The 70,246-nt window shown below is 51.6% G+C and overlaps 2 protein-coding genes across 3 annotated transcripts; one reads left to right on the forward strand and one right to left on the reverse strand.

The window, feature by feature from the left end:
* Positions 1–18,137: 18,137 nt before the first annotated feature.
* GLRX3 (glutaredoxin 3) lies at positions 18,138–33,566 on the reverse strand. Its single transcript, XM_063405080.1, has 11 exons — positions 33,410–33,566; positions 31,222–31,330; positions 28,853–28,927; positions 25,392–25,593; positions 22,924–23,096; positions 22,145–22,206; positions 20,716–20,773; positions 20,115–20,167; positions 19,423–19,462; positions 19,029–19,121; positions 18,138–18,393 (listed from the first exon to the last, which is right to left on the reverse strand). The coding sequence occupies exons 1-11, from the start codon at positions 33,475–33,477 to the stop codon at positions 18,343–18,345; spliced, it is 984 nt and encodes a 327-aa protein (XP_063261150.1). The 5' UTR covers positions 33,478–33,566; the 3' UTR covers positions 18,138–18,342.
* A 3,733-nt stretch (positions 33,567–37,299) lies between these two features.
* On the forward strand, positions 37,300–40,768 carry C9H10orf143 (chromosome 9 C10orf143 homolog). 2 transcript variants are annotated; one of them, XR_010081273.1, is made up of 5 exons: positions 37,300–37,445; positions 39,088–39,228; positions 39,355–39,420; positions 40,177–40,457; positions 40,509–40,768. XR_010081273.1 is itself a non-coding variant. In XM_063405081.1 (4 exons), exons 1-4 carry the CDS (start codon positions 37,377–37,379, stop codon positions 40,204–40,206), a joined length of 306 nt encoding a protein of 101 aa, XP_063261151.1. In that variant the 5' UTR covers positions 37,300–37,376; the 3' UTR covers positions 40,207–40,768. The 2 variants fall into 2 exon arrangements, 1 of the variants encoding a protein (XP_063261151.1); XM_063405081.1 differs by having other exon boundaries at positions 40,177–40,768.
* The last annotated feature ends 29,478 nt before the right edge of the window (positions 40,769–70,246 follow it).

The following is a 70,246-nucleotide window of genomic DNA, read 5'->3' on the forward strand; positions in this document are numbered from 1 at the left end:
GAGAGGGAACATTGGATTTGTTAATGTGAGTCCTGCTGCAGTTTCATGTTTATCCTAAAATCCCAGAATCCCAGACTGGTTTGGATGGAAAGAGACCTCAAAGCCCACCCAGTGCCACCCCTGCCAAGGGCTGGGACAGCTCCCACTGTCCCAGGGTGCCCCCAGCCCTGCCCAGCCTGGCCTGGGACACTCCAGGGTCCCTTGGACACTTCCCTGCAGCCCTGGACAGCTGCCCTGGCCTCGATGCCCCAGGCAGGATGTGGGGATCCCAGAGAAGATGCCCGGGACAGCCCAGCCAGGGGTGGGCAGTGACACCACAAAAACTCTTGGAATGGGAATGAGCAGCCCAGGCCTTCAGCCACTCCAGCTTCACTGGAACTTGGTTCCTGCTCTGCTTCCCTGGAAAAAAAAGATGGAATGTTTGTTATGTGCTCGGATGTCGCAGATTTCAAGAGACTTTGGGCCGTGTGGCACCTCTGGGGCCCTATAAAGAGTTTCTCCCATTAAACCTCAGCCTGCAGTGAGGTTACCCCTCAGAACTCCTGGGACTCTGCAGGAACACAGATTTTCATCCCTGCCTATCAATCAGGATCCCAGAAGTGCATCTTGTTTACAGACACTGCTCCTCTTCAAAGAGCTTCAGAGCTTAATTTTGCCTTTCACTCCAAGCTGCACAGGCAGGGTCCCCAGAGATTCATTAGTGGCACCAAGGAGGCTTTTCCAGCGCCTGGCACTGCTGAAGGAGGGTGGGGGATTTAATTTCCAGCCCTTCCCAGGGTCCAAGCTCACTGGCACCACCTCACAGATGCAGAGCTGCAGTTCTGAGGATTAAATTCTGGGGATTTGACTCGGTTTTGTTTACTCTGGCTTCATAAATTCCAAAAGTCATTTGAAATCCTGACACGGTTCACCACTAATCGCTAGTTAAGTTTTTCTGCCACCAGGTGAGAAATTTCTTATCACCAGATGACACCTTTTGCTGCTTTCTAAAAAAAGATGTCCTGTGTGGTTCCAGGATTAGTTTCCCGTGGAGTTTACAGTGGCAGTGTCACTCCACACATTTTTGGGAGCACCACGGGTGTCCCTGGCTCCACACACAGAGCAAACCCTTCCCACCTCATCCTTGTTCAGCCCCGTGCTGCTTCAGGAGGCTGGGCTGGAACAGAGGCTGGACAGAGCTGGAGAATAAAGCAGAGATTTATTAAAACACCTTTAAGGACACACCTTGGGCAGGATAAGAGCTTGGCCAGGGCTGCACCCAAGGTGGAACCAAAATGGTCACAAAATGGGCACAAAATGGACAAACGCTCACAAGGTCTCACACTTTTATAAGTTTTATTCCATTTGCACATTGGGGTTTAGTTGTCCAATTCCAGCTCCAGGTGATGCAGTCCCATCCTTCTTGTTCCTCCCTCAGCCCCCCCTGTTTGTGCTTTTTGCCCTGAACACTTGTCCCAGCTGTCCTTGGTGTGCAGCAGGAGAAGGATTTGTTTTGTGTCCCTGCTGTGTGCAGAGCTGAGTGAGCCTGAGTGTGAGCTCACAGCTGCACCCTGGGCAGTGCAGGGGCTGGGATACAGGGAAGAGAAAACTTCAGGCATCACCCAAATCACAGAATCCCAGCCTGGTCTGGAAAATCCCCTCCAGTGCCCCCCTGCCATGGCAGGGACACCTCCCACTGTCCCAGGCTGCTCCAGCCCCAGTGTCCAGCCTGGCCTTGGGCACTGCCAGGGATGCAGGGGCAGCCACAGCTTCCCTGGATAATCTGCCAGGACCTCTCCATGTTCCTTCAGTGCCTCTGGTTTTGGGGTGAGGAGCATTTACACCCCACAGCAGCAGCAGCACACCTGAGTGCCAGAACATCTCGACCATAATTAACCTTTTAATTAACATATCCCCAACAAATTTACTGCAGACCTGAAGGCATGGAAAGCACATCTGTGCTGGCTGGAGGCTGGACGTGATTATTTTGGAGAACAGAAAGCTCAGCTTCCACTCAACAGATTTGCAGAAATTAAATCTCCACCACTGGCACTTATTTTACATTTCTTATCTCAGGAAATGACTTTTTTGACCAATTGAGCACCTGCTGCTTCTCAGCTGGCCCTGGAATGAAAGTGCAGAAATGTTGTTTGAATCATGAAGTTGGAAACCCTAATCTGGGTTGGGTGTCAGCGAGAGGCTGAGCTCCCCAGGCCCCCACAGCTCAGGGATGTTCCAGGGGGCTGGAGCATCTCCAGGGATGGAGACCCCACAAGTCTCTGTGTCCATCCCTGCATTTCTGAGCCAAAGATCCTCAAAGAAATCCCAGTGGTTCCAAGCACTGAATGGATTCACCTCAACAGCAAATCTGGGATGTGGCAGCTCCCCACGGCATCCCAGCCCCTCGTCAGCTCCGCTCCCAACTGATGCAAATCTCCAAAAACCTCCAAAGCAGTAAAATCCTGACATTCCTGTCCCTTCATCCTGACTTTTTCCCATTCTTGGAAGCAGGCTCTGCCTTTCCATCCCAAATTAAGCCAAGATCTGACAAATTTTCATGTTTAAGTAGATGTTTACCCCAGATTTCCTGTTCTCCTTTCCCTTCTTCCCCATGGCCATCCCCTCAGTGCACAGACTCTGCTGTTGCTCTTTTCCTTTCCTTTTAAATCTAAATCATTCCCTCTGGACTTCCACAACTCAGAAATAACAGGAACCAGATGCTGCTTTCTGGTTCTCCCTTCAATTTCCAAATTGCTTCTAAATTGTGACCTTGCCCACCAAGATTTTGCCTAAAGCAAGGTTTTATAGCTGTGTTATCAACTGCAGAAAATAAACCCCTCGCATTAGAAAAAAGAAACAGACCTTTAATTAACTGTAATGATGGTTCTGGGGGCCGTTATCACACATCCCAGCTACAATAAAAAGCTTTTAGGAGAGTTGACAGCAAGTTCAGCCCTTATTGCTCCCTCCTTCCCAGCACCCAGACTGAAGGAAGGAGGGAAGCTCTCAGCTCCCTCTAAAAGGAAAATTTGGAATATCTCAGACACTTGAGCAGTTGGTTGTACCACAGAAATGTCCTCAAAGCTCTTCCCACAGCTTTTATCCACTTTAAAGTAGAAGAATACCCAATTTTTATTAATTTTGGTTACATCCAAGAGTTTGGTCCCATCCCACCCATTCCCACCTCTGTTGCTTTTCCAGGCACAGAGCAGCAGGAGTTAAGCACAGGAAAAACCCAAATTTCCTCCTGATGGCAAAGCAGTCCCTGAATTTTCTATTCCATCATCAAGTATGCAAATCAGAATTGGTGCCAGCGTTTTTCCAGGCTACAATTCCATGACAAGAAATGGATTTAAATGCCGCATCTGGGAACTGGGGGCTTGCGTTTGAAGAACCTGTGGTTTGGAATATTGATGTATTTCTCCAATTTCCCTTGGTTTTCCCAGGTAAGAACTGTTCCTCACATGCTTTTCTAATCAAATAATGGTGGGAATGGTGGGATTTATCCTGAATGGCCCTGGTGAGCCCCAGATGTCCCGGCAACACCTTCAGCACGGGGCAGCACATGTGACATCACTGCTGCCACCCCAGTTACAAATTCCAGCCTCAATTTTTTCCTGATTTGCATCCAAACCTTCCAAAACAGAGGGAAGAAAATGAGATTTTTAGCGCTCCGAGACATCTCTGACGTCGGTGAGGAGCAAACCCCTGCTACTCTGGAAATTAATGTTTTCATTCTCCAGCAACCCCAGCAGCCCAGCTGGGAAAAACAGCAGAGGAATTAATCTAAAGCAGACTGCTTGACCAGGGGAAAGGCTCTCAGTGCTGGGCAGGAAAGGGCAGCCAGGGATGAAACAGAGGGATGGGGACAAAGGAATTGTACCTTGGTGTGCCAGCCAACCCCACGGGATCCACGGCAGCACCTTCAGCCTGCAGCCAGCAGAGAAAGGGCTCAGAGAGGGCCCGAGGGGATTTGGGGATGGGTTTGAGGATCCAGGATTGCTGCAGCACTCCCTGCACCCCTGAGGGGCTCATGGAGCCCCAGCAGGGATCTGGGGATGGATCTGAGGAGCTCTAAGATCCAGGATTGCTGCAGCACTCCCTGCACGCCCCAGGGGCTCACGGAGCCCCAGCAGGGATCTGGGGATGGTTTGAGGATCCAGGATTGCTGCAGCACTCCCTGCACGCCCCAGGTGAGTCCCTGCTGCTCCGCCCTGGAGAGTGAGAACCATGGACAGCTCCAGTCTGCAAAATTCCTGGGATTTCCACGCTCCTCCACCAGGCCTAATCACGTTTCCCCCCAAATGAGGAATTCCACCTTTATCAGCTCCCTGAATCAGAGCTCCCGTGGATAATCTGGTTTGTGCCCGCCATCCATCTCCTTCTAAATGAGAAACTGCTCACCAGGCCAGCTCCAGAATCAGATCTGCTGCCCCGGGGGCTGGGGAAGGAGACAGATCACTCCTGATGGCGCCTGGGATCTGCTTACAGGAGCCTGGAGGTGGGAAATGATGGAGAGATGAGAAACCAAAGAACACACGGAGGAGTTGGAGAGAATTACAGAGAGACTTTGGGATTGATGAGCGTGGGTAGGGGGAGGAAGTTTAAGCCATGGAACAAAGACACGTTGAGTTTAGAGAAATTTAATTTGATTTTCCTGTGTTCTAATGGTTGGGAATACCTAAAAAGCCTTTGAGATGGGCCCTTCCAGCTAAGGACAAAGGAGGGGAAGGGAATGGAAGAGAGAAAGAGCTGAAATCCAAACAGGGTGGGGTCGAGCACTGGGGCAGAGGAGATTCAGCTGCCCCACAGGGAGCACCAGGGGCACACCAGGGCTGCAGGTACCAGCACAGAGCAGGGCTGGCACTGACCTCTCCAGATTCACTCACCCTCTTACACAAGTGGGAATCCAAGCAAAGAAAATGAACCCAGGCCTCCAAAGGGCAGAGGTGAAACTGCTCAGTTTGGTGACAATCCCAGCATTCCTGTTAGGATCAGAACTGATGAGATCGGGATTATTTCCTGATGTTTTCCTTCTCAGATACACCTTGTCCTTTGTTCCAGCGTTTTCCCTGCAGCTGAAACCAAATTCTTGCCTTCTGCAAGGTGAAACCACCTTTGGATCTCCCCTTGGATCTCCCCTTGGATCTCACCTTGGATCTCACCTTTGGATCTCACCTTTGGATCTCCCCTGGGATCTCACCTTGGATCTCACCTTTGGATCTCCCCTTGGATCTCACCTTGGATCTCACCTTGGATCTCACTTTGGATTTCATCTTTGGATCTCACCTTTGGGTCCCAGGTGTGCCTGGAGCTGGGAGCAGCAGCAGGGCCGTGCTCAGGGAAGGGGCCCTGCCCAAGGGACCTTGTGGTCAAAGGAAAGCTGCACTTTAAGGGAGCCAGAATCGAGAGCAGAAACAAAAGGAAACAGAATCAAAGCTGCCCCTCAAGAATCAGGCCTGGGAAAAAAAAAGAAAAAGAAGGAAAAAAAATAGAAAAAAAAAAAAGGTGCTTTCAAGCCTGGCTAAAAATAGCTTGCTCGAATTTTTTTGTAATGCCTTCAAAGATAGGAAATGACAGGAGAAATGAGAAATCAGCCTGGCTGTGCTCAAACCACAGCCTGGGAGGTCGGGGGGACCATGGAGAGTGCCCCAAACCAATCAGCAGCACAGTAATATTTCCTGCCACGCCTCAGGTGCACAGGTAGGTACTCCTATAACAACACCTCCAGTTCTGGCCTACAACACAGACTGATCATTCCCCTCCTCAGTCCCCAGTCCAGGCACAGCTGACTCTCTTTTTGTGTTCCCCACGGGTGATGGGAGCTCTGTTTGCTGTGGCAATTTAACTTTTGCAGTTCTGTTTAGAGTTTTAAACCCCGTGCACTTCTTTGAAGTCTCTCCTTCCTTTTATTCACTGTGCTTTGTTCATTTATCATTGCAGGTTCAGCCTTGTCACATACACCGTTTATTCCTCTAGCTCATAAAGTTTTGTTTGTGCCATTGTAGCCAAGAACTTTTCTTCCCTTGTGCTTTAGCAAACTGCATTTCAGAGAGTTTATTCAGTATAGGACACGATATAGCCCCTCCTGCCAAGGCCACCACTAACCCCTGTCCCCCATGCCACATTTACATGGCTTTTAAACCCCTCCAGGGACAGCCACATCCAAGGCTTCCCATGAAGGAATTTGCCCTGATATCCAACCCAAACCTGTTCTGATGGAAGAATTTCCTCATGGAAAGGATTGCTAGGCACTGGAAGGAGCTGCCCAGGGAGGTGGTGGAGAATTCCAGGGATTCCTGGAGGTGGCACTCAGTGCTCTGGGCTGGGGACAGGGTGGGCATCACCCACAGCTTGGACTGGGTGACCTTGGAGGCTTTTCCAGCCCCAGCAATTCCCTGATCCTGTGATTCTGACACTCCTGTGTCCTCCCCCTTGTGAACATTCCCTCCCAGCAGTGCTCACATGAACACCCCGAGGGCTGCTGCTCCTCCCAGGCCACCCTCACCGAGTCCCTTCCCCTTCCCTCCCTCCAAACTCCTCTCCTGTGGTCCCTGATCACGCTGATCTCTGCAGCCCTGCCTCACCCCCTGTGCCCCTCTGCAGCCCAGCCTGTCCTCCCCGGGCTGCAGAGATGGACCACGTCCATCAGTGATGGTTATTAACACACTTACACTGGAGCTGTGCATTGATGCTGCTCCAGCCCAAATCCAGCCTCTAATCAGGCATTACAGCAGCTCATTATGCTGCTTGTGTACCAGCAATAATCCTGTTATGAAGGGATCAGGGCTTTAAGGAATTTCAGCGAATTTCAGGGGTGGGGAGCGGGGTTTGGGTCAGGGGTGTCTAATGGAAAAGGCTGCTCAGGATTTAACAGCTGCCCAAAAAATCCCCCCAAATCCCTGTAAACCTCATACAGCACATTCCCAGAGGACAGGAAATCCCATTTCCTCAGCACTTCCATGCCCAGGACAGAAAAATCCCCATTCCCTCAGCACTTCCACATCCAGGACAGAAAATCCCAATTTCCTCAGAACTTCCACATCCAGGACAGAAAATCCCGATTTCCTCAGAACTTCCATGCCCAGGACAGAAAATCCCCATTCCCTCAGCACTTCCATGCCCAGGACAGAAAAATCCCCATTCCCTCAGCACTTCCACATCCAGGACAGAAAATCCCCATTTCCTCAGAACTTCCATGCCCAGGATAGAAAATCCCCATTTCCTCAGCACTTCCAGGGCCAGGACAGAAAATCCCCATTTCCTCAGAACTTCCATGCCTGGGACAGAACCAGCAGAGCCCAGCCTGGCTGAGGTGAGAAGGGACCCCCGTGGCTCCAGCTGGCACAGGGTGGTGTCCAGGTCCTCTGGAATATCCCCAGAGGAGGAGATTCCCCAGCTCTCCTGGAAGGTGTCCCAGGGGTGAGGGATGAGCTGGTCTTGGAGGTTCCTTCCAACCCAAACCCTCCTGGGGCTCTGTGCTGATTGTGGCCTGCAGGACTGAAAAAAAAAAGGAGTTTAAATGTGAGAAATCCACCTCTCCCTGTGCTCCTTCCTTATTTACAGCTGGATTTATAGCTCTATTTATCCATCATTTGAGTTACTCCCAGGTTCCTTTACCCTGCAGCAGGCCAGGCTTGCAGGGATCCCACAGGGAAATATTTCACTTTCCATGCTCACCTGCCCAGGTGTTTGGAAGGAATCCCCTCCCTTCCCGGGCTCTGGAATGCTGCAAACACGAGGCTCACCAATAATTTAAAGCTGGAATGAACCGCTGGACTATCGGTTAAAATTAAATCCACTCCATCCTGGCAGGAAATCAATAGTCCACAAAAATAAAGAGCGCCCTGGGAAGCAGAGCCTTGGACACGGCGTTTTCCAGGATTGCTGGGAGCACAGCCCTGCCCCAGCCTGCCCACTTGGAAAATACATAATTGCAGTGATTAGCCCATTATTTGCAAAATCGTTGTAAACACGTTAATAATTAATCAGTATCTGCAGCGTGCCCTCGTCAGCGTGGTGGTTATTAAAATCCATTCATGATTCCAAGACATTCGTGGGGATATTTTGCAAATCCTTTTTCCAAGTGTAGCAGATGCTTTCTGTATTTTTGTGGTTTTGCAGCAACTATATTTTTTGCCAAACAAAACAAACAAACAACAACAACAAAAAAGACAATGCATATAAAGATAATTTCTCTGTAAAATGCATTTTAATGCATCACTGCTCATTTTCTCAAAGTCATTTTTTTGGGACTAAAGATGTCTGGTAGCAAAAATTATTTGTGATCAGACTGGGCACTGTGCAGAGCCTGATTGGAGCTGCAGGTAATAAAATGGAAACTAAAATATTTAAAGCAGACGCTCCCAAACCAGGCTGCTCCCATAAACGAGCTTTGTGGGATGTCTACAGCAGAAAAAAAACAGAATTAAAAATTGGGATGACAGTGTAAATGTATTTTCCCTTCACTCTGTGGAATGAGGAATGAAATCCAGAAATCCATCCCTGGGTTACAGCTGGAGGTGCCAAGATCTGCCAGCAGCTGGGCAGGCTCGGGGCCAGGCTTAGAGCCAGGCTTGGAGCCAGGCTTAGAGCCAGGCTTGGAGCCAGGCTTGATGCCAGGCTTAGAGGCAGGCTTGGAGCCAGGCTTAAAGCCAGGCTTGGAGCCAGGCTTGGGGCCAGGCTTAGAGCCAGGCTTGGAGCCAGGCTTAAAGCCAGGCTTGGAGCCAGGCTTGGGGCCAGGCTTGGGGCCAGGCTTAAAGCCAGGCTTGGGGCCAGGCTTGGAGCCAGGCTTGGAGCCAGGCTTGGAGCCAGGCTTGGAGCCAGGCTCGGGGCCAGGCTTAGAGCCAGGCTTGGGGCCAGGCTTGGAGCCAGGCTTGGAGCCAGGCTTGGAGCCAGGCTTGGGGCCAGGCTTGGAGCCAGGCTCGGGGCCAGGCTTAGGGCCAGGCTTAGGGCCAGGTTTGAGGCCAGGTTTGGGGCCAGGCTCGGAGCCAGGCTTAGGGCCAGGCTTAGGGCCAGGCTCTGCTGAAGCCCTGAACACCAAACCCCAGCTGGAACTGGGGCTGGGCACAGCGTGGCTGAACACCCTGCAAAGGGCAGGGAGTGCCAGGAGCCAGGGCAGGCCACGGGAGCAGAGGGATGAACAGGAAAATCCACCTGAGCCCGAGGAAAAACTGATTTATTTGTGGGCACCCTGGGAACAATTCCTCCCCCAAATCCACCCTGCCCTGCCCTCTGGCAGAGGGAGCCCGGCACCAATTTGCTCCCAAGGCCCTGGAAAATCCTGGGGCAAAGCTGAGGTCCTTGGCTGGGAGAACACAAGAAACCCTCCCGTGGAAAATGAGATTTTCCTCTCAGCACCGAGCCCAGCCCAGCCTGACAGATCCACCAGATCCCATTCCAGCTGGGAGCCTTTGCCAGAGACAAAAACTGGGATTGTGCAAAGCTCTCGGGAAGGAAAGAAGTTGGGAGATGCTGGAACTTAAAATGCTGCCCATGAAAGGGGGGAAAATAGGTTTGAGACATCCTAAACCCAGCCTGGCTTTCTGAGGGGAGCAAGGAAATAAAAAGCTGGAGGTAACAAACGGCTTCTGGTTTGGGACAGGGAATTATTTCAAGGAAAAGCATGGATAAGGCTGGAAGTTACCTCTGGAAACATCTGGCAGCAGCTGCTGTGTGGGAAGGGTGAAGGGAACAGGAGTGGAGCAGCCTCAGCTTCCCGTGGTGGGACTTCTGTGTCACTGCTGGAGACACGAAAAATGATGGAAAATGGGGAAAAATGGGGGGGAAATAGGGGGGAAATGGGGAGAAAATGGGGGAAAATGGGGAAAAATGGGGGGAAATGGGGGGGAAATGGGGAGAAAATGGGGGAAAATGGGGGAAAATGGGGGAAAATGGGGGAAAATGGGGAAATGGAAAAGGGGGAAAACGGGGAACCAGGAGAAAGTAGGGGAAAAGGGGGGTAAGAGGGAAATAAAGGGGGTGAATAAAGACGGAGAAAAGGGGGAAAGGAGAGGTAAAGAGGGGGGAAGGAAAAGGGAGACGAGGGAAAAGGGGAAAGAGGAGGAAAAGAGGAGGAAAAGAGGAGGAAAAGAGGAAAAGAGGAGGAAAAGAGGAGGAAAAGAGGAGGAAAAGAGGAGGAAAAGAGGAGGAAAAGAGGAGGAAAAGAGGAGGAAAAGAGGAGGAAAAGAGGAGGAAAAGAGGAGGAAAAGATCTTCATTTTGATTCATGTAAGTAATAGAAAAGTAGATCTTAGAAATTTAGGAGGAAAAAAAAATACATCAGTGGTCACTAATTAAATTCAGAGATTAAATCAGAAGGAGCCTGGTCTGGTCTGTGTCACCCAGCCCCTGCCCCCAGGGCTGCTTGCTGTAAGTGTGGAATACGTGGTGGAAGAGGATTTCCGTGTCCCTGGGGAAATCCAAGCTCCACAGGAACATTTTGTGGAGTGGCTGCAGCTCAGGAGGAGTTGTCAGAACCATGAGGTGAGGCAGGAAGGGCTGGGATTTCAGCATGAAAAACATCCCCCCACACAAACTGAGGGTAATGACCCCGAACTCAAGCCCTGGGAAATGGCTTTATCCCCAAGGAATTTCCTTATTATTTTTGTTGTCTTTATGAAGATGCAGCAGGGATAAAAGAGTTCAATCCAAAATAGGATTTTCATTAAATTCACTGGTGCAATCCCTTTGTAATGTTTGGAGCTAAATCCAGCAAATAGCCAGGGAGGGAAGGGTTTCAAAGACATTCAAGGCATTTTCATGAATTCCAGAATCCCAGAATTGCTGAGGTTGGGAAAAAAACCCCAAAATCATCAAATGAAATGATCCCAGAGCACTGCCAAGGCCACATCCAAAGGCTTTTAATGCCCCAGGGATGGGGACGCCAGCACTGCCTGGGGAGCTGTGGCAGGGCTGGGAACTTTCCAGGAGGAAATTCCCAGGTAGGTGGGAGGTGTGCACCCAAATCCTGCCAGAATCCCTGCAAACCCGGGGCCTGCACGAGCAGCACTCTGCAAGCACCAAGTTTATTACAAGCCCTGTAATTTCCCAGGATATTGTATTTTCCTCTGGCTACAGCCAGGCCTGCTACATGAACCAATTTGTCCCTCGGAGCATTAATTGTTTAACATCAGATCTTAACGAGCTTTCAGCGTCAAACCCAGCAGAGTTCTGCCCCCAGCAGAAATATCCTATTTACAGGAAATGCTCGGTGCCAGGGGCCAACTCTGAGCACTGAAATTGTGTTTCCTTCAGCCAGTCATTTCCTGAGCCCTCTGAACACGGGGCACGAGGGGATTTTTGACATTTTCTGCTGCTTTTTGCTGTGCTTGGCCAAAGCCCTGAATCTCCCACCCAGGCAGGGACTTGGCCCTGCTCCTGCACCAGCAGCAGGAGTTCCTTCCCCACTGCCCTGCTGCACGTGCACCAAACTCCTTCAGGCATTTTAAATCACCCAAAATCTGAATTAAACCCTCTGCCTCACCTGGAAGTTCTCCTGGCTGTGCAAGGGCAGGTCACCCCTGAGGATTTCAGCCAGGGGCTGGATTGGTGACATCCAGCTCTCCACTCCTTAGAGGGGAAAAACAAACGATGCAGAGCAACATTTGCTGCTGGGCTTTGATTATTTTAAAGGTCTTTTCCAGCCTTGAAGATTCCATGATTCTAATTCCTTCTGTCCTGAGACATCAAGCTACTGAGACAGCGGCTTTCAAAGAATTCCAGACTGGTTTGGGTGGGAAGGGACCTCAAATCTCATCCCATCCCCCCCTGCCATGGCAGGGACACCTCCCACTGTCACAGGCTGTCCCCAGTGTCCAGCCTGGCCTGGGGCACTGCCAGGGATGCAGGGGCAGCCACAGCTGCTCTGGGCACCCTGTGCCAGGGCCTGCCCACCCTGCCAGGGAACAATTCCTGATTCCCAAGATCTCATTTAAATTTACTCAGTTTCAAGCCCTTCCCCTTTCTTGGAAAGCCCAAGGTAACCAAGGAATGACCACGGCACTGGAGCTCTGGCATAAATCCTGATTTAATCCCAGGCCTGGGCAGAGCAGAGGAAATCAGGATCCTGGAGACAGCGACCCCTGTGTTCCAACCTCGTGTTTCTATTCCACGTTTTGCTGTTCCCAAAGGCCTGTTGTGGTTTAGTTATGCTTTAAAAATGAAGGTGGAGGTTTCACTAATAGGAAACCACATCCTTCCCTCCCATTGTGCAGTTTCTCTGTCCCTGTTCTCCCTCAGCATTCCAGCTGCTTCCACATGCACATCCACTTCTTCCCTGGAGCTGCAAAAAACTTTTCAGGTGCAGCTCTTTCATTTGGCAAAAACCATTTGGGGCAGGCGAAGCTGTTTAAAAATTCAAATGAGGTTTTCAAATGGTTTTTTAGCTCAGGAATTCGGAGACATTTCCTGAAACACAGAGGTTGGTTCTCAGAGAGACTGGAAATGAATTCTGGATGAAAGCGAAGCGAGGAGAAAAAAGGCCCCTTTTAACACAAAACATGTTTTGAAAATTACCATTTCAGGGCATGAATTTGGTGTTACATTTGATCTGAAGTTAATGAGGTCTGCTCAGGTAACCAGCTGCCACAGAATTGTGGAATCCCAGGATCATTCAGGTTGGAAAACAACTCCAGGATCATCCAGTCCCAGCTGTGCTCCATCCCCACCCTGTCCCCAGGGCACTCAGTGCCACCTCCAGGAATTCCTTGGGCACCTCCAGGGATGGGCACTCCAACCCTCCCTGGGCAAAAAGGACTGCAAACACAGCCCAGCCTGAGCAGCAGGAAAAGATCCCAAAAATGCCGAAAGGAGGTGCCTGGAGGAGCCCCCTCCCTGCTGGAGCTGCTTCGGGGCTGCTCTCGCTGTGAGCTCCAGCTCCAGCTCCAGCTCATTCCCTGCTCCCCGTGCAAGGACAGCATCCCATGGTTGGGAACACGCCCCTTATCCCCATCGTGACCACAGATCCCAGAGCTTTTAGAACAAGGATAAAGCGAATTCCTGAGCTGGCTGTGCCAGCCCTGTGCTGGGCTGGGCAGCACCGGGAGCGGTTTAGGGCACAGAGGATCAGTGCCAGCCCTGGGGGAGGCTGTGCCAGCCTGGTGCCTTGGGCTGAGTGCAGGATGTGACCAGCAGTGTGTGTTCTATCCCTTTAAACCCAGCTGGGGCAGGGCTCTTTACCCCTTCCAGGACCCATCCTCCCTCCACCTGAGCTCAGGTGAAAGGGGGGAGATGTCACTGATCGAAATTGCGGGAATTCTGTGAGTTTAACACCCTCGTGCCCCCCGGAGGGATTCAGGAGACAAAGAGTCACAGTGCGGATGATCCTGCTGTTTTCAGCTCATTTCGGTGGAATCCATCCAGCAAAAGCTGAAGCTGGGGCTGGCTGGGAGCAGGGGCTGCAGGCAGAGACGGTTTCCCACTAAAAACAGACATCAGCCCATTCCAGGGACAATCCCACTCCAGGGACAATCCCACTCCAGGGACAATCCCATTCCAGGGACAATCCCACCCCAGGGACAATCCCGTTCCAGGGACACACTGCCAGCTCCTCCCACTCCATCCCTTCCACAATGACACGTTTCAACTGCTCTCAAGCAGAGCACAGGAAGGCAGAAAAAAACTTGAAGATGAAAATGTCATTTTTTTCTTCTTGCACACAATGAATCTTAGACCTCAGCACTTTAAAAATCTGTCCTGCCACGTTGGAGTGTGAAGGACTGAATTCACTTTCTGTTCTCCCACTGAAGAGACCATAACAAAGTGATTCTATCAAATCCACCCTTCTCCCACTTTCCATCATTCCAGGTTGTTCCAAGCCCCTCCAGCCTGGCCTTGGACAATTCCAGGGATGGGGCAGATCCATTTCTGCAGTTTGAAAGCCTTGGCAGCCCCATGGGGAGAGGATCTCCCCTCTGTGAGCCCCCTGCATCCCTCTCAGAACTCCCCTCTCAGTTCTCATCCTCAGTGAACACAGAGACATTATGCCCCAAATTTGTTTGATAATTGCATTTTCTCATTATCCTCCCATCACTCTGGGTGCCAGCAAAGTGTCCAAGTTGTTTACACTGGGTGTGAAATTGGCAGAGAATAATGGAGACGCCAGAGCTCATCCCAGAACGACGCTGCAGCTCCATCTCCTCTGACACTGCTGTTCCATAATCTGCTGCTTTTGGGTGCTCTCAGAGCTGAGGATGTGCTCAGAATGGTGACACTGCTCTGCTGCTGCAAGGAGAGCACTGGGAAGTGCTTCCCACCACAGCCCTGCCACCAAAGACACAATATCCAATAATGATCACTCTTGGAACAATTTTCCTGAGAAAGACAGCTACAAACAGCCAGACCTTTGAAGGACAGGAACATCCCCACGTGTTGCCAAAGCCACGAGCACAACCCTTCCCCTGCACACCCTCCAAATCCATGGAATGCCAGGCTGGCTTGGGTTGGGAGGGACCTTCCAGCTCACCTCATTCCACCCCTGCTGCGGGCAGGGAGCCCTAAAAATCCACCTTAGAAATGATGTGTACAATCCTACCTCACAGCTGGGATGTGGAAGGGAAACCTCGGGTGACTTTTGCCCTCTGCAGGAGTAAGAAATCCTTTCCCACCGTGTTTTCCCCGCTAAACACCATCGCTGCTTCCAGCGGTGACGGCATTTACACCATTTACAGGGCACTGCTGGAAGTGCCAGCGCTGCTCCCGACTCCCCAAACTCCTCCCGTGCACAGAAGGCTCCATCTAGTGTCACACAGGCATATTCCCGAAAAAAAAAAGAGGAAAGAGGTGGAAAGTCAGTTGATTATAATTACTGTGGGTTTTTTAGCTACCGTGAAAAAAAAAATTAAAAAGGGAATTTTCCTACCGTGCTTTGCTGTCCAAAGCAACTCCAAAGCAGGTGAAGACCAGATCTTCTACCGCCTTTGGAAAAGGGAGGGACAGGACACAGGGAATGGCTCCCACTGCCAGAGGGCAGGGCTGGGTGGGATGTTGGGAATCAGGAATTGTTCCCTGTGAGGGTGGGCAGGCCCTGGCACAGGGTGCCCAGAGCAGCTGTGGCTGCCCCTGGATCCCTGGCAGTGCCCAAGGCCAGGCTGGACCCTGGGGCTGGAGCAGCCTGGGACAGTGGGAGGTGTCCCTGCCATGGCAGGGGGGCACTGGGGGGGATTTGGGATCCCTTCCCACCCAAACCAGGCTGGGATTCTCCGATGGCTCAGAGGTGATCCATGAATTCTGTTGCCATCCCTGCATTACCCCAGGATCTGCACTTTAACCAGCCCTGGACCCAAATCCAGCAGGAATCTGTGCAGCCCTGGGGGTGCAGAGCTGGGCAGCCCCAGTGGCAGCCCCGCAGTGCCAGGCTCGGGCACTCAGCTGAGGGGCAGAAATGCCAGGCTGGCTCTGCCAGGAGCCCGAAATCCCCGGGAGTCTGAGCTCCTGACAGCTCCAGTCTGCCCAGTGGGAGCATTCCCAGTTTAATCCAAACCTTCCCAGTGGCAGGAAAGCCTCAGCTCCTGCCCTTCCTTCAGAGGCATCCGTGGCCCTGCTGGGAGTTCAGAGCTGCTCCCTGGGAACACCCAGACTGAACAGCACCCAGAGCTGCTACTGCCATCATCATCATCATCATCATTATTATATTAGTAGTAGTAATTATTCCCAAGCATTTGATTTGAGAAGCAGCTGAAAAGTCCAAGTTTGCCTAGGGAACAGCAGCCAATGAATTTAAATTGAATATTTAAAATTAATCCCCAACGAAGCCAGCTCACAGTGAGGTGGGGGTGCTGAGCTCAGAGCCCCCACCCTGTGCCCTCCTCCTGTCCCCGTTTTCCACCCATCCCACAGCTCTCCCTGCCCCGTGCCCCCGTTATCCCACCCTGCAGCATTCCCTGCATTTCCCTCCTTATCCCACCTCACAGTCCCTGTTACCCCCCGAGCTCCCCTCAGCATTCCCAGCCCTGCTATCCCGTTATTCCCCTTATCCCCCTTATCCCGTGGCTGTCCCTCCTGGCAGGGTCCCAGCCCCGTGTCCCCCATTACCCTGTCCTGCAGCATCCCCAGCTCTTCCCCCGTGCCCTGCCACTATCCCATTATCCCGAGGCAGCATTCCCGGTCCCTTATCCCGTTATCCCACTATCCCTTTATCCCGGGGCAGCATTCCCAGCCCCTTTTTCCCGTTTTCCCTTTATCCCGGGGCAGGACTCCCAACCCTTTTTCCCTCTATCCCATTATCCCGCTCTCCCGCTCTCCCGTTACCATCCCGTTATTACCCCGCTATCCCTCTCTCCCTTTATTATCCCGTTATTTTCCCACTGTTATCCCGCTGTCCCTCTCTCTCGTTATTTTCCCGTTGTTATCCCGCTGTTATCCCGCTCTCCCTCTCTCCCGTTATTCTCCCGTTATCCCGCTCTCCCTCTCTCCCGTTATTTTCCCGTTATTTCCCGCTGTTCTCCCGCTCTCCGCGGTGCACAGCACCGCCCCGTGGCCCATCCCCGCTGCTGCCAGGACAATCCCCGGGATTGTTTTTCCCTCGATCCCGAACTCTCCATCCCCGCCAGTGCCGGATCCCCCCGGACACGGGGCTGGGGCAGCCCGGCCCGGTTCTCCCGCCGGGAATATCCCATGGAGGTTGGAATTCCTTATCCCGGCTCCGAGAGGTGACAGAGGGGACAGTTACCTGTGAGGTGAGGTTATTGAATATATTCAGCAGCACAGGGGGTTTTCATCACTGGCTGCTCTTCTCTTCACCATCCTCAGGAATCGTTTGGGGGAGTTTTTCCCAATATCCTGACATTAAATTGCAGGGAAAAAATAATCCAGTGGAAATATTGGGACAAACAAGGGAAATATTGCAAAATCAGGAGGATCCAGGGGCAGCCCCAGCCCACCCTGGGGAACAATTCCCACCCTGCCCACCCTGCCAGGGAACAATTCCTGCCCCAGACCCAATACTGGGATAAATACAAATACAGTTTGTCAGGAATCAACTGCTATTCCCTGCTGCTCTGTTGCACGTCTATAAATCCATTAACAGGACTCCATAAACCCCAAATAAATTCCACTACACTGAATTCTGAAGGAAAACTGAATAGCATTTGGTATTTAGTATTTAATTAAAGCCTCTAACTCCTTATTTCACCACAGGGATGCCACGTTTTGCTGTAATAAATTATTTTTTCCTACTGACAACTACCTGAATGCATTTGCAATTCACTTAAGAGGATTAATTAAGGCTTGTTTTCATGACAAGGAATTTTCTTTAGAGCAATTAAAACCAGGTTTAAAGTTATAACATATATTTGATAGCAATTACTGAAACTAATCCTAGAAAATTCAATATCCATTCCTAGGAATCCCCTAACTCATGGAAGGACCTGCAGCCTTCCTTTTCCAGGCTGGGATAAGCTTCCTGGGAAAGGCTTCCCTGCAGCCTTTTCCAGGTTGGGATAAGCTTCCTGGGAAAGGCTTCCCTGCAGCCTTTTCCAGGTTGGGATAAGCTTCCTGGGAAAGGCTTCCCTGCAGCCTTTTCCAGGTTGGGATAAGCTTCACACCGGTTGTGGCTGAGGTGTTCTGGGCCTTGGATCATGTTTAGAATTTAGGGAAATGCCCCAAACGTGCTCCCCAGAGCTGCCAGGCTGCTGCCTGAGGTGTGCCCCTCACTCTGGGCCCTTTCTCCGGGCAGCCTTGGGAAGTCAGTCCTGGCCCCTGAACACGGAGCAGCTTCTCCAGGGGTTTGTGACCTTGGAATTCAGCCAGGCTCAGCTGCTGAAACACTGAGCCCAAATTCAATGCCCTGGATGCAGGAAAATCCCGGGAGCAGCCCAGGAGACCTTGCCAGGTCCCTCAGGATCCCTGAGGATTATCCAGCGCTTCCCAAGCCCCTCAGCATTCCCAGAGCCCCGGCCAGGGCGGAGCACCCCAGAGCAGCAGCGGCTGCAGCCTGGGGAGCCTGCAGGGCAGAGCTGCAGCTCACCCCTAACTCCTCCAGCTGGGAGGGCTCCCAAAGGGCTTTTCTTGTTCACTGGACACAGAAACAGTTCAGAGGGCAGGAAAAGATGATGCTCCGTTAACATTCCCCCAATCAGGGCTGAGCCCCAAACCAGCAATTCCAGTTTCATCACTCTGGGGTGGACAGGGGTGCAAATAATGAAATCCCAACACCACAAATCCTGGAACACTGAATTTTAATTGACCTTTTGTGTCTCCAGTGAAACCCCTTTTCACACAGGTGGAATACAGAGAATATTTATATTTATTTCCTGTCTCTTTTCCCTCCTGCTGCTCCTCAGGGCTGAAGCTGTCTGTCTCTCCAGGAGAATCTCTAACTGGAAGGTTGTTCCAGGGATTTCTCTTCCCACTGATGTCCTTCCCATTAATTCTCCCCCTTCAGCACAGGCAGCAATTCCCCACTTTCCTTCAGCTCCTGGAAGACAGAAATGCAGCAGTTATGCATTTTTTTTGGGATTATCCAACAGGATTTAATCAGGAAATATTCTCTGGCAGCAGGGAATGCATTGGTGCCTCACTAGAGGTCCCTGCTGGCCAACACAGAGGTTTATGAAGTATTTCAATTCTGGTTTGGGTGTATTTAGTAAAAAGGACAAAATATTTAAGTGGAAAATCACACCTTGAGAGCTCTGGCTGCACCCCTGGATCTCCTCCCAGGTGGAACTGCAGGCACATTCCGGGCACACACAAAACTCCCCAGCACCCCAAGGAGGAAACGCCACCCAGGGATGGATTTTGTGCCTCCCACCCATGAACCCCAACAAGAAAATCAAATCTCCTCGGGATTCTGAGCAGGAGGTGCCTGCCCAGCTCTCCCTGGGGACTGAAATTCAAATGACAGGGCTGGGAACTGGCTAAGGAACAGCAGGAAAACAACGTGGAGTGTTCTTTTGTTCATCTTGGAATAAACAACTCTCTCTATTTTATTCCGTATTATGCTGCATTAAAAAATGAAATGAATGAAAAAAGTGGCTGCAGGAATTCTGTGCGAGCCAGGCAGGGAAATTGCTACAAATTGAGTTTTTATAGCAGATAAATTCCAGTTCTCACCTTGACAATGTCCAGGCCCCCCACCAGCTCCCCCTTGACGTACAGCTGGGGGTACGTGGGCCAGTTGGAGAAGGACTTCAGGCCCTGGCGCACCTGGAAAACCAAACGGGAATGGGAATTCAGGGGGAATTCAGGGGGAATTCAGGGGGAATTCAGGGGGAATTCAGGGGGAATTCAGGGGGAATTCAGGGGGAATTCAGGGGGAATTCAGGGGGAAATCGTGGGGGGAAAAATAAAAATCGTGGGGGGAAAAATAAAAATCGCGGGGGGAAAAATAAAAATCGTGGGGGGAAAAATAAAAATCGTGGGGGGAAAAATAAAAATCGTGGGGGGAAAATCAGCTCGGTAAAGGCAGCAGGGAAATGACCCTGCAGGGAAGGGGAGCCTCCCTCACCTCCTCGTCCTCCAGGATGTCAAAAGTTTCGTAATCCACGCTGGGGAGAAGGGAAAATTCACGTTATTCACACTGGGGTTGTGAAGAAATGCTCAAAAACCAGCAAACCCCTCCAAATTTGTGACAAAACGCCTTAAAATTCTCACAGAAACCTGAAAATTTCTCCAGAAAATATCCTAAAACCTCAAGTTTTTTTTAAAAAGCTGTAAGATGCTCAAAAACCCACAAAATTCTCAAAAATCCCCTCAAGGTTTTCAAGGATCCCATCAAAATTCTAAAGCCTCAAGATTTTTAGAAAACTCTCAAAATTCTCAAAAAAACCCCTCAAAATTCCCCCCCAAAACCCTCAAAATTCTCACAGAGAAACTCCTAAGTCTTGAAAAAACACTGAAAATTCTTCAAAAAACCCTCAAAATTCTAATAAAACCCATCAAGTTTCTCAAGATCCCCTCAAAATTCTCAAGAAAACCCCTTACAAATCTTGCAAGAACCCTCAAAATTCTCAAAGAATCTTCAATAATCTCAAAAATGCCAGTAAAACTCCCAGGAAAGCCTTCAACTGCTTGAAATCCTCTTTAAAAACAAAACCTTCCATGTGAGGAATAATTCCCCTCATATTTTCCAATGTATTTCCCATAAATTGCCCTTTGGGACCCAAACCTGCCCTCCCACACCCAAACCCCGTTACCTACCCAGTGTTATTCATGATTTCTAGGATTTGCTTGCTGAAGCCACATTTTGCCATCTAAAATGTAAAATACAATGTTCAAAAGTCTCTGCTTTTTTTAATCCATGCAATTCCAGCTACACTGCAGCAATTCCCAATTTTCTGCTGCATGAGCCACTCCTTAATCCCTTTTCCAACCTTTCTCTCCTGATTTTTAGGGATTTATGGAATAAATATGCTTTATTTTGAGGCATCACTGCCATATTATTGTGATAATAAACTACAACTAATAAACAAGAGCAGCAACTTGCTATATTTATTATAATTAATTTAATTATAATGAATTAATTATTAATATCCACTGCCAACTCTTCACATAAGGACAAAAAACACTCAGCCATTTTTAGGTATTAATAGTTATTATAGCTACTTTTTAACTATATTAATAGAAATATCCAATATTTAGATAATATTCAGCATAGGTAACATTTAGATAAAATTCAGGGTCTGTTCTGTGGTTTACAGAAGCACCAAATAAAAAGATCAATAACTTTTCCAGCAGCCCTGATTGGAATTAAGGAAGAGCAAGGTCAAAATTCCATATTTTCTGGAACAGCCCACGTTACCTGTTTGTTTCCCTTCATAAAGAGCATCACAGGAGCTTTGTTTATCAAAGATTTCAGCCTACAAAAAACATCAAATACCTTGGTTATCACCTCAAAGTGCAGAAGTGGAAATGCAAACTCAAACTGAGAAATCTCCAGGAATTCCCTCTGGGATGGGGCTGGAGAATCCCCCTGCCAGCAGGGCTCCCCCTCCCGTGGAGCAGCCTGGTTAAAATCCCACCAAAACTGCCCCAAGCTGGCCCAGAGCTCCTGAAAAACACCTGAAGGGACAATTTTAACCTAACAAACCTTGGCAAATTTATTTTGAAGGGAACTTTGAAACCCTTTAGGAAGCAGAGGACATTTCCTGTTCCCTTCTTCCCTAAAAAGTTTGTGCCAAGCAAAAAACTTCTGTCTAAATGAGTTACTGCTCAGGAGGTTTGCAAACTTCCATCAAGAACTGGCCAAAAAATGTTTAATTTCTTAACAAACTCCTTAGAAAGCACAGGAAGGGATGAAAAGGCTTTTAAAAAAAGGGTTTTAAAGGCCACAAAAAGTAAGTTTTTAAAGATGAGCCCATCTCTTCTTTATCTCCAATTTAATCTCTGCTAAAAGCATTAATTGGGGTTTGTGGCCTCAGTGAAACAACTGGAAAGCAAAGTAACCCAAGCCTTGGGGCAAATGTGGAAAGAATTAATGAATCCCTAGAACCTGGAATGGAGGAATTACTATTGATCACCACTTTTAAACGGGATTAATGGAATTATTTCTGCACTGAGCAGGGAGAAGAACCAGGCAGGGGTTCCCAGAGCTGGGAAGTCTGTGGCAAAAAAAGCTGGAAAAAGGTCAAAAAGATGATTTTCCCAGTTATTCTTAAAGAATAAATTCTTAAAAGGAGGCAAGAAGGAATCTCTATCTATATATCCACCCATAGATATAGATATATACACATATAAGTAGATATATATATATAAAAATATATAAATAGAAATATATACATATATAGATTTTAAATAGCAATATATAAATACATATATTTATAAATATATATAAATAGATATAGATATAGATATATAAAATATATTTAAATATATAAAGACTATGGATACTTATAAATATAGTGATATACAAATATATAGATATATAGATAAGGTTTATAAATATATAGACACATATAGATATATAAATATATATTTCAATTTTATTTTTTAATATATTTATATATAAATATAAAAATAGGTACACTCTTGCTATAAGCAGAAATTAAGCCATAAATGTAAGTAAAGATTCTTGGACTAAAATGTACAAACCCCAAAAGACATTGAAAAACTGCAGGAATTCTGGAAGCAAGTAAATTCTTGAGGCACTTCTGATAAAATATGAATTTACAGGGGGTTTCCCCTATATGAACACAGAAAAAAACCCTGAAAATTTGCTGTAATTCACCCACCTGTCCTCCAGCTTCTGGGCCTTGGGGCAGATTGTGTCCAGCTCTCCTGAAGCCTCGAGCTCCTGGGGAAAAAGCAAAGAATGAGGGGAAAAAGCAAAGATTGAGGGGAAAAAGCAAAGAATGAGGGGAAAAAGCAAAGAATGAGGGGGAAAAGCAGAGAATGAGGGGGAAAAGCAGAGAATGAGGGGGAAAAGCAGAGAACGAGGGGGAAAAGCAGAGAACGAGGGGGGAAAAGCAGAGAACGAGGGAGGGAAAGCAGAGAACGAGGTGGGAAAAGCAGAGAACGAGGGAGGGAAAGCAGAGAACGAGGGGGGGAAAAGCAGAGAACGAGGGGGGAAAAGCAGAGAACGAGGGGGGAAAAGCAGAGAACGAGGGGGAAAAGCAGAGAACGAGGCGGGAAAAGCAGAGAACGAGGCGGGAAAAGCAGAGAATGAGGGGGAAAAGCAGAGAATGAGGGGGAAAAGCAGAGAATGATGGGGGAAAAGCAGAGAACGAGGGGGGAAAAGCAGAGAATGAAGGGAGAAAGCAAAGAATGAGGGGGGAAAAGCAGAGAATGAGGGGGAAAAGCAGAGAATGATGGGGGAAAAGCAGAGAACGAGGGGGGAAAAGCAGAGAATGAGGGGGAAAAGCAGAGAATGAGGGGGAAAAGCAGAGAACGAGGGGGGAAAGCAAAGGACGAGGGGGGAAAAGCAGAGAACGAGGCGGGAAAAGCAGAGAACGAGGCGGGAAAAGCAGGAAAGGGCATCTGTGGGCAGCCAAAGGGGGATGCCTGCAGTGACCTTGACGATGTCCAGGCCCCCCAGCAGCTCCCCGCTGACGTAGAGCTGGGGGTAGGTGGGCCAGTTGGAGAGAGCCTTCAGCCCCTGCCGCACGTCCTCGTCCGAGAACACATCGAAGCTGCTGAAGGCCACGCCGTGCCTCTGCAGGATCTCCACCATCTGCCTGCTGAAGCCTGGAACGGGAATTAAATGAGATTAAAACACGGCCTTGTTCTCCCCAGCAAGCCCAAAGCACCTCTGCTTGCTGTTCCTTGCTATATCAACAGCTTTTAACAATATAAAAGTATATAAATTTCAAACACCCCATTGAATTGCTGCCAAATAAATGGCAAATACCATTTAATATCATTTCTGTTCAGGTGTTTATTACTGTTGATTTATTTATTACTGTTCTCACTAGTTTAGCTTTAAAAGTTGACTTTTATAAGTGTTTTCTACTTATATTTATACTTATATTTATATTATACTTATACTATATATTATACTTATATTATACTATATATTATACACTATATATTATACTTATACTATACTATATATTATACTTATACTATATATTATATTTATACTATATATTATACTTATACTATATATTATTACTATTATATTATACTTACATAAGTATTTACTACTTCTATTTTCTACTATTTCACTTTAGGAGCATCTTTCCTTGCTTCATCCTTTTTACTTTTTCATTTTTTTTATGTTTTCCTGAGGGTTTAATGTTATTTTATTACCTCTTTGATCCCTTCATACCATGTTTTGTTTTCCTTTCTGACAGATTTTCACATCAACATTCTCAGCAGGACAGTAAGCACTGAATATTCTGATTTTACAAGATTTTATAAGTGGCCAGCATGAGGAGAAAATGTCCCCTTATTTTGTAACTAAGCATTTTTTTCCCCAAGAAAATTGTCACATTATTTGTAAAGAGTTGTAGGTATGAAAATTTTAATATTATTGAATTTAGAGTAATCTTTTCCACCTCCCAGGTAGCACATTCACACTGTCTGCAGAGAGGATCCAGCAGAATTTGCCCCTAAATCAATATAATAATCAGGTTTTCTATCTTTGCCAGGTTTGCACTCAAACTCCCCTGCAATCCTTCCAATTCCCTCCAAGAATTCCACCAAGTGCTGTGCAAATGAAAACCTTTACACAAATATTAAATAAAAAGAGAGAGGGAGACAGTGCTTGAAGGCTTCAATGAAAGAATTTAAAAATCCAGGTTTGATGGGAAAGGATGGAAGTGGCAGCACAGAACACCTCTGACTTCAGCTCTTAGTGTAGGAATTGGCATTTTTACTGCAACCTTTTCCAGTTGCTTTTCCTTCCTTTCCTGCTGCATTTTGGAGTTCATGAGAGAGAAAAAGGATCCTGAAATTTCCCTTCACCTGGGAGCTGCTCAGCAAACACCTCCAGGCTCAGTGCTGCTGGTTATTCCAACAAAGGAGCTCCAGCAGCTGGGGAGGGGGGAAAAAACAGCTTTATCTGAGCTGTGGGCAATTCCATGCAAAGCAGGAGGATGGATTGGTTGGGATTCACTTGGAGTAAAGTGTCCCAGCACTTCCACAAGAAAAGATCTGGGTGGGATTTCTGCACGAGTGGCTGGCAAGGAGTAATTAAATTGCTGAGAAAATGGTTTAAGTTGACAAAATGTTTAATTACCTTCACATTAAAATAGGTTTTGTCTTTTCTAGAGAGTTTAGTGGATCCAGCTACTGCCAGGAAGGCCCAGAGCAGCCCAAAGCAGGCACAGTAATCTCAAACCTCAGTGTCATGGGTTTCACACTTTGATCACTTCGGTCCATTTGGGGGTTCATGCTCCAATTGCAGCCTCAGGTGATGCAGTCATTCACCCCAGATTTGTCCCCAGCTCACTTCTGTTCCATCTCTCAGGTCTTATTATACTTATACTATATATTATTATTAGTAGTATATTATACTTACATAAGTATTTACTACTTATATTTTCTACTATTTCACTTTAGGAGCATCCTTCTCTACTTCATCCTTTTTACTTTTTTTTTGTTTTCCTGAGTGTTTAATGTTATTTTATTACGTCTTTGATCCCTTCATACCATGTTTTGTTTTCCTTTCTGACAGACTTTCATATCAACACTCTCAGCAAGATACTAAGCACTGAATATTCTGATTTTACAAGATTTCATAAGTGGCCAACCTGAGGAGAAAATGTCCCCTTTTTTGGTAACTAAGCGGAGTAACTAAGAGGAATTGCTGTGTCTGCCCAAAACGGGGAGCAGCAGCTGGCACTGAGTGTGGAGTTTGGAGTTCTGCACTGAAGAACTGCAGGGTCACAGATGGATAAAAACAGAAAAGTGCAATCCTAGGGCATCACTTTAACAGCAACACCTCCATGAGCATCCGGGGTGAGCACAGCACTGTGGGGACACCCCCCAGAACCACAGGAACGGGGCCAAGGAGGAGAAATGGCAGGAGCTGCTCACCACAGCGGGGCTCCTTGGGAGAGCCCTTCATGAAGAGCATGCAGGGGGCAGCGTTGATGAGGCTCCTGAGGCGGGCCTGCAGCTGCTCCTGGGCCGAGGCGGCAGCGCCGGGCGCGGGCGCAGCGCCGGCCGAGTGCCGCTGCACCTTCTGCGTCAGCTCGGGAGCGTGCGCCCCGTCCAGCCGGTCCACCTTCTGCGAGTCCTGCGGGACACAGCACGGCCTCAGCACGGGGCAAAACCACACACAGACCCGGCAAAGCATGGGCTGACACCGCACACAGACCCGGCAAAGCATGGGCTGACACCGCACACAGACCCGGCAAAGCATGGGCTGACACCGCACACAGACCCGGCAAAGCATGGGCTGACACCGCACACAGACCGGCAAAGCATGGGCTGACACCGCACACAGACCGGCAAAGCATGGGCTGACACCGCACACAGACCGAGCAAAGCATGGGCTGACACCGCACACAGACCCGGCAAAGCATGGGCTGACACCGCACACAGACCCGGCAAAGCATGGGCTGACACCGCACACAGACCCGGCAAAGCCGGGATTAACACCGCACACAGACCCGGCAAAGCATGGGCTGACACCACACACAGACCCGGCAAAGCATGGGCTGACACCGCACACAGACCGGCAAAGCCGGGATTAACACTGCACACACAGACCCGGCAAAGCCGGGGTTAACGCTGCACACACACCTGGCAAAGCCCAGCTCACACACACACACACCCAGCAAAGCCCAGCTCACACACACACACACAGCAAAGCCCAGCTCACACACACACACACACACCCCCAGCAAAGCCCGGCTCACACACACACACACACCCCCAGCAAAGCCCGGCTCACACACACACACACACCCCCAGCAAAGCCCGGCTCACACACACACACACACACCCAGCAAAGCCCGGCTCACACACACACACACACACACCCAGCAAAGCCCAGCTCACACACACACACACACACCCAGCAAAGCCCAGCTCACACACACACACACACACCCAGCAAAGCCCAGCTCACACACACACACACACCCAGCAAAGCCCGGCTCACACACACACACACACCCAGCAAAGCCCAGCTCACACACACACACACTCCCAGCAAAGCCCAGCTCACACACACACACACACACCCAGCAAAGCCCGGCTCACACACACACACACACACACCCCCAGCAAAGCCCGGCTCACACACACACACACTCCCAGCAAAGCCCAGCTCACACACACACACACACACACAGCAAAGCCCAGCTCACACACACACACACAGCAAAGCCCAGCTCACACACACACACACACACACCCAGCAAAGCCCAGCTCACACACACACACACACACCCAGCAAAGCCCGGCTCACACACACACACACACCCCTAGCAAAGCCCAGCTCACACACACACACCCACCCAGCAAAGCCCGGCTCACACACACACACACACACACACACACACCCAGCAAAGCCCGGCTCACACACACACACACCCACACACCCAGCAAAGCCCAGCTCACACACACACCCACACACCCAGCAAAGCCCAGCTCACACACACACACTCCCAGCAAAGCCCGGCTCACACACACACACACCCAGCAAAGCCCAGCTCACACACACACACACACACACACCCAGCAAAGCCCGGCTCACACACACACACACACACCCAGCAAAGCCCGGCTCACACACACACACACACACCCAGCAAAGCCCGGCTCACACACACACACACACCCCTAGCAAAGCCCAGCTCACACACACACACCCACCCAGCAAAGCCCGGCTCACACACACACACACACACACACACACCCAGCAAAGCCCGGCTCACACACACACACACACCCCTAGCAAAGCCCAGCTCACACACACACACCCACCCAGCAAAGCCCGGCTCACACACACACACACCCAGCAAAGCCCGGCTCACACACACACACCCAGCAAAGCCCGGCTCACACACACACACACCCACACACCCAGCAAAGCCCAGCTCACACACACACACACACACCCAGCAAAGCCCAGCTCACACACACACACTCCCAGCAAAGCCCGGCTCACACACACACACACACACCCAGCAAAGCCCGGCTCACACACACACACACACCCACCCACCCAGCAAAGCCTGGCTCACACACACACACACACACACACACACACACACCCACACCTGGCAAAGCCCAGCTCACACACACACACCCACCCAGCAAAGCCCGGCTCACACACACACACACACACACACACACCCAGCAAAGCCCGGCTCACACACACACACACCCAGCAAAGCCCGGCTCACACACACACACCCAGCAAAGCCCAGCTCACACACACACCCAGCAAAGCCCGGCTCACACACACACACACACACACACACACCCAGCAAAGCCCAGCTCACACACACACATACACACACCCAGCAAAGCCCGGCTCACACACACACACACACCCCTAGCAAAGCCCAGCTCACACACACACCCAGCAAAGCCCGGCTCATACACACACACCCAGCAAAGCCCGGCTCATACACACACACCCAGCAAAGCCCGGCTCCTTGGGCAGGGCCTGCATCCCCAGGCTCTCTGCCGAAGGGATTTGAGCTTTCCTGCAGTTCAGGTCCTGCACTCGCACCTAACTCTGAACTCTGTGTAAGGTTTGGTAAACTGTCCCCACACCTGGGTCAGACAGGGCCACCCCTCTGGCCTGACACTCCAGGACAGCCTCCAGCCTCAGGTCCTGGAAGGGATAAATAAGTCTGGGAGGAGCACATGGGGGGTCAATGACTCCATTAGCTGAAGCTGTAACTGGAGGCTCAGCCCCTGGTGTGTAAATACACCAAACCTATTTCTGTCTGAGAAACTCGTGACCATCTCCACCTCGGGGCAGCCCCCCAGAGCCCCCCACTGCCCACTGCAGGATTCAATAAATCCCCACTTTATTCTCCTAACCCTGTCTAACCTCTGCTCTAGGCAGCCACTCCAAGGCATCAGTCACAGCAGCAAGTTTGCCTCTAGAAATCCTTATCAAAGAAAATATTATCAATTATATCATCACAGGCAAACAGCACCCAAACACAATTGTTATCTCTATTATTACCATATTTACTTGGGTTTTCTCCCAGCTACAACACAAAGAAACATTGCTGTAAATTTTCTGACCCAACTACAACTACTAAAATAAAAACTATGTATGAATCCTGAAGCACTTAAGAAAGCCCTGAAATATTCCATATAAAGTGCAAAAACCATTTCTATCTGCATTTTTAGGTTCCACTGGATAGATTTCAATCAGTTACAGAGGTGTTTCCTCATTGAGAAAGCTCCTAAGGTTCTGGTGGAGTGTTACAAAAGTATAAGCATTAAGAGTCCACATGGATTCTATTTTCTCTTAAATCCATTTTCTCTTAAATTCATTTCCTCTTAAATCCATTTCCTCTTACCTTAAAGAACAAGAACGTTGGAACAGAACTAATTCCATATTTTTCAGACACTTCAGGCACAGCCTCAGCTTCCAGCTAAAAACCAAACAAGAAAGCCAAAAAAAACCCCGGATTATTTTCATAATCTTCTTTAAAGTTTCACAGTGAGTGTCAATCCTGGCATGTTCTCCCTGGCATTTTATACATTTAAACAGGATCTGCTGCTGAAGTTTGTGAGACATTTGCATTTAAATGAGACTCTCTGGGCTGCCGTGGCCCCTCCACGGTGTCAAAACAGGTTCAGAGGTTTTTATTTTGTTGCACATTTCCAAAGATGCCCGGAGGCTGCGAATAAAATTTTTGGTGCACTCCTGACCTGGTAAATTTTCCATTCTGTGCAGCCCCTGCTATACTGGAATCCATAAATCACTGCCCCCAGTTATGTCACCCTCACAGAGGCTCTTCTGAGCCCCTCTGGAGGGCTCCACGTCTGCAGCCTCCTGCAAACCAGGAGGGGAAAGGAGCTGTTCCCTCAGCTCAGGGTGCTAAACTGGAGTTTTAACTGATGTTGAACTGGTGCTAAACTGGATTTTTAACTGATTTTGAACTGTTGCTAAACTGGATTTTTAACTGATGTTGAACTAGAGTTTTAACTCTGCAAGGCTGCTGAGAGCCCAGCCGGGGATTGCTGCTCCCACTCCCATCACAGAAAAAGTTGCTATGAAAATTTATCTGAACTGCCTCACATTTGGAGCTGCTCCGGCTGCACAGGCTCTTAATGACCCCACTAATTAGAGAGGCAAAGCAGGAGCATCAAAACTGAGCCCCAGCCTCCTCCTGCAAGTCACCACTCTGACAGAATCCACTGAGAGACCACAGCCAGAAAAGGAAAGATTGCATTCAACTGAAATGGAACTGAAAGCTTACAGAAAATGGAAAGAGAAAAGGTAATTCCAGTTATTGATTCTTTTTCCAGGGGCAAATGATGACTCCCACCTCTAATAGTCACTTTCTTTCCCAGCAAAATTTCCTGCTTGGATATTTATGACACAGAAGAGATTTCATTTTGTATTTCAGGAACTCGCTTTTATTAGCACAGCTTCCCAAAATGTTGTTTGGGAGTGTTTTGGGATGTGAACACGCTCATTTCAACCAAACATCTGAGAGGTAACAGGACCTTGCCAATTCAAAGGCAGGCTGGATATTCTGGAATACAAAAATCCCACCAGGAACTGCCAAAATCAAATATATTCCTCTTGAGGAGCTCCTCCCTCCAAAATAGATCAGTAAAATTCACCCAAGAATTTTCATCAGCTTATTTTCTCGAAGCAAGAACACCAGTAATATTAAAATTACTGTGAGGAGGGAAGTTAGGGGGAAGGATGTGCCACTGTCTTGGTTTACAGCCCTGGATGACTTTGGAACCTCTTTATTAAAAAATAAATTACAGCTGAATAATAAGGGGCATAAATAAATAATATAGGAATATAATAAAAAGGCAACTGAGACATTTCAGACTTGTTGGGCTGAGTAAAAGCGACTAACCTCTAGATAAATTTAAGCATCTTGAATTTGCAGTATGCTGAAAATTAGTCTTTTGAAGCTCTAAATCATAAAACACCATTAAAATAGTTCTGTCTTGTTTTACAAATACCAGCTGAGAGGAATCATTAAAAAAAAAACTCCACACACATCCTAAAGGCTGTAAAAATCACATTAAAACACTCACACACAGCTGGCTGCTCCACTGTTCCCTGCCCTCATCATCCCACAAGTGTCTCATTAACCAGAGACATTTGCCTTAAAACCAACAGCACGTGGATGAAGGGAATTCCTTTTCCTGCCCCTGGATCTCAGGGGATGTGCACAGGGTCTCACAAAGCACAGAGACAACGTTTCAGGGGGTGAATTCACCCTCCTGAAGGGTCCTTGTAGTGCCACAGGAACCCTCTGGCAATCCTGAGAGCCCTTAAGCACTAACATCCCCTAGGCTGAACACCCAGGGATAGTGGGAGCTGTCCCTGCCCACGGCAGGGGTGGCACTGGGTGGCATTTAGGGTCCCTTCCCACCCACAGCATTCCAGGATTCCCTGTGACAGCCCATCCCTGCTGGCATCAGCACCTCTGGGATAACACTGGGTGGGATTTAGGGTTCCTTCCCACCCACAGCATTCCAGGACTCCCTGTCTGAGCCCATCCCTGACAGCAGCAGCACCTCTGGGATAACACTGGGTGGGATTTAGGGTCCTTTCCCACCCACAGCATTCCAGGATTCCCTGTCTGAGCCCATCCCTGATGGCAGCACCCCTGGATAGCACACGTGGACTGTGAGGCCGTCCAGGCCCCCCAAGAGAAGCCCCTGCTGCCCCGGGGCCCTGCCGTGGCCTCACCTGCACGAAGGTGACGTGGCTGTGCTCCCGTGCCAGCGCTGCCATCACCTCGCTCATCTGCGCGCACTGCGGCGCCCACGGCGCCCAGAAGTGCACCACCACCAGGGACCTGGGGAGAGACAGCACTGCTGGGAAAACTGCCCAAAAAACGGGATCCTGCCGTCACTGAGCCTGGGAGAGCCCGCAGGGAGCTGGAGAAAACCACTGGAGTTGTTCCAGGACAGGATGGACGGGGCTGGGAGCACCCTGGGACCGTGGAAGGTGTCCCTGGATGGGCTTTCAGGTCCCAAACCAGGCTGAGATTGTGGGAAAAGCAGAGCTCTGCCATTAATTCTTAAAGCACGAAACCAGGGACCTGGGGAGAAACAGCACTGCTGGGTAAACGGCCCAAAAAAACAGGATCCTGCAATCACTGAGCCTGGGAGAGCCCTCAGGTCACCATCAGGTCCCCCATCCCTGCCTTGTCCCCAGCCCAGAGCCCGGAGTGCCACTTCCAGGAATTCCCTGGACACTCCAGGGATGGGCACTCCATAAAAACCCGCCCCCAGCACCTTCCTGAGATAAAAACAAAAAAAACACCCAAACCTTGAAGCATGAGCAGGAGTTTTCCTCTCCCAGGAGCCGTTCTGAGCCCAGCCAGCACTGCTGAGGCCATGCAGTGCAGAACCTGCCACACTGGAACATTGTTTTTCTGCCTTCATTAGCTCCAACTGCTTATTCCAGGTTTTCTGGGATGTTTGGGATTGGTTCCACACAGCATTTAAAGGTGTGAGGTGTGACAGAAATCCCATCACACTGGGCACTAGTTCCCATGGGTTTAAATCTCTGGGATGACAACAGTGAGAAGATACTGGAATTTTCAATTCCCTTCTCCACACTTCCAGAGGCCAAACCCACCAGAGAATGGGAATAGGGATTAAAGATACAATGTGATAATATTAATTTACTTAGACAAATAGAGAAATCCAGTCCCCCATCCCACAGAGGGCACTTGATGTCTTTTATTTCTAAATAATGGAAATTCACTGTAAATTGTAGCAGCTGTGTGGGCAGCACAAGATCCCTGCTGGAGCAGGTCCTGGCTGTGTCCTGATCACACACCCTGGATGCTTCCACAAACTGGATTTTCCAATGACATTCCACAAAATTCTGGCAGAAAAACAACAGAACAACTTTTCTTTTTCCCCCAAGTTCTCAGTTTAAGTCACAATTCCACCACTGGAATTCCAGGACAGGATGGACGGGGCTGGGAGCACCCTGGGACCGTGGAAGGTGTCCCTGGATGGGCTTTCAGGTCCCAAATCAGGCTGGGATTGTGGAAAAAGCAGAGCTCTGTCATTAATTCTTAAAGCACAAAACCAGATTAATGAGAACCCTGGGCAGGAGATGAATAATTCAGAGTAATATGACGAATAAATGAATTTATTCTGTGTCAATAAACTCCCAAACCCGCTGTTCCCATTGATGTGTCCCGGTGGTTTTGCTGACACCTCCCGCGGCTGGAGGGCAATCCCAGCTCGCAGGACAGCTCTGCTTTATGGGATTTTCCATGATCCATTTCCAGCCAACTCGCCCAATTTGGCCCCAAATTCCCTGCGGCAGGAGCAGCTGCAGGGTGGCACCTGCGACTGCCGAGCCAGGGGAACGCGGGGCTGCCAAAGCCCGAGCCAAGGCTAAGCCAGAGCTGAGCCAAAACCGAGCCAGATCCCGAGCCAGAGCCCAGCCAAAGCTGAGCCAGAGCCTCAGCTGAGCCAAAGCCCGAGCCAGAGCCCAGCCAAAGCCCGAGCCAAAGCCCGAGCCAGAGCCGAGCCAGAGCCCAGCCAAAGCCAGAGCCTGAGCCCGAGCCTGAGCCGAGCCTCTGCGCAGCTGCGGGCTCGCTTTGTCTCGATTTCGGGTTTTTTATCTTCCCCGCGCAGGTTTCACCGAGCGCTGCGGCGGCACCGGCCCCTCCCGAGCTGTGCCCTGAGGGACCCGGGAGGGGACACCGGGAATGGCACCGAGGGACGGGACACTGCGGATGGCACCCATGGAGGGAACACTGAGAATGGCACCGAGCGATGGGACCGAGGGATGGCACCGAGGGACGGGAGCGGAGATGGCACGCGTGGAGGACACTCAGGGATGGCACCGCGGGGACGGAGCCCCCGGTACGGGACACAGGAACGGGACGCCCCCGGTGTCGCCTCACCTGTCCGGGCGCTGCAGCAGCTGCTGGAACTGCTCGGCGGAGCCCGCGGCCGCCACCGCGCCCGCCATGGCCCGGCTGAGGGACGGACACGTGGTGTCGCCGCCGGGTCACGTGGCGCCACCCGCGTCACGTGCGTCCGCCCCGGTCACGCGCTTCCTCCAGAGTCACGTGCCCTCCAAGTATCACGTGTCCTCTCCGAGTCACGTGCCTTTCCCGCATCACGTGGTTCCTCCTGTGTCACGTGTCCTCCGTATGTCACCTGTCTCTCCCCGTGTCACGTGTCCCCCGCCTTACGTGTCCTCCCGTGTCCCCTGTCCCTCCGTGTCCCCCGTATCCCGTGTCCCGTCCCCCGTGTCCCCTGTGTCCCGTGTCCCGTCCCCCGTGTCCCCTGTCCCTCCGTGTCCCCCGTATCCCGTGTCCCCCGTGTCCCCCGTGTCCCGTGTCCCCTGTGTCCTGTGTCCCCCGTGTCCCGTGTCCCCTGTGTCCCCTGTCCCCCGTGTCCCCTGTCCCCTGTGTCCCCTGTCCCCCGTGTCCCCTGTCCCCGTGTCCCCTGTCCCCGTGTCCCCCGTGTCCCCCTTGTCCCCTAGTGTCCCCTGTCCCGGTCCAGGGGCAGGTCCCTCCCGTGGTTTGGGACGCTGCCGGTGCCGCAGCCCGGCCCGGGGCGCTCCCGAGCCTCCCGAACGTGCGGGATGTGGAATTCCCTGGAAAGGCGCTCTGGGCTGTTCCGTCTGTGCCGGGCACAGAGACATGAGATTTAACCCGGGTTTGAACAGCCGTGCCTCCGAGCCACGGCTGCAGTGACAGCGCTGGGGCTGCCCCGGTGACAGGTCCCGGTGGCCCCAGCCCAGGGCAGGTCACCCCTTCCAAGGAGAAGGATTCCATCACACGGAACACAGAGTGTGCCGCCCGAGGACATTGGATAAAGAAGAAACCCAAAGAAACAGCTGGCCAGCTGTGCTGGGTCAGCTCCCTCCGGGAAAGAGGGAATTCCAGCAGAATTCTCCAGCAATGAGAAACCCCAATAGCAGAGGAACGCTGGGAATCAAGAGAAGCAAGAAAATCATTAAGGAGAAGACAGAACCCCAATTAATGAGGGAATGTAATGTGCAGCCAGTGAACGTTTGTGCCTTTGTTTGGTCAGTGCATAAACACTGACAGGTTTGGTACCTGTGCTGGCTCGGGGGTCAGCCCAGGCCCCTTTTCCTGCAGAGCAGGGGATAAATCCCATAAATCCCAATTTCCCTGGTGTAGGGATTGGGCCCTTCCACACCGGGGAAAAAACACTTGGGATGGCACTGCCAGGGATCCAGGGGCAGCCACAGCTGCTCTGGGCACCCTGTGCCAGGGCCTGCCCACCCTGCCAGGGAACAATTCCTGATTCCCAAGATCCCACCTAAATCTACCCAATTTCAGCCTAAAGCCATTCCCTGTGTCCTGTCCCTCCCTGCCTTGTCCCCAGTCCCTCTCCAGCTCTCCTGGAGCCCCTTCAGGTCCTGCCAGGGGCTCTGAGCTCTCCCTGGATCCTTCTCCTCTCCAGGGGAGCCCCCCAGGTGTCCCCCTGGCTCCAGGGCACTCTGGAGCGTGTCCAGGTCCCCTGGATGCCATCCCGTCCTTCAGGGATGTCACTGCCCCTCAGCCGGTGTCACCTGGTGCCAGCAGTGCCACAATCCTCTCGTGTGCTCAGTGCCACTGGTCCCAGTACAGCCCCTGGGGGACCGCTGGTCACTGCTCCACTGCCCTCGGGGCCAGGGACCCTCTGGGACATCAGGCTGCTGCTCAGGGTGACAAATTCCCATTTTCCTTTGTGTTTACTGGGATATTCCACCAAGAAGAACCTGGGATGTTGTGGAGGTGAAATGAGATTCTCACCCCTGGAGCTCGCTGCCCATAAATCTGGAACCAGGATTACCCCAGTGATGGGAATCGCAGTGTGGAGAAGAACAGTGAAGATTTATTTTGGTCTGTCCAATAATCCTCCTGGTGCAGAAAGAGACAAAAATTAATCCAAAGCACTCTGAGCTCCGTGCTGTTAATGAAACAGCCTGAAATGTCACTGTTTGGATAAATCTCAGGTAAAATTTTGACACATTAATCAGCAGTGTTTTATCTGAATTCTCAAAAAGCAAATGAATGCAAAATAAAATATTAATATCTCTATTTATTGTATTTTCCTGTAGACTAAAACACTTTTGAAGAAAACAAAGAAAAATATATAAAACTACACATTTTCCATAAATACATGGTAGCTGATATAAATCCTGTGAGTGGAGAAAAGAAAGCCTAATTCTCTTTATTTTCTCTGACATTTTAAAACAACAGAAACCCAGTGGAATAATCGGAAATTCCAGCCTTTAGGAAAAGCATGTTTGGGATTTTATCCCGTTTTGCTGAGTTTTGGAGCTTTTAAAAATTATTGATCCTCTCTCACAAAACAAGGACAAACCATGGGGTTTCCCCCCCCCCCATAAAATGCTTGTTTTGAAGAAAATAATTTTTGTTTAAACCCTGAATTTTTGTGTTACCAAGAGGACTTCCCAATTTTGTTTTAGATTCCAGCTCATATCAAATCAAATCCCACATGGAATAACGGGAAAACACCTTGCTGGGATGAGCAGATTCCACGCTGTGCCCTTAGTGGGGTTAAACCAGGGAGTTCCACAAACTTTCCACAAATTCCTGTTTTCCAACGGGAAATCCTTTTGCCTTTGGAGTTCCCCACCAAATGCATTTTGCTGTGGCCATTCCCTCTGCGTTACAGCCAGGCTTCCATGGAGGGGCTGGAATTCCTGCCCTGGGCTTGGGGAATTTTCCCTGTTTCAGTCCATCCCGGTGAGTTAGAGCAAACGGAGGTGAGCTCTGCCTGGAGGGAATTCAGCACAGGGAATCCCCGGGGTCTGCCTGCAGACACTGTGGGATGCAGGCCGAGCCTCCGTGCCACGGTTCTGCTCCGGGGAGGAGGCGTGGGACAGATGGAACCCCTGGAATAAATCTCCTCCCTCGGTGGCCGATGCCAGCTCCAGCTCTGCCCCGTAAATCAAACCTCAGCCTTGAGAGAGGTTCCCGAGACCTTTTCCAGGCTCCCTGGGAAGGGGAAGCCGAGGATGCTGCTCCAAATGGATGGGCCCACGGAGACAGGGAAGAGCTAAAGCTCCCTCCCCTCCGGCTGTATTTCTGGGATCCCAGCTGGAGCCTGGCAGGAGCATCCCGGGGAAGCGTCAAGGACTCGGGACGGAGCAGGCAGGGCACAGATTAACCTGGCAAGGGCCAGGGGATCCCTGCTCACCTGCGGCTCCCAGGACATGGGTGTGAGCCCAAACTGGGGTGCAGAACCCCGAGGGAGGAGCTGGGTGGGTGCTCCCAGCTGTTCCCAAATCCCACAGCAGTTTTCCAGAGGGTTTCCCAAAGTGGGGCCTTTCCGTGTGCTAATTCCCACGTTTTAGTGCCCTGCTGGTTTTAGTTTCTAGTTTTAGTGCCCAGCTGGAGGAGTGAAAGCACCTGGGACAGTGGGAGGTGTCCCTGCCATGGCTGGGGGGCACTGGGGACATCTGGGGTCCCCCAAGTGTGGCTGTGCCATGACCCGGACCGGGCTCAGCGCTCAGCCAGGGATGCGCTCGGTGCGCGAACCGGGACCGCGGCCCCGGGCGGGTCCAGGGGAGGGTCCGGGGGCGGATCCCGGTGTCAGGGACGGATCCCGGGGCGGTGCCGGTGCCGGGGGGTGGTTCCGGGGATGGATCCAGGAGCGGTCCCGGGGCGGTCCCGGGGCGGTGCCGGGGCGGTCCCGGGGCGGTCCCGGGGCGGTGCCGGGGCGGTCCCGGGGCGGTCCCGGGGCGGTGCCGGGGCGGTTCCGGGGGTGGATCCAGGAGCGGTCCCGGGGCGGTCCCGGGGCGGTCCCGGGGCGGTCCCGGGGCGGTCCCGGGGCGGTTCCGGGGCGGTCCCGGGGCGGTCCCGGGGCGGTGCCGGTGCCGCCATGGCCGCGGTGCCGGTGCGGGGCCGGCGCGGAGCGCACGGGCCGGGCGGGGCCGGGGAGCCGGAATGCGTGAGTGGGGACCGGGAACGGGACCGGGAATGGGAACGGGAATGGGAATGGGAATAGGAATAGGAATAGGAATGGGAACGGGAACGGGATCGGGACCGGGACCGGGAACGGGAACGGGAACGGGAACGGGAACGGGAACGGGACAGGGATCGGGATCGGGATCGGGATCGAGGCCGGGAACGGGAATGGGACCGGGCCGGGGTTCGTGCCGGGGTCCGGGCAGGGCCGCTCCCCGCGCCGCCCGGGCCGTGTCGCGACTGTCGCGGGTGGCGCGGGCTCGGGAGCTCAGCAGGCTTCGGGGGTTTGCTGTTCTCTGCCTGTTTGAAATCCTTTCCTTTCCCGCGTTTTCTCATCCCGGTTTTCTTCTTCCCCGTTTTCCTTTATTTTTTTCCTAATGTCTTTATTTCTTTTTCCTTTATTCCTTTTGAAGTTTTCCCCCCTTTTCCTTTCTTCCTTTTCCTTTCTTCCTTTTCCTTTCTTCCTTTTCCTTTCTTCCTTTTCCTTTCTTCCTTTTCCTTTCTTCCTTTTCCTTTCTTCCTTTTTAATTACTCTTTCCCTTTTCTCTTTCCCTTTTCTCTTTCCCTTTTCTCTTTCCCTTTTCTCTTTCCCTTTTTTCTTTCCCTTTTCTCTTTCCCTTTTTCGTTTCCCTTTTTCCTTTCCCTTTTTCCTTTCCCTTTTTCCTTTCCCTTTTTTCTTTCCCTTTTTTTTTCCCCTTTCTTTCTTTTCACTTATTTCCCCTTTTTTCCTTTCCCTTTTTTTCCTTTCCCCCCACTTTGTTTTCTTTTCCCTTCTTCCCTTTTTTTTTCCTTTTCCCCTTTTTGTTCCTTTTTTCTCATTCCTTTTTAACTTTTTCTTTCTGGCTGAAACCCTCTTGAGCAGGCAGCCTCACTAATTCCATCTATTTCTGCTCTCCTGGCTCCAAGTTGACAGAGAGGAATCAGAATCCCCGCCTGGTTTGGGTTGGGAGGTTGGATTTTGAGGCATTTGGTCTTTGAGGAATATCAGATTTTCAAGGCCAGAGCTGCCAGAGTGTCCTGGTTTGGACTGATCTCCAGGCAGAGTTTCCCGGGTGGATCTGCATGGATCTCACATTCCCTCTGCTTTCCCGAACAGAGGGATCTTTCCTTAGGGAAAAGAGCAAGGAGCATCTCCCGGGGCCAGCAGTCTCCAGGGAATGCAGTGGGAATGCTGTGCCAGCCCCGGGACAGGCCTGATGGAACAGGAGGCAGCCTGGCATCAAAAACGGGGCCAAAAAGCAGAAACTGCATGACAAGAACATGCTAAACATGGAGGAAATCTTCTAAAATTGTACCAAAAATAGCCCAGAAAATGGGCAGAACTTTTCCCACAGCTCCTTCAGGTTGGTTGTCCAGTGGAGCTGGGTTTGGCACCGCTCTGGTTCCAGTTCTGAGGTCTTTTCCAACCACTGAACACGGGGGGGATTTTCCAGCTGGACAGGAAAGTGAGAGTGAGTTCCCTGCAGAATTCCTGCTCCCTCAGCGTGAAATCCAAATCCTGGCCATTGTTGTGGCCGTTCTTGACTCGGTGTTCTTCCCAGTGGACGTGGGTTCCTGGGGAGGCACAGGCAGGAATTCCCGGGAATTCCTGCACAGGGGGTGACTCTTTGCTGTTGCTGTTGCAGAAGCGGCCGTGCAGGCTGCAGGACACGGTGCCACGGCAGGCGTGTGCCCAGCTCGGGGGCTGTGCCACGGACGGCGATGCCAGGCAGAGATCCCTCCCTGACCCTGCTCCCTGCGCTGCGAGGGCACGGCACAGCTCCATGGTAATCCCACTGAACCCCCCGTGTCTGTCACAAAATCACTTCTCAAATCTTATAACAACACTGCAAAGAATTGCCCGCTTTTTTTATTTATTTTTTGACTGATTTGTGTCTGGTTTTGTCCCTCAGATATCGGAAAATCATGGGAGCAAAGGAACTTCCCAGCCCTGCCCGAGATGTGTTGCTGGAGAATCTGTAAGTGTGGGAATCTGCCTTTGGGACAGAAAACACTTGTTCCCCAGCATGAGATCCCTAAAACGTGGCATTAATAACATCCACAATTGCTCAGAAATAAAGCATGGAAATTAAAAATAAAGGAGATGGCTTTAGCATTTCAGCAAGCACAAATTAATATTTCCAGCAGCACTTGGAAAATCTGGAGGTTCTCAACACATTTTTGAAATTCTCTCTGAAAAGCAGAATTTGGGAAGTGACTGAAAGGAACAATAACACAACACTTCCTCTACCCCCATTTTAGTTGTCCTTGATTTCCTGGAGCAGAACAAAATCTTCAGGAATGTTTTGAATTCCGAATAACAGAATATTCAGGATAGAGTGAGATTCAGGAATCTCATTCTATCTCATATATTTTTCTGTAATTGGATATTTCCTTTCTAAGGTGTAGATACAGCCTTGGAAATATTGCTCCTTCCAGAGCCAAAGTGAGGAGAGGTGTGAGGAAATGTTCAAAGCAAAATCTGATTTATGGAACTAAAGGCAAAGTTTCCATCAAGGTTTCCATCAGGAGCTGTGACTGAGCAGACACTGGTTGTGTTCATTTATTTCCACTCATCCCTGGAGGAAAAAAAAAAGGAATATTTGTGGGGAAAAATAATTGTGGTGAAATATTGTGGGAAAATCAGCGACTTAAACTAAAATCTGAAAACAAAGACTGAGGAAAAGCCTTCTTGCCAAGCTCCTTTGTAGTGACCTGAAATTTTCTCATTCCAGGGCCACTTCAGTCACATCCTGGGCTGCTAAAAACAGAGAGGGGCCCGAGGAGCAGCTTGGAATTCCTGCTGGGATCCCCTGGATCCTGCCCTGCCCTGCCTGGCTCAGCACAGCCTGGGGCCACACAGGGCACTGTGATCTGCAACTGTTCACCTCTGCAAATGCTTCTGCTCCTCAGGTAGCTCAGGGTTTGTCTGAAAGGACAAGAAAAAGCTGATTTCATGTTTAGGTAGCTCAGAATTTGTTTAAAAAGTATAAGAAAAGGCTAATTTCATGTTTAGGTAGCTCAGAACTTGTTCAAAAATACAAAGAAAGGCCGATTTCATGTTTAGGTAGCTCAGAATTTGTCTAGAAAGGACAAGATAAAGCTGATTTCATGTTTAGGTAGCTCAGAACTTGTTTAAAGAGGCTGATTTCATGATTTAGAGTGGTGAAGTTGAGCTGGCCCTGGGCCCAGGTTTCTCCTGGGGCTGGGCCAGAGGTTCTGTTGATTCCAAAGGTTTTCCCAGGAGCCCTGACTCCCCTGGAAAATGCTCCTGTGGAAAATGCTCCTGTGGAAAATGCTCCTGTGGAAAATGCTCCTGTGGAAAATGCTTCTGTGGAAAATTCTGCCTTGCACAGGCAGGAATGGGAGCACACAAATTTTAGTTTTTAAGTGGCTTTGCAGCTGTGAAGTCCAGGAAATATCCCATTGAAGCTTACACTTAAATCAAAAAAAAAAAGGAAAAAAATCTGTTTAAAAAGGCTTGACCTCATCCCCCAGCAGGCTTTTATTGGCACCAAGCTAATGACAGGTTAATTAACCTCTGAAAGATGAATTTTGGGGGTTATCAGGCTGCAAAACCCTCAGGCAAAGGCTTTTTGCAGTCCTTGAATCCTTCCCATGTTGTGTGTGCAGTTGGAGTTAGCACTGAGTTGAGTGTTGTTAACAAAGTATTCTCATTAAATAAATGAATATCACATAAACTCTGAGTTGAATTAAGTAAAACATGAGGAAATAAGTCTAAAAACACACCTGCACTTAATTGGCATTCAGATTTTGGTTAAAAAAATAAGTTTCCCCCAAGCCAATAAAAATTTTAGTTAAATTAAGAATAAATTCTTTCAAGTTAGCATTTACATACTTGATACCAAGCTCGGGGGGGTCAGGATTTGTGGGGTGTTCCTGTGGCACAGCAGCTGCTGCCCTGCCTCCTCCTGCACAAAAACCACATTTCACCCCCAGACACCTCCTCAGCCCTGGCTGTGTCCCCAGGTGGGCAGGCAGAGAAATGGCAGAGAAATTCCTGGATAAATGTCAGAGTGACTTCTCCTTGCTCCCTGTTTTCCAACAGGGCAGGGAGTGCTTTTCTAAATCAGGCTGGGAGCAAATTGCAGTTTAATTGTCTGCTCCACTGAAGGCTTTGAAAAGTGATGTATTTTTTTAACTGTTTGTAATTTATTTTGGGATTTTCCAGGATCGTGAAGCTGGTGCAGGCTGGGGCAGTGAATATTCCTTTAAAGCAGATTTGTGTCAAATCTGCAGTGGAGCCACAGAGTTATTTTTGTATGCCTTGCAGAACTCTGAAATTTTGTTTTCTTGATGAAAAAATATGTAAAATTTCTATTTCCTACTGCTGTGGTTTGTACACAGAATAACCAGAGTGATGCTTTATTCACCTGTATATAGAGAGAAAGGCCCCTGGCCTGTTTTTAATTCAGGTTTAAAGGATATAATTCTTATTTTTAATTTTGTATTTTGTAAATTGTTCCTTACAAAAGCAGAAGCATTAAACACCACTTTGGCTGCAGCATGGACTTGTCTGGTTGTGTTATTCCATGAATGATTTCTGAGGAATAAAGGTAAATAAAACCCCTGATGAGGAGAAGAAATATAATATTTGTGTCATGTAAAATCTTTGTAGTAGGTTTGGTTGCTGACTTTAATAATTTGATGGCAATTACAAGTCCACTTGGCATCTTCAGTTCTGAAAAAAAATGAAAAATCAAAATATTGGGCAAAGTGGGGTTTAGAAGCAACCTGGATGTGACAAGCCAAGGCTCACATGTTGAAATGACTCTAGTTAATATATTTAAATTTATTTTTGTTTATTTTAAATGTTATAATTTATTGACTAGATTTAAAATCCGTGCTGTTTACGTCTAAATTAGTTGCTTCAAACCTCAGCAGCTCTCCTGGGAGCGTGATGTGATACCCTGTGTTAGCAGATTCACAGTCACACACAAATAACTCTGGGTTTGCCTTGATTACTGCAGATAATTAACAAATTAATGCTCACATTCAGGTCCCTGGGTGTCCAGGCTGGGCTTGGTGCTGTGGGCAGGAGCAGGGGGGGGCTTTGGGCACAGTGACTTTGGGAGCCTGCAGCCCTCGTTCCTCCTGTCCCTGCAGCCCTCGTTCCTCCTGTCCCCTGTCCCCAGTGGTGACAGGGCTTGGCCAGGGACCCGCAGCTCCCCCAGGGGACATCAACACTCAGCCATTCCTTTCTTTTCCTGAGTTGGGAACAATTCTTCTCAAGGAAGAAAAAAAAAGAAAACACCCCCCCACACACAAAATAAACCCAAAACAAACAAACAAAACCAACCAAAAAACCCCCACAAAACAACAACAACAAAAAAACAAACAGCGGTGGCCATAATTTTTAAAAACACAGAAAAATAATAATAATAAAAAAAGGGAAGATGCAACAGAATGCCGGAATTGTTCAGGCTGGGACAGAGTCTCAGAGCATGGAGTCCAACCATCCCAGCACTGCCCAGGCCACCGCTGACCATGTCCCCCATGCCACATCCACAGGGCTGTGAATCCCTCAGGGATGGGGACTCCAGCCCTGCCAGGGCTTTCCAGGAGGGAATTTCCCCAATATCCAACCTGAACCTTCCCTGGCACAGCCTGAGGCTGTTTCTTGTTACAGAATCCCAGCCTGGTTTGGGTTGGGGGGATCCCAAATCCTCCCCAGTGCCCCCCCTGCCATGGCAGGGACACCTCCCACTGTCCCAGGCTGCTCCAGCCCCAGTGTCCAGCCTGGCCTTGGGCACTGCCAGGGATGCAGGAGCAGCCACAGCTGCTCTGGGCACCCTGTGCCAGGGCCTGCCCACCCTGCCAGGGAACAATTCCTGATTCCCAGGATCCCATCCATCCCTGCCCTCTGGCAGTGGGAGCCATTCCCTGTGTCCTGTCCCTCCCTGTCCTCTCCCAAGCCCGAGCCTGCTGTGCCTGGCTCTGATGTCCCAAGCTCTGCTCCTCACCCTGATTTTCCAAGGAGCAGCTCCTGCCCTGGTTCTCCATCCCACGGGATCAGCGCAGCCTCCACGGGCACATCCTCCTCCCCTGGGGCTCCTCCATCCCCTGGGATGGGCAGGAGCAGCTCCAGGCCCTCCCCGAGGTGCTGCTGGCCCTCAGGGGCAGGGGGATCTTTGGGATCTTTGGGATCTTTGGGATTTTTGGGATCTCGGTGTCATTGTGGTGCTGTTGCTGCCACAACCCCAAAGCTCTGCGTGGTGTTTGCTCGCAACACGGGGTGTCATTCATGAGTTATACATAAATGGCAGCTTTACATATTTAAAAGGAACATGGACTGCTTCGTGTCTGAAGTGTGGTTCCCGGGGGACAACGCCACCATTTGATCTATTTTTGATTAAAATGTAAAAATTAAAAATTAAATCAAATGGTAGTCGAATTCCTTGGGGAAAACATACTTCAGTTATGAAGTATTCCCCGTAGTAACCTTGAGAATCTTACAGCTGTATTGTCTCATCTGTAGGTGGTCTTTTTATGTCTCACATAATTAAAATGAATTGCTGGTGGAGAACCCCTACTACTGCATACAGATTTACGGACCTGGAGGCACCTGCACTGCCAAACACACAGGGACAGCCTGGGCTCAGCCTGGGCTCAGCCTGGGCTCAGCCTGGGCTCAGCCTGGCCAGCAGCCCCTGGAATGTGGGAATTGCTGCAGGCTGGGCTCCAGTGGGGAGTGACCCTTCCCTGCCTCCTCAGGGGAGCAGGAGCCTGCTGGAGCCAGGCTGCACCCCCGGGAAGGAGCAGGCTCTGGGGAAGGGATGGACAGGATCACTGAGGCTGGAAAAGCCCTCCTAGCCCATGGAACCCACCCTGGGGCTGTGCCATCCCCACCCTGTCCCCAGCCCAGGGCACTCAGTGCCACCTCCAGGAATTCCTGGGACACCTCCAGGGATGGGCACTGCAACCCTCCCTGGGCAGTTCCAAGGCCTGGCTACCCTTTCCAGGAAGAATTTTTCCCCCAACATGCAAAAAAAAATGGGATTTAAGGACTTTCAGGGCTCCTTTTCTGTTGTTGGTGTGAGGGGTTTGGAGCTGTGGGGGAACATAAAATGTTCCCTGCCAGAAGGGCTGGGGTAGGGACACTGCTGCTGCTGGGTTGGATTGGATGGATATTCCCTTTTGGGAAAAGCCTTTGGAATTCTAGAGTTCCCCAGAAATGAGGTTGGAAAAGCCCTCCCAGCCCAGGGAGTTCCCCTTTGCCCCATCCCCAGCCCAGAGCACTCAGTGCCAGGAATTCCTGGGACACCTCCAGGGATGGGCCCTGCAAACCTCCCTGGGCAGTTCCCATCCCTGAGCCCCTTTCCATGGGGAAATTCCTGCTGCTGCCCACCCTGAGCCTGCCCTGGCCCAGCCTGAGGCCATTCCCTCTCCTCCTGTCCCTGTTCCTGGGAGCACAGCCCGACCCCCCGGCTGTCCCCTCCTGTCAGGAGCTGTGCAGAGCCACAAGGTCCCCCTGAGCCTCCTTTGCTCCAGGCTGAGCCCCTTCCCAGCTCCCTCAGGAATCCTCCAGCCCCTTCCCAGCTCCCTCAGGAATCCTCCAGCCCCTTCCCAGCTCCCTCAGGAATTCTCCAGCCCCTTCCCAGCTCCCTCAGGAATCCTCCAGCCCCATCCCAGCTCCCTCAGGAATCCTCCAGCCCCATCCCAGCTCCCTCAGGAATTCTCCAGCCCCTTCCCAGCTCCATCCCCTTCCTTGGACAGCTCCAACCCCTCCAGGGCTCCCCTGGAGTGAACCCAGAGCTGGACTGAGCCCTCGAGGTCCCCGTGGTGGCACAGGGGGACAATCCCTGCCCTGGTCCTGCTGCCACAGGACTCAGAGTTTCAAATACCCGAGGACCCCTTGCTGTGCTGAGCAATGGCTAAATGTCACCAGAACATGATTGTGAAATTGGATTTCCTAGGAAAATGTGCTCTACACAATCTAATGCAACTTATTTCTAGCAAGCTGCTTTATCAGGCTGCCTTGGAATATGGGAATGTATATTTGATAAGATTAGAGAATCGTGGGGATCAGGAAAAATAAGACTCTAGACTTTGCATTCCCATTTTCACCCAGCTGAAGGACAAACATGTCATTTATTTTGTGTTTGGTTGTGATTCTCGTGGTCCTGTTAATGTACCCGCAGCAGTGGCTTGTGACTGCGCATCCTGCTCAAGCTGTGACTAAAACTTCTCTAACAACATTTCCGTAAAAAAGAAGGGCATGGAGGCGAAATGCTCGGATTTATGGAGAAAAGAAAACAATCCCAACAATAAAAGCATCAAGCCTAAGAGTTCCACAGCGCCTTGCAGAAACATTTTGTAACAAGCAGCAGGAGTGTTCAAATTCCAGTGTAACACTTGAAAGGAAACGTCTGTGATCTCTGAGCTTCTTTGGAGAGGGGAGTTTTTAATGTCTAATCAGACTGAAATCCTCCTGTAATTGCGCAGTGAGAGGCCTGTGAAGCTCGGGCAGGCTGCAGATGGAGCCCAGCCCTGCAGGAGCAGGAAGGCTTTTCCTCCCTGGTGGAACCAGCCTGAGGTTCCCCAGGTGCAGGTCCCCCCTGAACCTCTGTCCCCGCTGTGCTGTCACCCCGTGCTGGCCGCTGTGGCTCTGAGCAGCCCTGTGGCCACTGATTATTGCAGTTCTGGCAGCACTTGAACACCCAGCTCCTCTGCACAGCCCAGCCCTGCTCAAACCCCATCCAGCTCCCTGGGAAGCTTTCCCCCCTCAAGCCATTAGCATTTACCTTTTAATTACATGGGATCCCAAATTGGTTTGGTGGGGAGGGAGCTCAGAGCCCACCCAGTGCCACCCCTGTCATGGCAGGGACACCTTCCCCTGTCCCAGGCTGCTCTTGGGCACTGCCAGGGATCCAGGAGCAGCCACAACTTGGATCCTAAGTTATTAATTAGGCCTTAATTAATAAAGAGGTGTCAACGCACCTCTCCTTTTGTCAGTGGTGCCCTCAGCCAGGCTTGCCCGTGCCCTGGGGATAACAAGAGTTCAGTGCAATGTGAATATTCCAGCTCCTCAGCAGGGCAGAGCACAGCCAAAACCACACAGTTAAAATCCCTCCTGAGCCTCCCAGACCCCCCAAATCCTCCCTCTGGTCATGAACACTTCCTGAGCACCAGCCTTCCTCCTCACCACCCTCATCATCACAGGCACACAGAGAGGGGCAGGAACCCATCTCCACTGCCTCAGCACTCACTGCACCAGCAGGGGCTGGTTTGTCTCAGTCTTGAGCATCAAAAAGCCTTTAAATAAAAGTTAAATTCTCTGTACTCAACACCTCCCAGCAAGTGCCAGATGCTTCAGTCCCTGGCTCGGTAGCTCAGCAAGGAAAGAGGCTGGAACGTTTTTAAAATGTGCATTTCTGAGCAAAGCTGAAAAGGAAAAGGATTCTGAGTAGTTTTTAAAAGAGATAGGAAAGGGGAATAGCTGGTGAGAGTTATTTGGTGAAGGGAGGTTATTTCACTGAAGACTGGGTAATTTAGGGTAGTTAGGAAATAACATTCCCAGTTTTCTGTCTGGATTTATGGCCAGGGTTGCATCACTTGTGCAGAGCATTCTGTTGATGTCGTTCCAGTTGTGGTAAAAGCTGAGTCACAGAATCCTGCCCTGTCCAGCCTTTGCTTTCTCAGTCCCTGTGTGCAGCAAATCCCTTCCCCAGACTGGGACAGTCGCTTTAGGGAAGGGCAGAGAAGATTCTCTCTGTCATTTCTTGACCCCAGTGTGGCTCTCAGTGCTGAGGAGCAGCGGGGTGGGTCAGGTTTGGGGCCAGCTCTTACAGCAAGGAATTTGGGGAATTTGGGGGTGTGTTTGGGATGAGGGAATGCTCCTGGAGCAGCCTTGGGGGTTAAGGACCTGATTTCCTTGGGGGATCCTCTTGAGCCCTTGGTGCCCACTGAGAGCACACCACGCCTGGAATAAAATCCTGGAATGGGTTGGGTGGGAAGGACTTGAAATCCCCCCAGTGCCCCCCTGCCATGGCAGGGACACCTCCCACTGTCCCAGGCTGCTCCAGCCCCAGTGTCCAGCCTGGCCTTGGGCACTGCCAGGGATGCAGGGCAGCCCAGTCTGAGTGAGAAAATTCCTCCTTGGTGAGAGGGGTGGGGAATGGCTGCACCCAGAACTGGGCAATGGGAATAAATAAAGCTCTGCTGGGTGAGAGGCCTGCTTGGAAGGAGCACAATAATGAGTTCATACTGTGGCAATCGTTCAGGGCACTGCCACAAATATGGTACCAGAGTGGAAAGGAATCAAAATTTCTGTGGGTTTCTGCTGAAAATAGAAAATGTCTGGTTTTACCATCACCACACCTTCAGTAATTCAGGTGTAGCAAAGTCTGAGCCTGGAGGGAAAGGCAGAGAGCAGAAGTTCTGAGGAGTCTGTGGCCTTCAGCTGAAGGAGGACAGGGCTGGATGGGATCTTGGGAATCAGGAATTGTTCCCTGGCAGGGTGGGCAGCCCTGGCACAGGGTGCCCAGAGCAGCTGTGGCTGCCCCTGCATCCCTGGCAGTGCCCAAGGCCAGGCTGGACCCTGGGGCTGGAGCAGCCTGGGACAGTGGGAGGTGTCCCTGCCATGGGGGGGGTGAGATGAGATGAGCTTTAAGATCCCTTCCAGCCCAAACCAGTTGGGAATTTTATGAATTTCAGACTAACTGGGCCCAAGGAAAGGATCCCCCTCACGATGTGGTTGGGACTGACTCAAACACAAACCTTGGTTTCCTTCTAGAGTGACAGTGGCAGGTAAAGGGAGCTCCATGGCTCTTCAGGTTGCAAAAAGCAGATGATTCAACAGCAGGATGAATAAATAATGAAGGAAAGTGAGATTATAAATTGTACTTCCTTCTTTTAAAGGCCTCGTCTCCTGATTGATCATTATAAATGCCTTACAAACTTCGGGTCATTTACAAAATAATAGAACGCTTTAAGATTACCCTTAGCTTTATGTAAATGCAATTTTAATATTCTATCTTCATTAATTATCTAATCTTGGGAGCAAATAAACTCCTGACACGATTCTGTAGCTATTTTGCCAGCAGGATTTCCTTTGAAGTCGGCGGCGGTTGTAAGAGGAAGTGGATGACAGGACTGAGCCTCAGCAGCACTTTTGGAAGAAAAGGAACTTAAACAGTAGCTGAAAATCCAGACTTCCTATGGGCACAGAGCTATTCCTGCGCTGCCACACGTTCATTAGTGGCAGAAAAGAGGTGTTTTATTCCCGCTGCTCCTGTTCCAGAAGCGTGGAAGGGGTTTGCTCCCGCCTCCTCCCAGTCCTGCTCTCCTCCCTTGGCTCTCAGGGCAGAGCCTGGCCCCGAGTGGGGACCCAGCGGGGTTCAGGGAGCTGCAGCTGCACCTGCTCCATCTCCACAGCTCCATTTTCGCTCTAAAGCAGGTTTGCCCCTCATCATTTTGGCAGCTGGGGCTGGGTGAGCTCTGCGGAGCCGGGGAGCATCACCACAGACGTCACAGAATCCCAGAATGGTTTGACTGGAAAAGGACCCCAAGGCCCCCCAGTGCCACCCTGCCATGGCAGGGACACGTCCCACTGCCCCAGGCTGCTCCAGCCCTGCTGCCAGCCTGGCCCAGGGCAGCCTGGGCAGGCTCCCTGTACCCCTCAGTCTGTCCCTGTGGTAATGCAGCCCCGATGTTTTCCACCTCAGTTTGAATTTCACCCAGCCCGACACACGTAAATGCTCATATTAAAAAGAATTCATTAATAACTTATATTTCATTCCTTCAGAGCAGAAAGAGCAGAAGCAGAGCATGGGGTGGGGAAGGGCTGGTTCAGGGTGCCCACCTGGCCCAGGCAGCAGCGGGGCTGGCACTGCTCCCCTCAGCTGAGACAATTCCAGGTGTGAGCTCTGCACTCCCCAGCCCCAGAGCTGCTGGTTCCATCCCCAGCTGCTCTGTGCCAGGTGGGCATGGATATTCCATGGATATTCCATGGATATTCCAGGCTGTCACTCATAATCCCGTCCATGCCTGTCGATTATTTTAGTAATCACTTCTCCTAAAAAGCCTACTGAGTATGGTTACAAATATGGCTTTGTTTTGACTGCCTGTTTTCCAGGAGAACAGCAGATGCCTGAATTCCTTGACTTTGTTTAACAATATAAATAATGTTGGCTATGCTTTCCCAATGCCTGGAGCTGACCCCAGGAGTATAAACTTAATAACACAGCACTGATCAGCTCGTCCACAAATTAAACCTTATTTCAATACAAAAAACCACATCAAAAGAACATTAAGGGCCAAATTCTGTTCTTTGGAAGATCTGCAGGCACCACTTGCTCATCCCTGCTGCTGCTGCTGTCCCTGTGGCCAGGGAAGCGGGCAGGAGCCAGGCTCTGCCCATCCCTGCTGTGCCCGGGGCTGGGCAGGGGCTCCCTAGGGCTGCCCACCCCTAAACCCCCCCCAGTGCTGCCCCCCCCCAAACCCCAGTGCTGCCCACCCCCAAACACCCCAGTGCTGCCCACTCCAAACCCCCCAGTGTTGCCTGTCCCTGTCCCTGTCCTGTCCCTGTGCTGTCCCCTGTCCTGTCCTTGTCCCTGTGCTGTCCCCTGTCCTGTCCCTGTCCCTGTCCTGTCCCCTGTCCCTGTCCTGTCCCTGTGCTGTCCCCTGCCCTGTCCCCTGCCCTGTCCCTGTCCTGTCCCTGTCCCTGTCCTGTCCCTGTCCTGTCCCTGTCCCTGTCCTGTCCCCTGTCCCTGTCCTGTCCCTGTCCTGTCCTGTCCCTGTGCTGTCCCCTGTCCCTGTCCCTGTCCTGTCCCTGTCCCTGTCCTGTCCCTGTGCTGTCCCCTGTCCCTGTCCCCTGTCCCTGTCCTGTCCCTGTGCTGTTGGCCATCAGCTGTTAGTGAATCCTGGCAGTTTCTCGTGGGGATGTTCGGGTTTCTCCCCAGGCAGGCTCAGCAGGGCTGAGCACTCTCACATCCTCTGCTGCCAGCAGCCCAGCCCGTGCTGGTCACCTTCCACAGCTGACTGCACACATACTCACATGAGGGGAACAACAAATTCCCCTGAAACAATCACCTTGTACTTACACAGGCTAATTCTTTCTGGTGACTTCAGCAAGGTCTTTCTCTGTAGACAAAAGGACTTTTTACACTTGAAGTCTGTAGTTTATTTTGTCTAAAAAAACCATTTCACATACAGTTGAGGCAGGACCTGTTGATGCTTCTCTTTTAGGGTTACTGATTTTCTCAGGAGGTGCAGATAACCTGCCCTCTGGACACAGGACCGTGTGGTGCCAGCAGCCGTGAGCCTTTCTGCCTGCTCCACCCTCAGTGCCCTCTGCCAGGCCAGCACTGAGGGCTGCAGGGCACCCAGCATGTGGTTTCAGTGCCAGGCATTTTTCTCTAACTCTTGGTGTCAGCTATGTTTGTGATGCTGTTTGGAGAGTTAATAACAGCTTAAATAAAAAGATTAAAAAATCACCTTAACATCAGAATAATCCTTTCCTGTGCCACGTTATTACTCCTGATTCCCTCCCACAAACACATGGGACAGCCTTTGCTTTTACCTTTGGTAGCTCTTCCTCGAGGGACTGCAATACACAATCCATGGAACTCTTGTATTTGCAGGAGGAGCCACACACACAGCTGCTTCTCCAGGGACAGCAGCATCCCCATCCCATCTGAGTGTCACACCGTGTGCCCTCGCTCCATCCTTCCATCCCCAACCCGGGTCTGACCCTTCCTGACCGGGAGGGCGGGAGGCAGAAGGAAAATAACATTATTTGGGGAATGCTCTGTGAGTGAGCACTCAGCCGGCCCGGGGCTGGCTGGGGTGACCCCCGGAGTGTCCCGGAGCGGGGTCCGGGGGTCACTGGGCCCTGTGCCCGCGGGGCTGCGGCTGCCCGGGCACACAGAGCCGCTCCTGCCCGGGCACACAGAGCCGCTCCTGCCCGGGCACACAGAGCCGGGCACACAGAGCCCTGCCCGGGCACACAGAGCCGGGCACACAGAGCCCTGTCCGGGCACACAGAGCCGGGCACACAGAGCCGGGCACACAGAGCCCTGCCCGGGCACACAGAGCCGGGCACACAGAGCCCTGCCCGGGCACACAGAGCCCTGCCCGGGCACACAGAGCCGGGCACACAGAGCCCTGCCCGGGCACACAGAGCCAGGCACACAGAGCCCTGTCCGGGCACACAGAGCCTCTCCTGCCCGGCACACAGAGCCCTGTCCGGGCACACAGAGCCGCTCCTGCCCGGGCACACAGAGCCGGGCACACAGAGCCTCTCCTGCCCGGGCACACAGAGCCAGGCACACAGAGCCCTGTCCGGGCACACAGAGCCGCTCCTGCCCGGGCACACAGAGCCCTGTCCGGGCACACAGAGCCGCTCCTGCCCGGCCGCTCTCCCCGCCCGTAGCTCCCCCGTGCCGCCACAGGAAGGAGCTCCAGCACCGCTCCTGAGCATCGCTCGGTACCTGGGCTGTACCTGCCGTGCAGCTCCACCTGTGCGAGCCCCGCTCCCCGCAGGGAGCCGGGGACCCCCTGTCCCGCCGCCGGGGATGGACGGGAGCAGCTCAGGGCTGCAGGAGCCCCGCCAGCCCCAAACCCGGCTCCGAGCCCCGGCCAGCGCGCCGAGCGCGTCTCGCCCGCAGGATCTGCAATTCTGAGCCGGCCGAAGAAGACATCGTGGTTCTGTCCTGTCTGCAGGGAGAGCTCCCAGCGAAACCCCTGCGGCAGCCAAGACGGGCTCAGGTAGGGATCAGCCCTGCAGAAGTGACACGGCTCCATCACACCTGGGGGGTGCAGGGGTGAACCCTCAGCGGGCAGTGCCAGCCGGGGAATTCACAGAATCACCGCGGTGGAAGAGACCCCCAGGGCCTCAACAAAACCACGGCTCCAGTGCCAATCCAGCCTTGGTTTAAACACATCCAGGAGTGGGGACTCCACCACCTCCCCGGGCAGGCCATTCCAGAGTTCCCTGCCTCCAGAGGAGAGGGGGCAGAGGGGGCAGAGGGGACAGAGGGGACAGAGGGGGCAGAGGGGCAGAGGGACAGAGGGACAGGGGCAGAGGGGCAGAGGGACAGAGGGACAGAGGGACAGAGGGACAGAGGGGACAGAGGGACAGAGGGACAGAGGGACAGAGGGACGGAGGGACAGAGGGGACAGAGGGGCAGAGGGACAGAGGGGCAGAGGGACAGAGGGACAGAGGGACAGAGGGGCAGAGGGGCAGAGGGCCCGCCGAAGCAGCAGCTGGGTGGAATCAGCCCCACAAGTTCACAAGTCCCTTCTGGCCTCAGCAGTAACTCAGCTTCCTGCTCTCCAGTGGGAATATCCACTGGAAACCCTCCGTGGAGCCCAGCCCAAAACCTACCCCAACCCAGCCCAACACCCAATCCAGCCAAACACACAACCCAGCCCAAAACCCACCCCAATCCAGTCCAAATCCCAACCCAATCCAGCCCAACACTGAACCCAGTGTAAACCCCAGCCCAACCCAGCTCAACACCCATCCCAATCTATCCTGGCACCAGCTTGGCCAGGAAGCCTTCTCAGAAGTGGAAGGGATAAACTTAATTAAATTAACCCTAAATTAATGATTTGTGGGTGTTCCAAGGGGTCCCCCTGTGCTTCCCCTTCCCTGTTGCTCACGGTTCCACTGAATCCCAGAATCCCAGCCTGGTTTGGGTGGGAAGGGACCTTAAATCCCACCCAGTGCCACCCTGCCGTGCCCAGGGACACCTCCCACTGTCCCAGGCTGCTCCAAGCCCTGGCCAAGCTGGATTTGGACACCTGGCTTTGCCCCAGGGTGTGAGAATTCTGTTAGTTCTACACAGCAGAAGGTCAGGAGAGGCCCTGGGGGGTTCCTGGGGTGCCAGGTGGCTCAGGGACCCCCAGCCCTTCCCAAAGCCCCCGCCCTGGGCACACCTGAGGGCTCCCAAGGGCTGCCCCAGCCTCGTGCCCTGCTGTCAAATATATTTAAGCATCTTTTCTCATGTCTGTGTGGAACAAAAAGTATTATCTCCAGGAAAAAGTGTCCCCTGGCTGCCTTCCAGTCACCTCCTGCCATAGCCTGATACCAGGAATTATAAAACACAGGCAACAAAAAAAGGAATAAAAATCCAGCAGATAATGGGTTTTGTATAAAAATTAAATTAAAGTATGTTCACAAAATACACAAGTGGAAACCACGTGGTCTTTGGCCCTAATGAGTTAGAAAGAGAATTTTGGTTCCAGGACACCCCCAAAGGGGACAGAACTTTATTTAGGCAACTGAAAAAGCCCAAATGCAAAGCAAATTTAAAAACCAATTACTTAAACCAACGTTTCTCACCTTTTTTTTATTATTATTTTTTATTTAAATCATGATTAAAAGCAGTTCCTTGGCTGATTTCAATCAAACCACACAGTCTCTCTCGGCTGATCTCAAGCTGTTAAATAAGGAACAGAAAATCATCAATAACCCATCTGTGGCACAGATGAGGAGCAGCCCCACGGGGCTGTGGCTCCCCGGTTCTCGTATGGCAATTCCTGCAGCTCTGAGGGGTGGCAGGAGCCCAGAGGGACCCTCGGGAAGGGATTTGTCCCCTCAGGGGTGTGACAGGAGCCAGGCTCACAGAGCAGGGTGGTCACCAGGTACTGACACTCCCTGAAACGAGCCTAAATCACCCTGGAGAGGCACAGCCAGCGATTATATTTCACAAAAATGAGTTTTCCTGAGGGTGCCATCCCCGCCTTGGGAAAATCCACCCAGGAATGAGGGACAGGGATGGGCACAGGGCACCTGCAGACGGTGGGAACCAGGTCAGGAAAGAAATCGGGGAAAAAACCCTCCAAGATGATCGAGTGAAAGCATTCCCGGCACTGCCAGGGTGATGAAAGGAGCGGGGAAAACTTGTCAGGGAGAGGAGGGAGAGCAGGGAGCCCCGGGAGGGGAGGGCGGGGGGCGCCCGGAGCCGCTTCCCAAGGCTGGGAATTCCCGGTGGGAGCGGCTCCCCGGCTGTCTAATTGTCCTTGATGTATTTTGTGTCCCCCAGGAGCGCCAGCCAGACCTCGCAGCTCCAGATGTCTGAATATTATGCAGGAAGCTGGTAAACAAATTCCTCCTATTTTTCCTGCCAGCAATTAGGAACGTAGGAAGAACACATTGCTGAGCAGGCGAGGGATCCGCGCAGATATTTCATATGCATTTATAGCCACTTAACGCCTCTGGAAGGGTGATAAACACCGACTATTGTAAATCTGTTTGATCACCCCTTGTTGCTACAAAATCCGGAAAAAGTCAAAAATAAGGGAAAAAAAAAAAAAAAAGAAAGAAACCAAACGTTGAAATAAGAGTTAAAATGGGGACAAATTGGTGAGTACAGCTCCTTCCATGTTAACTATCAAGCACTCGGGTGACAGAGCAGCTCTGCCACTTCCCCCCTAGCAGCTTTTTTAGGTGATTTCAACTTTTTACCCCAAGTTTAGCTCGGGAGCAGGTCCCTGCCCGGCTCCTGTGCCTCCCATCCCTGTTAATCTCTCTGCCTGCTCCAGCAGTCCTGCCCTGGCAGGGATGGCTTAGGTGGCTCCAGGAGTCTTTGCCAGCATTAATTGTTATGATTTTGGAGCCCCACAGAGTGCAGACTCTGAAAAGGAGAATTTGTTCAAAAGATTGGGAGGGAAATGAACAAAAATTCAGCGCCATGGCCATGCAAAACCAGCCCAGGGACAGAGCTGGGAGAGCTGGAAAGGAACTCCAGGGGGAGTGAAGGGATGGTGCTCCTGGAAAGCACCAGCCACACCGCCACATGCTGGAATTCTACAAGCTGCAGAAATTTGGGAGCAATTAAATACATTTTGTGGTGAATTATCCAGCCCAGCTGCTCTGAAGTTATCAGTGCCGTGGTGTTTTCTAGGAGAATTAAGTTGGTCTCTGTTTCAAACCGAGACCTGAGCTGAGATCTCTTTTCATGGCTAAAAACCCCCACTGCAGCATCTTCCCAAATAAACAGCTGTGCCAGAGTGGATTTCCCATCCTTTTAGGCTGGATTTCGGTCTTAGGACAGAGGAATTGCTCTGAAGTAGAGGGAAAATCTACAAGGAGGTGGAGGCAGCTCCTCCTTTGCAGCTTCAGGGAGTGTTTGGCTTGTGGCAGCTCCAGCAGGCGCCCAAGGGTCCCAAAGGCTCTGCCAGGCTCCCCCGAGCCCCCAGTGCTGAGCCCTTGGCTCTGTCCTGTCCCTGTCCCAGCACATCAGGGAGCACTGGGCACACCCTGGGAGTGCCCTGAGCTGTGCCCAGCCCAGGGGCACCTCTGCAGGTGGGACATCCACGCCCACCCGCCCCAGCATCCCCAAAATCCCAGAGCCTCTCATGCCAGGGGCTGCAGAGGGGCTGCAGGGCCAGTGCTGGCCGTGGGCACGGTGCCATCACCCTCCTCACCCCAGGGCACCTGCCCTTCCCACTGAATCACACTGTGCCTCACTTTTGCACGTGTTTCTTCTCCTAACTAAAGCAATTCTCCTTTCTGGCACTGCTGGGCACTGCCCTGCCCAAGAAACGAGTCCCAAATTCAGGTGCCAGCACCGAGGCCACTGCAGCATCACTGCTGGGCCCTTTGGGGGGTTTGTCCTTCACAGGTGTCCCTGGGCAGGTCACGGACACTCAGGGCTCCAGCTGCAGCCCACAGGCAAGAGCTGCACTTTGCAAGGAGTGTTTTACATTTTTCCCCCCACACAAAGGCGCTGGTGAGGCCCAGGCTGGCCTGGAGCACCCCGGCCTGGCCGTGTTTGTTTTGGAGCCGGGCAGAGAGGAGCTGGTGCCACCCCTGCTTAGGGAAAGGGCAGCAAACCCGAGCCAGGGCTTTTCAAGCCTTCTCAAATGAGGGTTTAAAATAGCCCTGGCAGCCCCTGCTTGGTGACCAGGGCAGCTGAGATCTCCTCTCAGAGCAGAACTGAGGGAGCAGCACAGGAATGGAGTCACCAAGCCAAGGGATGTCTCCATCAGCCCCTGCTCGGTGACCAGGGCAGCTGAGATGCTCCTCTCAGAGCAGAATGGGGACAGCAGAACAGAATGGAGTCACTGAGCCAAGGGATGTCTCCATCAGGTCCTGCTCAGTGCCAGGGCAGCTGAGATCTCCTCTCAGAGCAGGGCTGGGAGAACAGCATGGGAATGGAGTCATGAGCCAAGGGATGTCTCCATCAGCCCCTGCTCGGTGACCAGAGCAGCTGAGATCTCCTCTCAGAGCAGAATGGGGACAGCAGAACAGAATGGAGCCACTGAGCCAAGGGTTGTCTCCATCAGCCCCTGCTCGGTGACCAGGGCAGCTGAGATCTCCTCTCAGAGCAGGGCTAGGAGATCAACATGGAATGGAGCCAGGGGATGTCTCCATCAGCTCCTGCTCAGTGCCAGAGCAGCTGAGATCTCCTCTCAGAGCAGAACTGGGGGAGCAGCACAGAATGGAGTCACTGAGCCAAAGGATGTCTCCATCAGGTCCTGTTTGGTGACCAGGGCAGCTGAGATGCTCCTCTCAGAGCAGAATGGGGAGACCAGCACAGAATGGAGTCACTGAACCAAGGGATGTCTCCATCAGGCAGCGCTCCCAGGGAGCCCCACACCCCTGAACCCCGGATCTGCAAAAGGCCTTCCAAAATCCCCTCTAATTCCTCTCGATCTCTGAAGCAGAAATAAACTGCAAGCATGCAAAACCAGTGTCCATGTGCTGCCCTGGTGCCTCTCCTCTGGCTCAGGTGTGCGTGGAGCACAGACCTGTTGGAGGGCTCAGCTCCTCGCTGCGATGGAGGAATTAAACACAAAATCTTCTGTAGGAAGCAATTGTGAAGTGTGGAAGTTTCTAGTCAGGCAAATAAATTGGATTTAAGTATATTACAGTCATAATCTTTTTCTGCCTCTCTCCAGACAGCCTTTGTACATGGAGAAATGAGAATGTATTCTCAGACAAATCTTGACCTGAGGGAGAAGGCTGCGGGAATCTGGATTTTCAATAACATAAGACAATAAAGCTCAGACTTCTAACCTGCCGCAATATGGTAAAAGTATAAAGAGCTTAGCAACTAATAAAAGAAAAGGGTCTTCCAACTCATATTTGAAGATCTAGACCCCCAAAAGGACACTTCATAAAGATCATAATGGGTTAGTCAGTATCTAACAGATACCATGTACCTTGTTGACCAATTGTCTGACAGTTGTCTTCTGCAGGCCTGGATATTAATAAGCCTTGTGTTGATTTCCTTGGGGTATTTTGTCTCCGTAATTGTACATCTCCTTGTTGTGACACTGCAGCCTGCTATGTATTTATTTAATGCCATTCCTATAGCAAAAATAAAAAAAAAAATTAAAAAATCAGCTTATGTATGGCATTGTTTCCCTCAGATGAGATGCACACACTGCAAATTTCCTCGCCCTCTGAGGCAGGAGAATCAAAGGCAGGCAGAGGGAGAGCTCCTGGACTTGGGGCAAAGAGGAAATCCAGATGTGTTTTCCCCTCAGGTGGGAATGTGTCTTACTCCCTGCATTACACAGGGAATACAAAGGGATTCAATTATCACCGCATTTTGATTTCTAATAATAACAAAAACTCCTTCTAGAAGGGGTTCCATTAAATAATGTTTTGACAGATAATGCTGGTGTAAAGGAGCTGTCAGTCAGGCAGAGAGATGAAGGGGAAACAGATGCACGAGGCAGATCACAGGGAGGCTTAGGGAGCGAAAATGAAGCCTGCTACAAACTCCTCTCACTAACAAAACAGAGGCTGGCCCGGGCCTCATCCTGCTCGTTTGAGGGCAGCTCCAGAGTAAAATGCAAATATTTAGAGATTGCCTGCGAGAGAGGAGCTGTGGCTGTGCACAGGCACAGGCTGTTCACAGCTCTGTGTCACACCAGGTGTCACAGCTGTGTCACAGCACAGGTACAGGGTATTCACAGCCCTCTGTGTTACACCTGGTGTCACAGGTACAGGTACAGGCTGTTCACAGCTGTCTGTGTCACACCAGGTGTCACAGCTGTGTCACAGGTACAGGCACAGGGTGTTCACAGCTCTCTGTGTCACAACAGGTGTCACAGCTGTGTCACAGCACAGGTACAGGGTATTCACAGCCCTCTGTGTCATACCAGGTGTCACAGCTGTGTCACAGCACAGGTACAGGGTATTCACAGCCCTCTGTGTTACACCTGGTGTCACAGGTACAGGTACAGGCTGTTCACAGCTGTCTGTGTCACAGCTGTGTGACAGGTACAGGTACAGGCTGTTCACAGCCCTCTGTGTCACACCAGGTGTCACAGCTGTGTCACAGGTACAGGTACAGGGTGTTCACAGCCCTCTGTGTCACACCAGGTGTCACAGCTGTGCACAGGCACAGGGTATTCACAGCCCTCTGTGTCACACCAGGTGTCACAGCTGTGCACAGGTACAGGATCAGGGTCAGGGTCAGGGTCAGGGTCAGGTACAAGAGTAGGTTTAGGGTCAGGCTCAGGCTCAGGCTCAGGCTCAGGTATAGGATTTGGGTTAGGGTCAGGCTCAGGCTCAGGCTCAAGGTTAGGTACAGGGGTATTCCCTCTGTGTCACACCAGGTGTCACAGCTGTGCACAGGTACAGGGTGTTCAGAGCTCTCTGTGTCACAGCTGTGCACAGGTTCAGGGTTAGGGTCAGGGTCAGGGTCAGGGTCAGGGTCAGGGTCAGGGTCAGGTACAGGTACAGGATTAGGCTCAGGCTCAGGCTCAGGCTCAGGCTCAAGGTTAGGTACAGGGGTATTCCCTCTGTGTCACACCAGGTGTCCCCTCAGCCCTGTCACAGCACAGGGAGCAGAGGTGAGCTCCAGGCTCCCTGCTGGGCTTTTGGCCAAGCCCCCTCTCCTCTGCACCAGCCCCACCTCAGTTCATGCCCAGAACCCCCTCACTGCCTGTGAGTCTGAAAATCCCAGATTTACCCACAGGCTGCTTTTCTTTGCCACTGAAACAAAGCTCAGCCCTTGTTGCTGCTTGGCCCCTCTTCCATGGCTGGAGAATCCCTGCCCTGCTCTGCAGCGAAATGGGAACTTCATCCCAGCATTCCATCATGGAATCCAGCCTGGTCTGGGTGGGAGGGACCCCAAATCCCCCCCAGTGCCACCCCTGCCATGGCAGGGACACCTCCCACTGTCCCAGGCTGCTCCAGCCCCAGTGTCCAGCCTGCCCTGGAACTTCAGGCACCTTCACCTCCAAGTTTATCCTAAGAATTCTCCTTTTGCTCCAAGTGCTGTCCAGAATTCCACACAAATGCTTTGCCAGTACCACCCTGGCTGTGCTGATCCCAATTTCCAGCCACCACAGGACCCTTGGGGTCGTGCCTGATGCTGCTGTCCCTGTCCTGAGGCTTCCAGGGATCTGCCCCCAACTGGGATAAATGGAACAACACAGTGGAGGCAGCCTGGGCTGCAAAAGACACAGGAGAGCACTAAGGAGAATATTAAAATTAAGATTATTTTGATTTATGGCAGCATCCAAAGCCACAGCAGAGTGTGATGTGAGCCTGATGCAGATGGGGCTGCTCCAGTCCTGATCCTGGCACATCCCAGGATAACATAAATCGTGGGAAATAAGAGAAATAGGATAAATAAGAGAAATAAGAAAAGTAAGAGATGTGTTTCAAGGCATTTGCTTAGGGGCCAGATTAAACTACAATTAATGACAGTCTTTAAAAGTAAATCTCCAAACTTTCCATGCGAGTTCTGAATGAGCACGTTGAAAACTTTTAACTATAAATTATATTTAAAAGGCATTCAGCTTTTAAAATATAGAATTTATTTTTTCCATTGCTCAACTGCTCCTGGAAACTGAGCCCAAAGTTTAACATGGGATTAAGAAAGAAAATACCCAGGCAGAAGATTCACTGCTCTTGTCTCTGGAATTTCATGGGTCAGACATGGCAAATTCCAGCTCCTTCTCCCGAAACAACCCCTCCATCCCACCAGGCTCAAGAGATGCCTTAACCTGCTCTTGAGGAAATCTTCAATTTAACTGTTTTAATTTACATTTCTCTGTTTCTAAGTAAAATTTCATGTGGGGAGGAAAAATAAAAGAAAAACAGTAAAGTTTCTCGAAGGGAGAAAAAAAGTGAGGAAGGGATCTGATCCGCCAGCTCTGTATTCCTCCAGTATCTTCCCCACCAGTGATGTGGGTAAAAATACAAATATTTATAGGAGAAAAGTTGGGGGGTTTATTTTGAGGTGCTCTACTCATTGGAGAGTGCTGCAAATGATGGGATAAGGCAAAGGAATGATCCAGCTGGAGAATCCCAACAAAAACTGCTCCAGGACCGTGCAAGAGTCTCGAGGAAAAAAGGAAATGCTCTTTTTAAATGGATTATTAATACACATTGAATGCAAGCTCAAGGCATTGCCAGTGCTTGAGGAAGGGTCAATAAAATCGCATTTTTAGGCTATCTGCTGGCAGGATTTTTTTCCAGGATGAGTGGCAGGAGGATGCTCTGCCCGGAACCCCAGCAAGGGCAGCACATGGCCTTGGGCTCCGGGAGCTGCTTTTGCAGCCGGCTTTTTTTAAACCCTCAGACAGAGTTACAAGATAAGAGAGGTGGAACCAAACTTAACGAGCAGCTAATTTTATCCTTTGTTTTGCCCGATAAACATCAGCTCCCAAAGTCAGAGCTGAAAAGTGCAGCCACACTGGGGAAGGAAATAACACGGTATATTTATAGTAAATAATCCTATTTTAGTCATTTTGCACAAAACTGTAGCTGAAAAGTTTGGCTTCATTCCCCCACTTTACCTGAAGCTGTTTAAATAAATAAATTTCCATAAAGACATTTCACTGAACAAACACCGAATGGGGTTTATTTTGCCCCTAAAACTCATTTGGACACAAGAGCAGCCACCCCTGATGGGAAGCAGGGCTGGGCACACACAGGTCCTGCAGAAATCCTGTGCCTGAAACATCAATTTTAATGCCACCAAAGTGCTGGAAATGAAGGAAATTCTGCACAAGAACTGCACTGTGGAGGTGATCAAACCTCCTGGGACTGAACTGAGCAGAATTTGGGGAAAATGTCCCATCCTTGGCAGTGCCCAAGGCCAAGCTGGACACTGGGACAGTGGGAGGTGTCCCTGCCATGGGGGGGATTTGGGGTCCCACCCACCCAAACCATCCTGGGATTCTCATGAAATGCTGAATCTCCATCCCCTCTACCCACCAGCAGCTCCGTGCAAAGCAGCACTGCTGGAATTTGGTGTGCCAGGACTTTGGGAACGCTGCAGGCTGGAGCACAGGCACAGCCAGGCACATTCCAATGCCCCAACACTGTATTTCCCATTTTTATGATATTATCACTGTATTTATCCTTTCTTTTAGGCACTGTGCTGGAGCAGGAGCACTGGCCCTGCCCTCACCTCTGCCACTGTTTCATTGACCTACAACTTCCACACCTCTATTTTCAACCTGAAATTTAACTTGGGGCACCCAAGCCAGGATTTGGTGTCCCTCTGAGGATGTCAAGCCCCAGCCAGGTGCTGCAGTGGGGACAGCCCTGTCACATCCCCTTGCCCGCTGTGTCCCCGCCCCAGAGCTGCAGCTGGAAGCAGGGGCAGGATCTGTGGTCCAGCAGCTGAAAGCCCTTGCTGGAGGAGACAGAGGGAAGCAGCCTAATGTGCTCTTGCCATGTGGTAATTTTCCAGATAAATGGACAGTTGCTTCAGCAGCTTCCCTGTTGAAGGTCAATGATCCATATAATACGGGCAATTACAGAAGAGTTTCCATTGCACACTCGGTGACAAATTTTCGGTGCAAGACAACAGAGGAGCGGGAGCAGCAGCTCCAGGGTGAGGGGCTGAGCCCTGGGATCCACGGCCCAGCTCCTGCCTGGTGTTTGCTGGAGGGATCAGCTCACCCTCCCCAGCTCACCTGGAATTCTGTCCCTGTCTCCTCTTGTCTGGGCATTTCCTGATCCCAGTTTAATCCTCAGGCTGAGCTACCACCTCCTGGCTTTCTTACACCCACTTCCTCCTGCCTCCCTGGGCAAAGCTCAGCACTTGGTGTTTTGTAAAGATTCTCTAGGGCTGAAGGAAAGGGAAAAGAGGTCAAATAAGGGAAAACTGCTCAGCAATTGGAAAACTCGGGCTCCTAGCAGAGGCACAACCACTTCTGATTGCGTTCCAAAACAGGGCAGAGTTTTGGAAAGCAGATAGAGGAGGCGTTTTTGGGGAGTGCTGTACTGCTGATGCTCTGACAACTGCACCCAGAGCTGGCTGGAGCCACAGCTCGTGGTTTAGTCATGGGATGAACAATCCCAGCAAAATTGGACTGAAATAAATAATTGTTTTGTGTAATGAGCTGTGCATGAGGGCTCTGGTGACAGGACCTGAGGGAACAGCAGGAAGAGGTGCCAGGGGAGGTTTGGGTTGGATTTAGGGAAAGGTTCTTCCCCCAGAGAGCACTGGCCAGGCTCCCCAGGGAATGGGCACAGCCCCAGAGCCCCAGGAGAGCTTGGGCAGGGCTCCAGGGATGCCCAGGGTGGGACTGTTGGGGGTCTGGGCTTGGACTCCATCCCTGTGGATCCCTTCCAGCTGAGGATAATCCATGATTCCATGAAATCACAACTTGCACCGTGGCATGGGTTGTTCCAGCACCCAAAAAACAGAACCCCTCCCTGCCCAGCAGTCAACACCAAACCTCAGGGAAGGCTCCTGAGCTGCACCAGCAGCCCCAGCCCACGGCCTGTGAGAGCCCAGAGCTTCCTGCAGCCTCAGCCCCTGCCTGGGAACCACCCCCAGCACCCAAATCAACACCCACAGGTGCCCTCAGCCAGGCAGGGCTGCACAGGTTTCAGGATAAACACAGAAGGCCCTGAAAGACTTCTGTGATTTCTGGGGGGAATACATTAAACCTGTGGTAGTGCTTCCCTTGTGGATTGTACTTCTGTTTCAGTTTCAGTTTACTGCAGCTTTTACCCATCATGTGAGAGACAGAACTGCCATTTCATTCCACCAAAATGAACGGGAAACATCTGTAAAGAGCAGCCTTAATGGTGGAGGAATTCACCAGGGAGGGCCTTTGGAGTTGTTCAAGAACCTATTTCAAAATTTAAGCAGATTTTGCTAAAAAGGAAAGAGAGAAGAAAGACAGAGTTGAAATGCAGGATTTTAACCTTCATGTAGGAAATGAAAGGATGTTTGCAGGGATCCCAGCAGCAGAGCCAGCCCTCCCTCCCCAGCAGCAGGAGCACTCTGAGGGAGCCAGGACTGAGACTGGCTTGTGCAAATAAGTGATTTCAGATGAGAATAATTAACAAAGGGGTGCCTTTGGATATTTGTGAGGTCAGTGGCTGATTTGTGAAATTTGCATTGATGACCCAGCCCTGGAAGAGCGGGGTGGCTCTTGGATCACAGACTGGGTTGGAGGGGACCTGTCCAACCCCTGTCCCCACAGGGACACCTCCTGCCAGACCAGGCTGTCCAGAGCTGGCTGGATTGGCTCCAGCCTGTGCTTCTCCAGGAGATCAGCAGGGATGGGACAGTCCAAGGGCTGAGCACCTCGACTGCCTCCACATCAGACCCCTCCTGCCCACCAGCCCTAGAATTAAACATGCAGCAAGGAGCTCTCCCTACAACAAGTTATTAATTAATGATTATGTATTTATGGATATCTGGAGGAATTTCTTCATGGAAAGTGTGCTCAGGTATTGGAAGGGGCTGCCCAGAGAGGTCTGGGGTCCCCATCCCTGGAGGTGTCCAAGGAGTTCCTGGATGTGGCACTTGGTGACAAGGTGGGGAGCAGGCACAGCTTGCACGCGATGGTCTGGGAGGGTTTTCCAGCCTCGGGGGTTCTGGGATTCCACACTGCCCTCTGGGAAGCATCGCTGTGCTCCTGGGGCTGTCTGTGATGTACAGCTCAGTGGGTGATGTCTGATCCAGCACCACCAGGAAGCTGCACACTTGGCACCCCTGCCATCAGAACCCTTGGAATTGCATTAATCCCTGAGTTTAACCTTTTTTAAATCCCTGCCTGATCTCTGAGTGCTGTGCAGGGCAGCCACAGCCAGCAAATCCTACAGGACCAAATCCAGGTGGGTTCTGATCATCTCCAGTTGGGAAGGAGACTCCACGAGCTCTGTGCCAGGACTGGCCTTTGCACCCTCCACTGAACCCTCCCCAGTTGTTCCTTTTCTCTCTTGACCTGAGAGATGGAAACAAAAAACCCAAGCCCAACACTGGGTTTCCCTGCAGGATGCAGCCCAGTAAAAATTGGAGCATTAAGGATCACAAGGAAAGAAAATAAACCTTGCAGCTGTGCAGATCCAAGAGGCATCTTCCCATCGGACACCACCTGCAGCTCCAGCTGCTCCCAGCCTCAAAGACAAGATAAAAAAGGGAAAAAATGGTTAAAAAACCTGTAAAAACTGAAAAACTTTCATGGTTAGAAGAATTTCTGGGTTCAGGGGATGTTTCTTCAGGACAGAGTGTACAATATGCAAGAACAAGCTCAGGGCAGAATGATCCATGCGGGGCTGACACCTCAGAAATTCCCAGTGCAACACCTTGTGTCTGCTACTGCTCAGGTTATTTATCCACAACAACACAAGATTTTGGGGTAAAAACAACATTTTCCACTATTTCCACATGCTGAGACATCCCTGTCCAAAACACAGGCATTTAGTGGTGTCTAAACTTCCAGAAGCACAACAGCTCCCGAGGATACTAATAAATAATCCAATTCTCCTCAGCTCCTGCTGCCTGTTTTCCCACACCCCCCCTCCACTTTGCATTATGCAAACCAGCAAAATATTATCATCCTTGCAGCATCCTCCTTGAAAGGCAGGCGCTTCAAATGCCATAAAGGAGTGTTGTCATAATGAGGTTAATGACAATAGGGTTTCCCATATCAAAGAGCGAACCGCGGCTGCTCTGCAGAGCGGGGTGATCCAGCTGTAATGAGGGGAGAGTTTTTGGGTTACGCATTTTAATGAGGCGGTGGCGATTTGCATTTCACAGCGCTCCGGTGGAGCGGAGAGCGGAGAGCAGCGCAGCCCGGCTGGATTCACCGGGAACGCGGGCTGGGATCACCTGGGCAGGGACAGAAGTGCCAGGGACCTGCCAGGGGAGGGGACAGCGGCAGGAACGCGATACCTGCGCCTCCCGACCCGCGGGATGAGTTATTCCCACTCATACTCCTATTCCTACTCCTATTCCTATTCCTACTCCTATTCCTATTCCTACTCCTATTCCTACTCATATTCCTATTCCTACTCCTATTCCTATTCCTACTCCTATTCCTACTCCTATTCCTATTCCTACTCCTATTCCTATTCCTACTCCTATTCCTATTCCTACTCATACTCCTATTCCTACTCCTATTCCTATTCCTACTCCTATTCCTATTCCTACTCCTATTCCTATTCCTACTCATATTCCTATTCCTACTCCTATTCCTATTCCTACTCATACTCCTATTCCTACTCCTATTCCTATTCCTACTCCTATTCCTATTCCTACTCAGCACGAGTTCCCATCCCTTCCTCCTCCTTTGCTCCTCGGAGTAGTGAAGCACAGCGGGGAGGGTGGGCAGGCCCTGGCACAGAGCAGCTGGGGTTGGATCCCTGGCAGTGCCCAAGGCCTGGAATGTGGGATACTGGCAGGTGCACAGGGAGTGGCTCCCCACTGGAAAAGCGGAGGTTTAAATGGATATTGGGAAGGAATTCTTCCCTGTGAGGGGCTGGGCTGGAATTCCCAGAGCAGCTGTGGCTGCCCCTGGATGTCTGGCAGTGTCCCAGGCCAGGCTGGAGCAGCCTGGGATGGTGGAGGTGTCCCTGCCATCCCCTGGATGGATTTTAAGGTCCCTTCCCACCCAAACCAGGCCGGGACTGTGGGATCTGCCGCAGCAGGAGCTGCCCAGGGCCGAGCTCTCAGCATGCCCTGCTCCTCCCAGCCCGCTCCACACAGAGCTGCACCTGAAGAACAATGCACTCCTCTGTGAATGTTCCTTATGGGAGACATAAGCAGCTTCATTAGGAGTCATTATTATGGGAAAACCCTGGAAAAAACCACCACGTACAGGGAGGCAGCGTGAGCAATTAAAAACCCAGGATATGTGACTAATATTGACAGATGTTTACAGGAATGCAGAGGGAGGCCTGGCAGCTCCCCCAGGCACAGCCCCCTGTGCCCACAGCCCCCTGTGCCCACTGCCCCCTATGCCCAGGGCTCATCCTGTGCCCACAGCCCACCCTGTGCCTTCCCTGTGCCCACAGCCCACCCTGTGCCCACAGCCCCCTGTGCCCACAGCCCCCTGTGCCCACAGCCCACCCTGTGCCCACAGCCCACCCTGTGCCCACCCTGTGCCCACCCTGTGCCCTCCCTGTGCCCACAGCCCTCCCTGTGCCCTCCCTGTCCCACAGCCCCAGCACAGAGCTGGCAGGGCAAGGAGGGCACTGGTGAGCCCTGAAAGGGAGAGCAGGGATGGGGGCACAGCGCTCCTTCAGCACAGAGTGTACAAGCAAGAACAATTCAGGGCAGAATGATCCATGTGGGGCTGGCACCTCAGAAATTCCCAGTGCAACACCTTGTGTCTGCTACTACTCAGGTTATTTATCCACAGCAACACAAGATATTGGGGTAAAAACGACATTTTCCACTATTTCTACCCACTGAGAGATCCCTGTCCAAAGCACAGGCATTTACTGGAATGGCTCACCATGTCCAGAGGTGTCCCACCACAGGCCATGCTGTGTCCCCACCCCTGCACCCTCACTGCCACCCCTGCACCACAGGGCTCTCACAGCAAACAGTGCAGGAAGGTTTGTCTGAAGGCACAAAAAAAAAAACAAAAAAAAAAACAAAAAAAAAAAAAAAAAAAAAAAATTATCTGCTGCAGCTAAAAGCGAAACATTTGGCACCGATATTGGCAATTTTGTGATGGGTTAATTTGGGTGATTCAAAGCTCAAACCAACAACCAGCAGTGCCCTGCGCTGTCCTGGCAGCCCAGATTTGTTGTGGAACAGCCCAGGTTGGGCGGGTCGGGGTGGGTGCACCCTGCAAAGTCCCACAGCTCCTGCCAGCAAGGGGCACACCCAGCAGAGTGCCCAGAGGGCTGGGGAGCCCCTGGGGGTCCCTGCCCAGCACGGGCACGGCCCTGGCTGGTGGCAGCAGCCCCTGGCAGGGTGCAGGGTGCCCCGGGTGGTGCCTTTGGGGATGGAGAAGGTTTTTGATGCTCCGGGTCGAGCAGAGCCCGAGCTCCAGCAGCACCACCCCCTCTGCCGAGGCTGAGCATCCTCACCCGCCAGGCCCGGGAAATCACAGCCTCTGCTTGGTGAGATGATATTTTTAAGCCTCTACAAACAAGGGCTTGATCTTCCTAAGCAGTTTGGATCCTCTCTGCCACACACACTCTCGGCAGCAGCTGACGGGGCTCGGGGGCTGTGTCTGGCACGGCGGAGCAGGGATCGGGCTGGGCAGGGATTCAGGCTGTGGCAGGCACTAAAAGCTTTTCCCATGGCATCTCTGGGGGTGAGAGCTGAGAGCTGTAATTCAGCAGGGCTGATACATCAGCGCTGGGCAGTCGATAGCATTGATCTTGGTGGGACCAGGCTTCACTCAGCTGCAGAGTTGTTCCAGGAAGAGCTGGGCAGCGGGGAGAGCTCCAGGAAAGCGGGAGCCAGCAGCTCCAGGGAAGGCTGTCCCGAGGGGAGCCCAGTGGTGCCAAAATTACAGCCAGCACGGAGAAGTGTTGCTCCTTTTTGAGCATCACCCCATCATTAACCCCACAGGAATTGTCCCTACAAAAGGCAAGGGGACCACAGAGATCACCCCACACCCAGTTTAACACTGACAGCTGGAGGCAGGGCCCTGCACTGGGAGCAGCTGGTTTATGCTCTAAAAGAAGGAAAGCAAAGTGCACAGTAATATGGAACTTCAGACTGAAGCAGAGGCTAAGGAAAGGACACTTTTATATTATTTTCTAATAAAAAATCATGTGGCAGCAGGACCAGGGCAGGGATTGTCCCTCTTGGCACTGGTGAGGCCAAACCTTAAATGCTGCATCCAGTTCTGGCCCCCAGGACAAGAAGGACACGGAGGGGCTGGAGCTGTCCAGGGCAGGGAATGGAGCTGGGAAGGGTCTGGAGCCCCAGAAGGGGCTGAGGGAGCTGGGAAGGGTCTGGAACCCCAGGAGGGGCTGAGGGAGCTGGGAAGGGGCTGAGCCTGGAGCAAAGGAGGCTCAGGGGGGACCTTGTGGCTCTGCACAGCTCCTGACAGGAGGGGACAGCCGGGGGGTTGGGATCTGCTCCAGGAACAGGGACAGGAGCAGAGGGAACAGCCTCAGGCTGGGCCAGGGCAGGCTCAGGGTGGGCAGCAGCAGGAATTTCCCCATGGAAAGGGGGCTCAGGAATGGGAACTGCCCAGGGAGGTTTGCAGTGCCCATCCCTGGAGGTGCCCAAGGAATTCCTGGAGGTGGCACTGAGTGCCCTGGGCTGGGGATGGGCACAGGGGCACTCCCTGGGCTGGGAGGGATTTTCCCCCCCCCCAGGGATTCTGAGGCTCCACAGCCCAGGGGCAGCTGCAGGCTCAGCCCCTCCCCTGCTGCCACACAGAGACCCAGCTCTGCTTCCTCCCTGCCAACCTGAACTGGAGCACAGCCACCCCAAGGTGCCCTCAGCCCCAGGGCCGCCTCTGCTCTGAGCAGCTGCAGGCTCCAGCTCCCACTGAGCCTTCCCAGAGCCCTCAGGCCCGTGATCAAATCAAGAGCTACAGCCATTTACATCAGCAGGCTGTAATCTCTTTTAAATAAAGAATTATTGCTTCCTCCTTCAGCAAGGACTTGGGCGAGCTGGGCTGGCTCTTCTCAAGCACTGTGATATCCCAGCAGGGACTGGCAGGGTTGAAAGCAGGGGAACAGTGGAGAAGGTGGCCAGGGAGGGGCTGGAGCTCCGGGCAGGGCGTGCAGGTGCTCCCACAGCACCTTCACACCTCTCTCCCATCGGTCTCACCCAGCCCCGCGGGGTCTTTGCTCTTGAGACCGAGTTCAGCAGGTCCCAGTGCCCCCAGCACAGGGGCAGAGCTGTTCCAGGGCTGCAGGAGCAGCAGAGGATCCTGCTCAGGGCAGGGAGCACCGAGCTCTGTGTGCTCAGGAGCTGCCAGGGCAGGCTGCAGGTGTCACCTTTGGGGCTGGGTGTCCCTCCCACCCTGGGTGTTGTTGTCCCTGTCCCTGCTCGGGGCAGGCTCGGGGTGCCAGCAGAGCTGAGGCAGCCCTTGCTGAGCCCACTGTCCACAGGCTTGGAAATATTCCAGGAAAACCACTGGCCCTGTGCTGGCAGGGGATGAGGGAGAGTCAGAGCCTCTGCTCAGCCGGGCTGCGAGCAGCACCCGCGGCTCAGGTGAACAATCCCCGAATGGGCTGGGTGGGAAAGGACCCTAAAGATCATCCTCAAAATTCCCCCCTGCCATGGCAGGGACACCTCCCACTGTCCCAGGCTGCTCCAGCCCCAGTGTCCAGCCTGGCCTTGGGCACTGCCAGGGATCCAGGGGCAGCCACAGCTGCTCTGGGCACCCTGTGCCAGGGCCTGCCCACCCTGCCAGGGAAGGATTTGCTCCTTACACCTGATCTAAATCTCCCCTCTGGTAGCTTAAGAGGTTTAAAAGCTTTCTCTGAGGGCTTGCAGAGCTGGGAGCTTTCAGGGAAGCAGCCGGTAGATGGCAGGGCTGCAAAGCCTGATAACATCCCGTGCCTGAGAGCATCCCAGCCCTGAGAACATCCCAGCCCTGAGAACATCGCTGGAAACATTCCTGATAACATCCCTGATAACATCACACCCCTGATAACATCCCATCCCTGATAACATCCCTGATAGCATC

Source organism: Prinia subflava, chromosome 9, assembly GCF_021018805.1.
Source record: "Prinia subflava isolate CZ2003 ecotype Zambia chromosome 9, Cam_Psub_1.2, whole genome shotgun sequence".
Classification (NCBI taxonomy): domain Eukaryota; kingdom Metazoa; phylum Chordata; class Aves; order Passeriformes; family Cisticolidae; genus Prinia; species Prinia subflava.

Bases quoted from the DNA above. Each gene is read 5' to 3' on its own strand.
- GLRX3 (XM_063405080.1), bottom strand. From the start codon at position 33,477: ATGGCGGGCGCGGTGGCGGCCGCGGGCTCCGCCGAGCAGTTCCAGCAG. The intron at 22,207-22,923 runs GTCACTGCAGGC...CTTTTTCCCCAG, and splicing joins GGGGCCTGGACATCGTCAAG to GAGCTCGAGGCTTCAGGAGA. The intron at 20,168-20,715 runs GTAACGTGGGCT...TTTACATTTTAG, and splicing joins TTATGAAGGGAAACAAACAG to ATGGCAAAATGTGGCTTCAG.
- C9H10orf143 (XM_063405081.1), top strand. From the start codon at position 37,377: ATGGCCGCGGTGCCGGTGCGGGGCCGGCGCGGAGCGCACGGGCCGGGC. The intron at 39,229-39,354 runs GTAATCCCACTG...TTTGTCCCTCAG, and splicing joins GGGCACGGCACAGCTCCATG to ATATCGGAAAATCATGGGAG. The intron at 39,421-40,176 runs GTAAGTGTGGGA...TTCTCATTCCAG, and splicing joins GATGTGTTGCTGGAGAATCT to GGCCACTTCAGTCACATCCT.